Raw genomic sequence first — 72,089 nt, forward strand, 5'->3', positions numbered from 1 at the left:
GCATCTCCCAGAAACACGTTCAGAGGAGCAAGACAAGCCCAGAAGCAAGGAGCAAGGAGATGCTGGTGCCCCCTCAGCCACCCCCAGCACAGCTGTTGCAGGGCAGCTCCAGATTAGCCCACACCAGGCTGCAGTTTTTGTTCCAGAGGTGCTACAGAATGGTGTTACCAAAAAGGTCTTGAAACTCCACTTCTAAAAACCACCTGAAGCTGCAGAACTACCCAGAACTGGTTTCCAGAACAGCAGCATGTTCATGCATTTATTCCTAATGGTCTATGCAACCCAATCCTAATCCACAATTTTGTAGTTTATGGGCACAACATGTTCATTTTATGGGAACAGACCTGCTCTGCGCTGGAAGGCTTCCGGCAAGACTACGGCGTTAATTTAGAAGATGGCATTCTTCCCAAACAGTCATTATTAAACCAGCAACCCAATGTTACCTCCAACATCAAGGGGCAACGTGATGTTGGAGGCAAGACAGAACAAAGGTTCTGGCTCCAGCAATTGTAAGAGCTTTAGGGGCTGTTCTCTTCAGGGCAAGGAAATGCAGCCTGGCTCCAGTGCCTGTGGTTTTACTGACCCCAACCTCAGCTGCATTGTGTGGAAATGCACTGCTGCAGAGCTGCCACTTCTGCCCGGCTGAATTGCAGGAGCTATTTTCAGCATCTCTGCCAGATGCAACATCTCCCATGACTTTTATCGTGGAATGGGTGCTTGTTTGTAATCAGCCTGGAAAATCTGTTTCTGAGCTTAATTCCAGAGCTTTGTCTTCGTCGAGCTACAGAAACAACTTTACTCACTGATACAGCTTTCCCGCCCTCTAACAGCATGGGAAATTATTTGCTGTCCTGGGAAATTGGTCACAGCATAAGCCCTCAGGGTTTTGCAACATCAGTGCTTGATGCCACTGGTTTAAGTGCTGAACACACTGTACAAGCACAAGTGGCCAGCCTGAACTGGGAACATTTCTGCTAAAATAACCCATCATTCAGGGAACCTGAATGTAAGCTAATCAGCGGTCCAGGTGGCAATTTTAACAACTCACAGCAGTGGACAAGAGGTTAAAGCCAATGTTAAAAACACAACATTTTTTCTCAATTCTTTTGTGACTGGTAACATTAAGGACCATCTTAACATGTTCCTAACAAAAACAAAATAAAAACAAAAACAAACTTGCTTGAGAAATGTTTAATTTAAAGGCCCTCACAAAATTTACATCTGAAAAAAGAGAGCACCCAGGCTGTGAAGGGCACTGCTGCCAACCTTTGCCTTGCAGTGAGGCTCACTGGCCATTACAGCATTGCACCATGGTTGCACATGGCCTTACTGTCATTTGGGAATGCAATGTCTCACACAACACCTGTAACAAAACTGGGGCTAACACATCTTCAGAGCTCTTTTCCAAGGAATCTCAAACTTCAGTCCTCCTGAGCTGCTTGGCAATCAACACATGCAGGCAGAAGTCTGTCTTGGTATGCACTTCTGTAAACACATTTCTTATCTTTTGATTTGGCCCAAACAGCACATAAGCAGTTGCTGTCTGGCTCATGTTCCAGCTGTGCTGCATTAACTGGGAGGAGGATTACTGGAATCACCATCACTAACCTGTTGCTAAGTCTTGGCAAATGTTTGGCAGGAATGAGTTAGGGAACAGTCTTTCTGCATAAAGCAGGGTGACAGTCTTCAAGATATCCTGAGATTTCTTACCTCTGAGATTTTGTCTGAATCAATTGTTCTGGGATCACACAAGCCCCAGTGAGCCACCCTCAGCTCACTGCTGCTGTGCACTATGGGCTCTGCCATTCGCACTAGAACACCTCAGCAAATTCAAGGCTTTTATCCTCATCCTTAGCACCCTCACAGGTTCACATCCCACACACCTGACAGAAACCTCATTTTTGCATGATCACAAGCTACAGATTTACTCAGTATTGCCAGGTTCCTGCACACAGTTTACTGTCCTGAGAATGGGGGAGATGTGAAATCTAAAATTGTTCCTGCAAGGAGTCAGGATGTCAGCCAACATCACTGCTGTAGCAGCACCTAATTCGTCTGACCTGACTTTAAGAACAACAGTTCAATCATTGCCTTCACATAAATGTAACACCTTTACATTCTGTGTACATGGAATGACGTTAGAAAGAACAGCTATTTCCCTAAGATTTGTATTAAAACACAGTCCATTCACTAACATTGAAGAGGGGAGAATGGATCCCCTATGACCAGACATGAACAATAGCGTAGCAAATGGGGAAGCCCAGATGAGAGGGAGCAGCTCAAGACTGCAAAGCCATCTTTCTAGCAGCAGAGAGCCTTTGCTTAGTACAACATCTTCCAGCCTGCTCATAATGCAGTATCTCAGTTTGTGCCACAGGATGCACGTGCTCCAAAAGGACAACTTACTGGAAAACTGAAGGATCTTCTCAGAATTGTGTTGCAGAGGTGGAAACAAACAGAACAGGCATCTCCTATTTCCTCTTATCTAAAGGAACACAAACATTTTTCTTCCAGAGTCACAGGTACTGTGCAAACTGTGCAAAAATCTACTAGTCAAGTAAAAATGGTGGTACCTCATTTAAGTTATGTGTTAAGTAATGAAGAAACAATCCCACCCTTCTTGACATAATGTGTTGTAGTTAGAAGTGATACCTACAGAACTTACTAGGAGCTCCTTACATCTTCTCCTTAAATTTAGAGGCACCAGAGAGCAAGTTCAACATAAGACACTTGAAATCGGAGACTTCACTATGCAAGCATGTTTTCCCCCCCAGAAATAATAGATTAGAAGAAGATATGAACATCTTATTTATTAAATCAAATAGAAATGCAAAATATGTTTCACATGCCTTACATGGAAAAAAGATGAACTTCCAAGACCTTAAAGCAAGAGTGTGTCAGTTGACAGGCAGGAAATGGGAACATTATAAACAGTCACAGAGAGAGGAAGGACTGGGGAAGGAGGCGACCTGGGGAAGATGGGCAGTTCCTCCCCACGCTGAGAAAGTTCTCCTAAAAACAGGAATGGAGGTTATGATGAGTAAGCATCACAAGCCTGAAGTTAAAACACAATTATTTGGAGGAAGTTGCCTAAATGAGTACAACTGGCTAATAACTAGTCATACAGGGATCTAATTTATTCATACTGTACTCATATTAAGTGGGCTTATTTTTGAACAACAGTAGGGACACTAGGAGCATCAGAAACATCCAAAAAAGCTTTTTAAAAAAGCAGGGTCAGCCCATGGCTGCATTCTGTGAGACACTGCTATTAAATTAAGGGGAAAAAAAATTGAAAAATGTAGAAATAGTTCTAAACGTTTTAATTATTTTGCCATCTTCCAACTGTTCCTCCCTCCTATACACAACTTCTTGGAAACTGAAATGACAGTCAACAGTAAATACAATGCACACACCAACATTATATCCCACAGTTTTTCTAAGAGTCCAGCCATTTTAAAGTGATCTATGTGCAAAAAATTAACACGTGAAAGAGTTTCTTAAAAGCACAACAAAAAATCCGCTGCAGCCTTAACAACTCCTAGTCGAAAAAAAACAATCTGAAATTAGCACAAACATTTCCCAGTGCAGAAGAGATCAGTAACTGCAAGTGTTGTGCCAAATCTGTGCCTTGGTGCTGCAGAACTGTCAGCATCACAAGCTTACCAGCAGCTGGCAAGGAGAAAATAGACCGTACCTCCAAAGAAGTGGGAAAACCACCGTTCACTAACCAGTCTCCTGGTACACATAAAGATGTGGCATAAGTATGTATTCGGAGACTGCTACCTACAGCTGAGAACAGTCATCCTAGCATGACTGATAGTAAATGATTAACAATAAAATGTGCAAGAATCATAAGAGTAGTATTTAAATTATTTCTGACTGCTCAATGCCCCTAGGCCTAAACTATCCCCTCATTAAGAGTGGTGTAAGTCAGGGCAGCTCTGGTGAAGCTGCAGTAAAAATTGCTGTGCATGAGGATTTGTGTGTGAGAAGAACAGTCCCTTGAACATCAGACTAGTTCAGTCCTGACCGCACTACAATAGGGAATTGTGTTTAAACCATGAGTAATCGTGTAATCATCTCCCAGCATAGTACTTCTTTTCTGCAGACATGGAATGTAAATGGCCAGGATTTACAACTGATGATTTTGCAGATTTAATGGATTGTATTTCTTTCATGGTTCTGGCAACGTAATCTCAGTTTAAAAAACAAAAAACAAAAACAACAACACAAAAAACAAACAAACAAAAAAACCAACAAAAACCAACATCACCAAAATCAACCAAACAAAAAAATCCCACACTCACCGCTGTCTGCTTTTTTTCTTTATTTGATGACTCATCTGGCACACATTTAGGGTTCTCTAACAGTGCATAAATGTTCAAAAATCTCAAATTACTAGGGCTGGGGTAAGGGTATCCTACAGTTAAAGTCTATGTGTGGAAGATATGCTACAATAGGTGATAAAGCTAAATCACGTTTGGGTAATTCTAAGTCTCTGTCATTAGCCTGGAAAATAGAGCAGACAACCCTGTTCCTGGGCAAGGGCTGTGAAACAAAATAATCACTGACTCTTGTAAAACGTCTCGAGTTTCCCAGACGGAAACTCTGAAGAGAAGCAAAACACCAGCAATAAAGTCACCTGCTGTTTAATGACTCTCAGAAGTTATCGTGCAGAACAGTCAAACATCAAAACTATCCCCAACTTGGAAGGCCAGTGGCACTACTCTCCCTTTTACCACTCCCTGCTACTCAGGACAAAGCAGCCTTACGGAAGCTGGGGTAGAAGAGCCGTGGAACAAGACAGGTCCTCGCAGCTCTGAAGGAGTCACACTAAGTCATAGACAAATCTCATCCAAAACCATGAGGCCTTCAGAATGAAGAACGAGGGCAAACACATTAGGCCCCATGCAAACCACATACCTTTGTGCAGGAAAATGGTGGCTTCATTTGCTGAGAGTAGCTAAACACTAACAACACACCAACGTGTGTTTCAAGTGCTATTAGAACCGTCCCATATACAATACTTATCTTTGTTTTTCCTCCCACAATGCACTAAAGTAAATCCAGACCTTAAAGAATAACTTGCATAGTAAGAAAAGGTCATCAATTTAATCATTTACTTTAAGCAGGCAAGCAAATTTGTAAACATTCAAAAGCGGCAGCATCCAAGTTACAAACAATTTAAGGAAAAAAGAATTGAGATTATTAAGGTTCTCTTTATCCTCTCAAAAATTTTGGAAATAATCTTTTTAAAACACTGCAAACATTGAACACTCAGTTACACCTCTTATAATCCCACTACCAGTCTCGCCTTCCAAGGAAATCTGCTTTCTAAAAACGCATGGTCTCACAATAGCCACACTTTTTAGCATTTACTGTTTGGAAGTTAGCTACTTGAGCATTTCACCTCAGCTTAAATCCCATTAGCAAAGGGAATGCTTGTGTCTTGGTTCAATACCTCTTTAACTTCCAAGGGCAAAGTGTCAAAGAGGTGATCTTCCACGACAAGCCCACTTTTCCTGAGAAGCTGACACTGCCCCAACGTGGCTGGCAGACGGTCTAAGCAGTTTCCCTTCAGTTCCAGATGAGTCAGCTGCAACAGTTGACCAACTTTATCTGGGATTGAGGTAATACAGTTTTGTCCCAGACTCAAAGTCCTCAATTTAATGCATTTAAACAACTGTTTTGGCAAAACGTCGACTTTGTTTCCCGTGATGTGAAAATGCTGCAGATTTTGAAGCAAACTTATTTCCACTGGAATCACTGCAATTGAGTTGTAGCTTACATCTAAACATCTAAGTTTCTGTAAACTGAACACTGCGGCTGGTAAGGATTCGAGTTTGTTATTGGAGAGGTAAAGAGACTCTAAGTTCTTTACGTGGGTAATGGAGGAAGGAATGTTGACTATTTTATTGTGCCACAGCTTTAAACAAGTCAATCTTTTTAAGTGCTGGAAACTGATGATTTCTTCAATTGTGCGTATGCTATTTGATTTTAAATCCAGTTCCTGTAAGTTAGAGAGGCTGAAGATGGCATGGGGAATTCTCTCCAGTTCACAGTTCTGCAGTTCCAACTCCGCAACATTCATCATCTTCTTAAGGCTATTCAGTACCACAAGCTTAGTGCCGTCATTATGAATGACCAGTTTTGTCAGATGTGGTGCCACATCTGTGATATTGGGGGGGATTTTGGTCAAATTGCTCTTCACATGGAGAATTTTAAGGTGTCTCAACTCTCTGAGAGACTCAAGCCCTATCATTTTATTATTTTCAGAGTTCAAGTTGCCTATCAAGTACAATTCTCGGAGGTTTTTGAGCAAATACACCCACGCAGGAATTTCTGCGACATCTGTGAATTTTACATAAAGGCATCTCAAATGGTCCCGGAGGAAGCTGAAGGCAGTCTGCTCGACCTTTGCAGGGCAGTGGCACAGATGAAGTTCCTGAAGATTTGTCATCTGGGAGATTTTTGCTGGGATTTTCGCTTCAGGAATCAGCTCCAGTTTTAACACATCCAGATCCGTCAGATCAAAGACTGCATCAGGGACCCCCGATAGCATAAAAAGGTGCAATTCTTGCTTATCCTGGGCATTGCGGGAAACGTGCTGCCGCAGCTTTTCAAAAGTCCATTCGTGGTTTAAACTAATTTCACGTAGTTTGTTCTCACTTACCTCTGACAAGAAGACACCAAACCTTTTAGAATAAAGCTGGTCGTACTGATCTACCATATGCAAAAGAAAAGCAAAGTCATTTTTGACATCGGGAATATCACTGAAACTACTCTCTTCTCTGACCTTTTCAAAAGAATATTCTTTTAAGGGTATTCGGAACAGCCAGAAGAGTGTGTAGAGACAGATAAAACCATAGACACAAATGAGAGAAATATAGCTGATAAGCAGCTTCTTCAACATGTAAGCCATGTTGTGCGTACATTCAAACTGCGTGTAGCCAATCAGGTGTTCCACTTTTGGGTTGCAGATGTGTTCAAAACTAATGGTGTTGACAAAGTTTGCAGTATAGCAGAGAATAAATATGAACTTAAAAGTCTTGATGATAGTCTGGCCAACGTAGAGTTTGTAAATCAGATCGCTGTCCTCCACGTGAGCCCGGAACTTGCGGACCTTCTCAAACAGTGCTTTGGCTTGTTCTCCGTCTTTTTTATCTAAAATAGTGACACTGGGAACTTCAATCATTGGCTTGTCAGCTGAAAATTTGAAGCCAGACTTTGTTATCATGGGGGTGCTGGCACTTGGGCTTCCTTCATCACTGCTAGTGGAAACATACTTGGGCAGGGACTGGGCACCAGTTAACCTCTGTTTGTTCTCCTCAGAGTCCTCACATGCTGTTTCAGACAGTGCTTTTGTAGTCCAAGGGGATTCAAAGCACTTCCCTAATATGGACACAAAATGCTCAATTTTTGAGCAGGTCTTGGGATACTTGAACCAAAAATTGCTACTGACTATTAAAATAATGGTATGGATGAGAACAAGATAGGGAAAATACTTTGAATACCAAGGAAGAGCCAAATGATAGCACATCTGGTTAATAAATACATATTGCTGAAAATCCAAATTTGTTTTGCGGCCTGAAGAATCCTTCTGCTCCTTCTTCAGCTCCTGACTTGATTCAGTGGGTTGATACTGAGGAGAGGTAGCTCTGCTCAGAGGTACATCAGGTGTTACAGTAGGGGCACTTCCAAAAGAAACCGTTCTTGTTGATGCTTCTTCTCCTTGACCAGTGGTTGTTTCAACAGTGGTAAAGTCAGCCTTCCCTGATGTGCTGGGTTGTGCTTTTGAGTTTATAGTAGACTGCAAAACTGGCAAGCAGACCACCTGGTCTTTGGTCAATTGCATGGTTCCAGCAAAAATGGCAACCATTAACATCACAACCGCTAGATAATCCATAAATACATCCCACCATGGTTTCAGGATACGATAGGTTGGCTGGATGTCATTGAGCGATGCAACTTCTGCAAGGGTAAACATTCCTACAAGAAAACAAAAATGAAACCAGTGAGCAGGTTATTTTACCATTTGAAAAACAATCACACCATGGACATATAAGCTTCAAAAAATGTAAGTTTCCATTATATTTTGTTGGATATCACACGTTGTCTATCGTTTCACCCAATACGTTTCTCTAAAGGGATATGTACAGAAATGACTCATTATTTTAGCATCAAAACAGAAAGATTATCACGTCACAGTACAAGCACCGAGGCCTGGTATATGCAACTGAAATATTTAAGAGATCTGTAGCTGATATGTATTAGCAACAAACAGAAAAAACTGACTACCTTGTATAAAATCTGATTCTGTATTTTTACTGACTGATTTTTTATTTTGACTGCTTGGGTCTTTGAAGATATGAAATTCACCATTAACTGTTTTTGTAGTACCTTGTATTTAAAGTAGATAGCACTTGCTAGATGCTTTGCACATTGGTCATGACTCGCACGGCATCTTGTACCATCATGAGCAAGGCCTCTCATTTCTTTCTGTCTAACATAGTAACAGTCTATCTCCCACTTCTTGCTATTCAGCATCCACAATGACTACCAGATGGATTAGTCCCTCACCTTAAGTATCAACCCACAAGAGAATGTCTTGCCATTACTATGTGAAAACCCAGTACAATTTTATTTTAGGATGTTTTTTATGATGTTTTATACTGAGAAAGCTACGACGTAGTTACTGGATCAAATGGTAATGTATACAAATATTGTTTCCCCAATTAATGAATCATAAAACGTCCTGGATTGGAAGGAAACTTAAAGATCATCTAATTGTAACCCCTGCCATAAGCAGGACTGCCACCCACCAGTTCAGGCTGCCCAGGGCCTCATCCAGCCTGGTCTTGAGCACCTCCAGGGATGGGGCACCCACAGCTTCTCTGAGCAGCTGTGCCAGTGCCTCACCATCCTCTGAGTAAAAATATTTCCTCTTAATCTCTAATGTAAATCGCTTCTCTTCTACTTAGGGGAAAAACAATGTCCTCAATTTTATGGGGAAAATATATTTTTTATATCATTATCACAGTGTGGTGATGGTGAGCACTTGCAGATGCTCAGGAAAAGTCAAAATATTAAGAGGTACTCAGAACAATGGATCCAATACAGTACCTTGTTTTGGGCTTTCCTTATGCCAACACTGAATTTAGACTATTTTAAGTTTTTATTACCTGTTCTTCAAGCTCATTGACTGGAATATTCCTTGGATTTGATATGAAGCCTTTTCACTGCTAATTTTCACCTCCTTTTATGGGTGCCACATTGGGGTTGGGGTTTCACAACCAGCTGTAGGGATGGCATGGCTGAGTAAGAGGCAAACTTGGAAATCTGAGCCTGTGGTTGACTGCATGAGCTGTGACTCACTGTCCTGTGCCTTCTCCCCTCAAGGCCACTGTGGGCTCCATTTACAACATCAGTGCAAAAACTGTAAGCAGGCAACTCAGTAAGTACTATGCAGATGAAACGTCTGATTTTTCACAGTAAAAACACGTCCTCATGACACACAAGGCACCAAACAGACCTTGAGCATCAGCAGAAGACACAGAGATCTAGTTCCAAACTGTGGTTCCTGGAGAGAAGCTTTCAGTTTCTGATACGGAATGTAGGGACATAGTCTCCTTTTAAAATAGCACGTTAGTTCCGTGTTAGTAAGAACAAATTTTGACTCAAGCCTGTTACAGTACAATATGCAGGGCTGCACAGCTATACAAAATAAAGAAGACTTCTAACTTAAGCAAAACAATCTTTTCTCCAAAACCCGTCGTCTCCAGTTCTGTAAGCTGGATGACTCTCTAGGATAGCATTAGACTCCCCTAGCTCCAAATCCAATATCCCCATTCAGCCACTGAGGTGTTTCTCTCTAGAAAACATTTCTTTGATATAAGCTAATATAACTGTTCTAAGTGCAACTGCTTCTTCCTACCTCCTAAGGAGGAAAAATGCAAATTCTCAAAGCAGAGAAATGCTATCTCCCTTTCCACTGCTAAAACAATATTGAGCTCTAAAACTAAAACGACCTTGTTTAGTTTGAAATTATATAAATGTATCACAGAAAGATGCAACTGCAGTGAGAACTGACAATCACAATACAATCTAAGTTAGATGCTAAGTTAAATCAGCAACAGTGACAATTAAGTGCATAAGTCAAACTTTCATTAATCATAAGGCAAAGCTATAATAAAGCTCAGAATGTGATTAACCTGTTGAATTTTTCTAATTTACTCCAGACTATAAAATCTGAAACACAAAGTAAATGTGTTGGGTTTATTTCCTAATAAATATTTCAGCTTAAATACAGAAATTAGAGGAAAAGGAAGCAGCAGATTGGTATGTCACTTTAATGTTTATTTACATCCTACTTCTTCCTGTACTTATTGATAAAACTTCATCTTCTGACCCTGTAATTCACTGGCCCTCCTGTTTTAAGAGCATATTTAAAGTTAAAGCAAATTCAAAGTTAAAACAAACAAATAAAAACAGAATCACAACACATGAACCTCTTGTTTCACTCTCAGGTTCCCAAGACTCTGAACAAGAGCACTTTGTCTCAAGAAACAAGAAGATTCTTGAATTAGCTTTGTCACCACAACTGGTCAAGAATTCTTTAAGAATAAAAAAAAAAATAACAAAACAAAACCAACACACTTCTAGTTGTAAAGAAAAAAATAGTGCCCTGTCCAAAATCATTTGCTTCCTTCCCACAGGAAATTTTGGAGATGAAAAGTTTTCCCATAACTTTGCTTTCTTGCTTGTGATAAAGTCACCACAGAGCTCCACTTATTTCCTCTGTATATTTTACTCTCTTCCTACCAACTATTCCCACTTCCTTTGCTTTTCTACTTTTGCAGAATCCTATGAAGACAGCCAGTTGGGCCTGGATGTGCTGTGAACACAGTATGAACTGCCTCTAGCCAGGAGCAACAAGCACTAGCTGATCCACAGACAAGCTGCAACCACCACCACCATGGCACCATCCGGTCTTTGTGCCTCACACAAGGAACTAAATGAATGTATCCTGCACACACAGACATGTGTAGCATCTGCCCTACTTATCCATTTTATACTTTAGGCTAAGCAAATTGCTGTGGGAAGAGTTATGTGACTTAAAACTAACCGTATTTCAATCCAAAGGTAGAACTTCAGAGATGGTGTACCACACAATGCTCTGTGTGCATCATTAGCGATAACTGAAAAAGGAGAACGCAACAAAGGCAAAGGAGATTTCCAACAACAGAACAAGAGTTTCACAATGCCTTTTAAATGTGTAAAATGTATACACTCAAATGTATGGAAAAATACATTGCTGTTATTTGATAGTTGCATGATTAAGGAGGAGGATGGATTAACACCATTCAAACACACTGAGAAATAAAAGAACAAGAAAACCCACCACCAATGCATCCCCTACACCCTTCCACTCCACTTCTTCACCCCGAATTGCACCTCCACTCCTTCACCACATTATAATTTTGGAATTTGACTGAAACAAAACATATCATCTCTCTGACACAGACTGTAAATAAATTCCCCAACTGGAAATCATCATCTTTATGTAAAATATTGACCAGATTGACAGTAAATGAACAAGTAACAAAACACAATTCCTCTCAGGCTGCACACGCACACGTTAGGCTTCAGTATGCTGGAGACAGAAATAAGATTCTCACTTCATAGAACTAGTTTCAAATTAGTACCCATTTACAAAAATATGTTGGTTTTTTTTTTTAATCTTCAAAAATTCTGCCCCTCAAAGCTGGTTGTATAACACTCTAACCTACTTTTGGATGCTGCTATTTAAGTGTTTACACTCAATCTTCCTTGTTTATCAGCTCTTTGGAAGACTAGTGCTATACATCACTCCTACACAGATGGTTTTGTAATCAATGTGGTATTTGAGAAGCAGCATTAGCAGCCATAGTTTCCCTAACAATAAACTCTCAAATCATACCTCAGTCTTTGCTTGCTATAAATCACCAGGTCTGTTTAAGGATGACTTTCAAGACAGAAGTTCAACACTGCACTGCTGAGTAGCTCCTAAAAGCACCCAAAGGCCATTAACACAATTAAGTTGGCAATTACCACATGTGAGTTCTGTTTCCACAGAGCACAGAAAATGAACTACTTCCCATTCAGCCTGCTGTGCTATTCCTGAACAAGTCTTCTATGACAGGAGCTGCTTTGACCAGAAGTGCAAACTTAAGTTTTTAGTCACATTTATCCCAAGGCTTCAGGATGCAGGTGAGGGGCTCAGCCTCTTCCAGAATACGACTAGTCAGTTTCTGACCTTGAAAAGCTCAGAGAGATCCTAAGGTGAACGTCCAGCAACACTGAGCTCCTTGCTCACACTTTAGTAGCATCAGAAACCACAAAGGCTCTGAGAGAGAAGCCAGGAAAAGGAAATGAGCAGACAATGAGAGTGGCCCTCGAGCATCCCTCTGCATAGCCAGCAAAGAGCTTGCCATAACAAGCTGTGAGACAGCTCAGGTCTGACAATCACATACACTCTTACCATTCTGCAACAAGCCACCTAGCAGGGCAACAGGCAGGAATCTAGGAGAACTGATCAATGGAGGCTGGATCCAGCAGGAACTTATGCTTTTTATATCTGCAAGCAACAGTCCATGAGCACATAGAGCACTGACAGGCAATTTCTTCTCTAATGGAGAACATGAATCGTCTGCAGTATACATTTGTCTATAGAAACCTTAGAGCAGAGTAACAAATGGACCTTGAGGATGATGGCAAAACCACGCCTCAGCATAGCTGCACACACCCGTGCCAAACCTAGCTTGCTGCTAGAAACACCACCGCTTACATGATACCAGGAATTCAGCAAGATGCAAAAGCAAAATGGACATCTGGTAATTCCACCCTCCTTTTACCCAAGACAGATACATCACTAGTGATGGCAACAGTGACAGACAGGCAGGGAATCAAACTTGAAAAAGCATTTTCTCTTTTACCTAAGAACAAGAACAGTGAGCAGATGCTTCCTATCTCAGTTCACAGAATTCCTAACACAAACCCAAGCCAGTAATACCAACAAGACAGCTTAACTCGCGTGCACAAAACTCACAGTTCAATGCAAAGCACTTCTACTCAAATTGATAGTTTTGACTTAACCCACATGGACATAAAACATAGCAGTTACACAACACAGACCGTAATGGCTGCTTGCACTTCAGTGTTAAATGTTTAATTCCTTTATCCTTCCAAAATCTGCTATCCTCATATCTTGCCAGTGATGTTTCTGCAGTGCTTTCCTGACCACCATCAGAAGTGCAGAAACACAGCAAACATCTGGCACTTCTACTGGCCAGAGCACTTTGGGAATTTATCAAGATGCAGAAGCAAACTACACCAAAATAAAAGCACATCTGGTGATTCCAGTCCCTACAGACTGCTTTTAGTCCCTAAAAAAGTCCTTTCAGGAATTGGGAGAGAAAAAGACAAAAAGTATAATGAAATCTTATTTTTAGCTCAGAAATCTGAAAGACAAAACAAATCAATAAGTTAAGCACATATGTATGTCCTTGTGGCTACAAAGATTGTTATATAAAATTGCTTGATGTCAGGTAGAAACAGCACTCTGTGACTCATACAATTCCTCTGAAAAATATTCTTTTCTGGTCTACAGCCACACACACTGCCAGTCTGTCTCATCTTGTTGTGGATTTCACTAGGAACTGGGGCAACTTCAAAAGCTGTAAGAAATTAAACTTGGCACTGAGTTGCTCCTTTGGTGATTTTAAGCCACAGTCTGTGAAGATACAAATCTTAATACAGAAGATATTAGTACCTTTAACTACATACCCAAAACATACAGAAAGACTAGGAAGGAATGTCTACCAAAGAAAACAAAATGCATCACTGATATTCATGTTGCTGCAGGCTTTAAAAGCCCCTCTTCAGAGAGAAGCAACCCCTCCACTCTAACTCACAACACCTAGGAGTCTAGGTTTACTTCATTTCCAGACCACATTTCCATCAGAATGTAAGCAGGTTTACTGAGTAACTAACACCAGTTATTCTGAATGAATACTTTCCTTATTTTAGTTCTAATGGATGTGCCAGTGACCTTGCACTAGAACATTTACAGCACCTTCACAGAGATTCAGAGCCAAGAACAGACAAAAAGTTCCTTTAACGAAAGCACAGGGTCCATTGTTGCCTATCTGAGCTGGTTCATCTCTGCAGACAGAAGAGCAAACACAGACTCTCACTGGTTTACATATTAAACAGAACTTTCACATATGATTTGCACACACATGAAATACTGCAGTTAAAGTGCCCACACTGGCACTTTCATTAGCTAGAATTTATGTAGGAGAGGGTCACACTTTAACTGAAAAAAACTGAAAGAAAGGCAAATTAAAACACAAAGCTGCACGTAACACCAGTCTCCTACTCATGTATCAGAGTTCCTCTGTTCCTGCCAAGATCTGTACAAAGGTGTGCCAGCTCAGCTGAGAACCAGGGTACGAAAGCACATTTAACAGGACAAAATTCAAACTATGTTCCTAATTAAACATCATGCAGCTTCTTCTCTCCCCTGGGAGAAGTGACTTCCTCACTCAAACCAAGGAGTAGCTGTAAAGCCACATCGCAGAAAGTACTCTGGACAAACACTGAGCAGCCTCTCACACCCCTCTCCCCCTGCCCCACGTCCCCCATCCCATCCCACAGGCAGACACCTGACAGCAACAGATAGGCTGCTGCATCCCTACCTGCTCTTTATCAAGCAAATAAATCTTCTGTGCTTCAGGCATATTGGTCAGATGGGTAACAACGGTGATTTCTTGTGTAAGAACTTTAACAAGAGATGAATTGTGACTTATTAATGTCTCCACATTCCTGCCAAGCTTCCAATAGCTGAAACTTCAGTGGTTTCACGCCAGGACAAAATGCCTTCAGCTCCAGCATTTATCCTCCAAGAGATTTAAGATTACTATATTTCTTTTCCCTCGACTAAACTTAAGCTCCTTTCTGTAAGAGGTAAGTCATTTTCTTAAGTCCATTTAGTCCCATAATTGTTTGATTCAGGGTGTGTACTTCACTGTCAGTACTTAAGCATAAAAAAAGGAATTACACTACCACACATCACCTGGAGGCTGTCACTTTGAAATTTTGCTAATGGATTCACATCACCTCCTTTCTTTTTATGCTGGATTTTTTTCAAATCCCATTCAAAACGTTGCATTAAAAACAGAAAGAAATGTTCCAAAGGACTTGTAGACTGCAGCATAGCTACAAGCAAGCTTCCAGCTCTGCAAAAGGGTTTAGTAAAGCTCTATTGTGTTGCCTGCTGCCAATCACCAGCACCAACATAGCCATTCAGCCTCCAATTTAAATATTTACTATTGCTAAGTTTATGTTATGGTTTGACCCAAATGCTCCAGCTGAAATTGTAACCTCTGCACCGAGGGCTCTCCAGCAGCGAGCGGGCAGACAACCCTTGCCCCAGAATTCTTACAATCTAAAACTGATTATTTGTTAAGTGATGACATGTTCAGGGCTGTAAAATTCAAAGCAAGAAAACAAAAACCACCAGGCTTTCAGAAAAAAAAGTGAAATAACAGTGTTATTAAAAATAAAGTCAAATTTAATATTTAATGCACTATCTTTGCAAAGGCTAAACATTGCTACGCTTACAGACAGATCAGTTTATAGTTACCTCTTTTCTCTATACTTAGCCATCCTCCTTTCTACTGTTTGAGGATGATGAAAGAAAAGAATGCAGGAAAAAGGCATTAAATGTACCAACCCTTGAAACCTACCTTTTTCAGTCGCTTCTGCTGTATCAAGGACAATGAAAATTCGAGTACGTACTTCAATTTAACTCCAAATAAACAACATAAAAATACAGAAAGGAGAAATGTGACTCCAGCTAATCTGCGGGTATATCTCACTCCTGCTCCAGGGCGACATCCAGCTACCTGCTCAGCCCAGCACAAGTGAAAACACAAAGTACTTGCCTCCTGGAAAAGATGCCCCTCCACAACTCCTGCTTCTTTTCCTGTCCCTAGCACCTTGCCACCATTAATGCAGCCATGACCACATGTGCACAATAACCTTTGCAGCTGCCTTCACAGCCATCCAGTCACACACCATCCCACCGACTGACTCCTACAACAGATGTGTAAGCTGGTTGGCTGACCAAATGGGCAAATCAGGTCACAGATGCAGCTCTTCACTTTCTGCAGACAATGCTTTCCCCTCACCCCAGGTGCTCGATTCCTGAACTAGTTTTGGCAAGTTACTCATCCTTTATAGCAGCATAACTGCCACTCTCCAGCTGCTCTTGAAATAAAAGGAAAGTAGTCCTCTTGTTGGAGGAAAACACATTAGTCAGGTCTTTGTTGTTGCCACTGTTTCCACACATAGCCAAACCAGGTAACTTTCTCAGTGAGCCCAAAAGGCCCTGAGAAAGCTCGAGTACACAGCAAGGCAATCTCACCATGCAGCATTAGCATCACACTGAGCTGGAAGGAAGGTTCTCCTCTCTTAAATTGTCTTCTAGCCCTTCCATCAGCACGCCAAGATTTTGGAAAGCAGGGCAAAGGCAGAAAGCCTGTGCTTGTGCTAGTACCTTATGGCTGATCTCGGAGTCCTGGCTCTGACTGCGCCTCCCATAATGCAAGGACTCTGCAGAGAGGTGCCACCAACCTCTTGCTGGTCTTGTGTCCTGTACAAGGTGACAACCTGGGACTTGTCCCAAGAAAAACTGCTCTGTAACTTCACTTCCAGCAATATTTCTAGAATCATGTACCATAGAATCATAGAATATCCCAAGTTGGAAGGCAACCACTAGGTTCATTGAGTCCAACTCCTGGCTTCATCCAAACTTCAAACCTGATCTCTGAGAGCAGTGTCCAAATGCTTCTTGAACTCAAGCAGCTGGTGCCACAACCACTGCCCTGTGGAGCCTGTCCCAGTGGCCAACCACCCTGGTGAAAGTGCAAAACCTTTTACTATTATTCAGTCTGGCCCTTCCCTGATGCAGCTCTGTGCCACAGGCACACACAGTCATACCTGATGCCCCCTAAGTGGTGGGGTGGCACAGCCACATACCTCACTTAGCATGAAATAGCCTGGAGGCATCCTATGACTATCAGGAGACATGCAGGGGTTACTTCAGTGCTCTGTTTACATCTGAAATCAATAACTCAACAAGAAGTAAACACCAAATGGCCAAAAAGTGCCCATACAGTGACCTCAATCACATTTTTCAAGTAGTCTTAAATACCACCAGATCCATTTCTTATGTTTGACTGGTACTTTTTTAACATGAATCCAGTGAAGAACATCAGGACAACCAGCCAGTTGCTTTGTATGTTCCTACTATCTCCTCTGCACACATGGATAGCTGCCTGTGAATGCAGGTGTACTGCAATAATATACATATGACTACGTTCCCATAATCATCAGTCATGGCCAAACCAAACCATGAAACCATCTATTTCCTTTATCCCAAAGTTCTGCAACAACTTGCCTTTGACCAAGAATATACATATCTTTTTTCATATGCATGCATGTATATATATATAGATACACGCACACACAGAGGTTGCTCTAAAAGTAATGCCTCCTATTTATTTTCCATAGAAACTACAATAAAGAGCACAATAACTTTATTTGATAGAACAAATTCTCAGCTACAAGACGTTATTTTTCAACATAGTCACCACCATTAACTACACATCTTTGCCAGCAATGAACAAGAGCTTGCATGCCATGCTCGTAAAAATCTGCACCAGTGGAAGTGACCCATTGTTCCGCAGCTGCTATGACAGCATTGTTGCTGAGAAAACGTTGCCCACACAGTCTATCCTTCATCAGCCTGATGAGACAGAAGCCAGAGGGCAACAAATCCAGACTGTATGGTGGGTGTGGTAGGACAGTCCAGACAAGACAGGCAATGTGCTCTATGGTCTTCAAACTGATATGGAGCCTGGCATTACTGCGATGCAAAGAGAAAGTTGTCTTCTTATCTGGCCAGACACTGGAAGTTTGAGCCTTCAGCTTGGTCAGTATTGTGATATAGCAGTCAGTGATGACGGTTTGTTCAAGTTCCAGGAAATCCAGAAGGATTACCCATTTCCTATCCCAAAAGACAGTACACATCATTTTACCCACTACGACCTATGTCTTGAAATTTTTCTGCAATGGGGAATTCACACATCACCACTCTATAGACTGCCATTTTGACTCCAGCTTGTAGTGGTGACATCACATCTCAATACCAGTAATGGTGCAATCCAAGATCACATTCAACTTCACATTGGTTCAATAGGCCTGTCAAACTTGCACACAGTATTCTTCCTGTTTCTGTGTGAGCGTTGCCAGGACCCACATAGCTCAAACTTTGCAACATTCTAATGTTGCCACTATTGTTTTCAATGCACTGAAGTGAATATTCAGCTCCTTACACAGTTCCCTGGTTGTAACCTGCTGATTCACATAGATGAGCTGATCAAGATGCTCTTCATTTTGTAGTGTGACAGCTATGCGCAGCCACCCAGAACATGGCTTGTCTTTCACACTGTTGCCACCATTGCTGAAATGCAACACTCTCTGCCTCACTGCACTCATATTCACTGTCTGGTCTCCATAAACATCCAATAAGCATCAAGGAATGTCAGTGGGTGCCATTTTTCCCACATGGAGGAACTCAATTTACATTTGCATATGCACTCCTAAGTTAGACGCCATTTTGCCAGGGCGCTCCTCTGATGCCATCTGTCACATGGTAACAACATGCAATGGGATACTGGCAGGAAGGTTCAATCTCTACTGCAAGCTGCAGAAGCTGCAGGGTTTTTTTGCACATGGACACAGCCATATCCACGCTCACAGTAAACTGATTCTGGACCTCAAGGCCTTTACAGGAATACCAAAGTTAAATCACGTATAAGCAGGCACAGTATGGCTGCTATTCTTGATTTGAATTGGAGAAAGGGAAAAGCCAGTACAACAGCTGGTTATCAGTCAGACAAGCATCTTTCTTTAACTTTAGTGGAAAGTTGATGCCTTGTCCCAGAATAGGCTTACTGGCTCGCTGTGTTGCTTGCTCTGACATGAGAGTCAGAGTTACCACTGGGTTAAAACATTCTTTATATAACAGACCTTTATGGCAATCCTCTTCCTGACTCATGAGGGGCATCCTCCCTCTGTCTCATTACTCCAAGCATCAGATGCCTTTCACAATGGTGGCACTGTATGCTCTGTGCTCCTTATCCTATCCCTTTTTGCAGGGCTCGGACCTGGGTCTTGGTCAGAGTTCCTTGGTAATCAAACAAAAAAATCATAACTTTTAGACAAACATCTACACACTGCTAGTACTTAATACTTGAACTGCATAAAAGATTCAATTTCCCATTCTGTATCAAGGCCTTACACTGTGCAATCCAAGTATCCTGCCTCTGAAAGATTACAGCCCGAAAGTTCAGTTGAATTGCACCAGATTTCATATTGTATAACATGTCAGGATGATTGAGGGAGGCAACAGTTTCAAGCTTGACTGGCTGTAAAAGGAAGAACCTTTAAGTCTATGCCATGGGTTAGAAACAAAATCCTTTTATCTTCTATATTAGCAACATTTTGATCACCAGAAAAGTCACAAATTAAGACATTCAAAAAGAGTTTTAAAATGTTAGCAATGTGCTGGAATTACTCCTTATCGCGTGACTATTTCATGACATGATTTAGCAAAGATTTCACAGCAGGACATAACCTAGTAGAAAATTCTGCTATTTACATACACACACATTTTACAGCTGGGAACTCTTCCTCATATCAGTATGTTCCCTGTGGTTCAAAAGTAAGCCTGCAACAGTGCTCACTCACCCCATCCACACCAGAACCCTTTATCTAGCTATGTGAGCAGCTGCATATATTTTTCAGCAGCACAAGGGCCTCACAGGCTGCAGCCATGCTTTTCAAGCAAAAAGCATAGATGAGGTTTCCACTTTTGCTTAATCTGGGAATAAGAGCTCTTAGACCGCAGCATAGGTTTTGTGCTGAAGCAGTGCCAAATCATTGATTCATGTGTTGTCAAATTAAGTTAGACAGATTGTAATAAAGCTTTACTTCCATCCCTATAAAGAGAAGATACAATTGGCTGTACACATACAAAAGATGTACAAACAAAATGAGTAATCGTGAAGTAGCTTTAAAACAAAAACAAAACCCCCACCAAAAGTCAGAACTCTCATGGAAGTAAATGCCAACAGACTTAGACTACAGGATCTTAGTTATATAAATAAGAGTAATAATGAGTCATTTATTAAGTAATCTTTACTGTCTTCAGTCAGCACACACAAAAAGAAATGTGATGATGGCACATTTGAAATTAGCCAGTTACATACAATAACCTCTTTCTTCTGAGTTGCTGCTTGTGAATAGCTGTAATTTGAACAGAGATCTGAATAAAAATCCCTCTACCCCCTCACTGTATAACACAGAATCAAAATGAAAGTTTTACTGCAATGAGCAAAAGGCTTAACACGAAAAATTCAAGCTTTCAATGTTGAGCTTGCATTTAAGCTTTACAATTAGCAGTGCTGCAATTCTATTGAGGAAGGCAAAGGTCAGCAAGGGACCATCAGGGCAAACTCAGATTCTCCTATTACACACCAAGGCTATAGCCACCAGCCTGCCCTGAGACAGCTGTCTCTGTCAAAGCCACAACAGGCCACAGGCCTGATCCTCCAGCTCTTAGACAAGGTCTCCCAGCCAAATGTAACACCATCTCACAGATCAACACAGGCCAAACTATTTCTTCCTAGTAATTTAAGTCACTGAAAACCACACGGTATAAAATTATGAATTACCACAACCATACGCTAGAAACCAACGTGGCCAACATATTAGCAAAGTACAGTTATTTCTCTATAAATTAAAGCCAAGGGATTTCTAGTGTGTTTTTTTTTTTCTTCTAATACACAAAACCAGATTGCCAGAAGCATGTTCCTTGGTAGAAGCCCAAAGATCACTTGAAAGTCTCAATTTTCAAGATGTCTTAAGACTACATAACTTATTTCATTACTTCCTGCTCACAAACAAAATACAAAAGCAACTTCAGCTTCCTCTGTGATCTGCTTTGACTCTTGGAACTCCTGTGGGCAGACAAGAACACCAAGAACATGAATACTGCTCATCTTTGGCATTAACTGAATATCTTTAATTTACAATTTACAATTACACTATAAAATACATGCACACACAAATGTCTCTTGGATCCAGCCATCTTTCCACAGTTAGCAAATGATGCAATTCATGCAATCATCACAGTCCAGATCAGACCAGTGACACTGTAAGACATCATGCAAGCAATACAATAGCACGTACTGAACAACTACTGAAAACCCATTTAACAAATAAAATCCATCTCATAAAAAAAAATCCCACAGGAGTCTTTTGCTCCAGCACATCATTTGTGCTTCAGACTCGGCATTTCAAAACAGAGTTTTCTTCAACAAAGAATTTAACTTGTGGTGGAGTGACTGTACACAGGGAGAAATGCAGCCTTCATATAAGAGCCACAAAACATCACACTCAGCCTATGATTATTGATGCTGCTTTTCAGAGCACCTATGACTTCAGCTGTATTTCCCTCTGTTCAAAGTTCCACCTTCCCTGCTTGACTGCCAAAGGATACCAATCCAAGCTCGACAGGCAGCCCAAGGAGGTATTACTACTAAGGTGTTCATTTCATCCTAACACAGATTGTCAAAGCAAGTCCTCTCACGGATCCCATTTGGGCCAGGAATGGCATGACCACTCCTATAACCAATCCTACCCGTAAGAACAGAGAGGCTGGAGAGTTTGATGTCCTGCATTCGCTGAAATTTAAACCTTCACAAGGCATTATGCCTGCACCTATACCTGCCTGCCAAGGTTTTCTGCCCAGTAGTAGCTACCAGATGCAATTGTCATAAACAAAGCTATGGTTGTGCGCATGCATGCCTGCATATACCCTTGGGAGGAAAAATAAAGGAAAAAAAAGTAGAGCAATGAAGTTGGAAACATTTTTAACTCCATTTAAGAAAAGACAGAAGCTTTCTCCAAAGCAAATGTAAGAGGCAGTTAATGATGGAATCTGGAGACTTTTGCTTATCGAAAAACACAGCCAGGCCTTCTTCCTTCCACATCTTAAATCTTGTTCCTTCACTCCCTTTCCTTCATTCACTTGTAAAGACATCAATCTTCAAAATAAAGACTGTGCAGTTTTTCTGTAGATCAATTACTTTAAATACAATGGAGTGACACTGTACAATACCATGACCAAAACGCTGAATGCTCAGAACCAGTTTGTTACTCTGACACAAGTATCCTGTTTGTGTATCAGCATCTGTGCCCTGAAATCAGAGGCACAACAACACATTTCACGCAGGGTGAGTTCTGCCTTTATCACCAGCTCCTATTCACACACACACCCTCAGTGCTCCTGAAGCCACCATTATGCTCCTTCTCATATTAAATTTAGAAACAGATCTCTGAATCACTAGTTCCTGTTGTTGGGAGTAGCTAGAAACAGATGTTACAGCAAAATAAGTTTCCTAGCAAACAGTTATAAAATAATCTGTCCACTATGTTAGACCCCATTGTTGCCAATTGTTTTTAAACCTTAAAACAAGAATTTATAAATTCACGTTATTCACAGAATAAACAAACAATTTCATTCTCTGAGATCTCTAATCCTTTCTAGGATCAAATTAACTCCTACCCATAATGATAGCATGTGGCAGAGAGATCCAGAAGTTAACCATCCACTATGGAAAAAAACTTGGAACAAAACAAAAAAATCTGTTGTCTATAATCTCATTACTCAAAGGCCTCCCATTACACATGTTCTATTCATTCTACTTGTCTCTGTCACTCCTCTTCAACAGGAGGAGCAAAAAGATCAGTCATACTACCTCACAAGAGATGAGCAGCACAAAGATTCCAAATCTGGTCATATGTAAGGAGGATCAACTCCAGGTGCAGGAGAGCACAGTTTGCACAGAGTTGCACACAAGCTCATCCACCTTGCAGACAGGAATTACTTCGTGGCATGAGGGTCCATCAGATGCCATACCGTGTGGTTAAGAAACTTCATAATCACTTGTGGACCATAGTTTCTTCCATGGCTCTCAGAATACCTAACATAAGACCTACTGGAGGCACTATGCACGCATATGCTTCACGTGTATTAATAGATACGTGCAATATGTATGCTACCAAGCAATGCCAGCTGGAGCTTAGTTATTTCAGCATATGAGGAACATCTTACTTATCATTTATGAATTACTGAAGCCAAGGGGACAACAGAGACCACTGCACTCTTATTATTGCTGCATTTAGCCCTGAAGACTAAGTTAAAATGTACACAAAATCTTTGTTTGCCTAACGTAACACTTCCACAGAATCACAGAATTGTAGAGATTGGAAGAGATTCTGGAGATCATCTAGCTCCAAGCCTTGCTTTCCTTACAGGGGAGCATCCAGGTGGATTTTGAATATGTCTGGAGGAGATTCCACAACCTCCCTAGGCAGCCTGTTTCAGTGCTCTGTACAAAGAAGCTGCTCCAACTTTATAATCATACACAACTCCAGCACTGCTCTCATCTCCTGTTGCCCACTGCTCCAACTCACTTGCACGCACACAGTGCAAAATCCTCTGAATAAACAGCCTTGCCCTCACTTACGGCACTGCCTACCGCAACAAGACCTGCTGGCTGTATCAGCACGGACCCTGTCCTGTCTCCAGACACATGATGAAAAGTTTCAATAGAGTTTCGCCTCATTTCAACCCCTTAAGACAGATTTCTGGAAGCATTCACATCTGATAATGATTCACCACCAGTGACTAACTGTTAAATGCCAGTTAGTCAGTTCTTAGTTCATTTACTTCTGCAAAATAGCACATGCTCTAACATGCCTGAACAGGAGCCTCGGAGGGGGACACTGAAGTCTGAGCTGGCTATCCCAGCTGTTGTTGATGAAGGGAAGTACAGGTAGCAGAAGGATGGAGACAGGTTGCAGCAGTGTCCTGCAAGGGAAGGACCATCTTCCTGCAGCTGTATCACATGCCTTTGGAAGGTGTACCTGTCTTACATCTCACACAAATCCCTTTCAAGTCAAATCTGGTTTCCAGAATGTCACTAAGATGTGTTTCCCATGAAGTGATGTCGATTGGCATTAAACTGTATAACGTTGTGGGGTTGTTTTTTTTTTTGTTTGGTTGGTTTTTTTAATCAACTGAACACTGCTTTAACTTTTCCAGTACCTTGATGAAGATTAACGTCAGCCTGTCTGGAACACAGCTAACACAGTCACCTACCCTCCCCTTCTCTACTCTGCCACTGTTAATTTTAAGACCCTCTGTGTCAATAGTTATTAAAAGATTGTTGTCTGCAGGCCCACAAACTTTTCAGTACACTATTTTTAACAGCTGAGTTGCAGCACTGCTGATTTGCATTCTATCCCTAGAATATCAAATCCTTATGATGGATTTAAAGAAACTCATCTTCTGTTAGAATGACACAATATCACATTCTGCACCTTCACGAATACAAAGAAGTATTAAAGGATATTTATATGGCTTTTTTGCATGATCTGTTTCATTATCTTCATCAAGTGACTTGAATTCTGTTTCCTAATGCTTAAAATGTAAAATAGAAGCAGAGTTAAGTCCCTTACTTACTAATTTCTAATGTTCATTGATTCTCATGTATCCATTGTCCCCTTCATTGTTGCATTATGTTTTGAAAAGTCTAGATGTACCCAGAAGCAAGAGGTCTGTTAGCCTAGTTGGTTGGGGTTTTTTTCCTTGTTTTCTTAAACCAGAATTTCAGCTTTTTGGTCATTTCAAGTACTCTCAGAGATCTCTGTTTTCCATTCACACTTTTCTTCCTACAGTAACACTAAGTTCAACTTCATGACAGCTGTGCTCTTTTGAGGCATCAAATACACATTTCCTTGGGGTTGCTTCTGTTTATCTATGCTGTACATAAGTAAGTCTGGGAGTAACAACACAAAACCAACAAGAATGCACAAAGGGAGGTTTGATGGTTAGCCACTTTAGATACCTACAAAAAGAGAAAAAATGTATATATGTGTATTTGTTTGTCATGTTCTTTAACTGTAAAGGTAAGGCATTCAGCAAGTCACCAATTTGATGAGTCAACCAAAGAGGACAACGCACACATTCAGGCCTTTCCTCACCAGCCTGAGGTTAAGAGCTTATGCACACTAGCAGCCATCTGCTGCTTTTCTGACGAACGATGCAAAAGGAACTGCCCTCAGTCCTATTCTCAGAGCAGCACTACCACAGAAACTACTGTGTGACAGTCTCAATCGAGAAGAAAGGCAACACAAAGCACACACATTCTGTGTGTAGATGAAAGATTCCTCATCTGCTCAAGGGAGAAGCATCCATCCTCTGCCCAGATTTGCACATGCGGTGGATTAAACCTTAGTACAGAATCAATCCTTAGCCTCTAGGACCAAGTCTTTAATAGGGCAATAAAACTTAATATATTCAGCAAGGAAACCACAACATTTGGTTTTGTAATTGCCACTATAGCAGGAAAAACATTCAGAACCTTCCAGTCTCCAGCATAACTGGATTTAAATAAACATGCTAACTATTCATATCCAATAAATCCTAAAGCACGGCAATAGTCTATAGAGATAATTCTGCGCTGCAGCACACATGGACTTCTCTCATAATCCAGAGCCCCACATGACACCTATAAGCACCTACTTATAAGCATTTAGTTAGAGCAGAAATTCATTATGATGTTTAATAATTGCCTACACTCAGTAGCCAAAAAGGAAATAAACTAGGTGCTGCTGCACAGACACCACAGCTTATTTTAAACAACCAAAAATGACAAAGGAAAAATTCATACAGTAGTTCAGCCTTTCACCCTTCCTATTAAAGCAGCAGAAGGAAAGGGAAGCTGAAGGAGGGGAAAAGAGATTGCAGCAGTATACTCATAAGCAAAATGGAGAGGCCTGTCCTTACCTTCTGCAACAAATTATCCCAACATTAGGCAGCATCAGTAATCACACAGTTAATGATGGTTTTAAGAAGTCATAACAATGTTTCAAAGGTCTGCTGCAAAGACTGAAGTCAGTCCACATTCCTCTCGTAATTTCTGCTTAAGGTTAGCTGAGCCAGAAGGAGTTGCCTGAATATTAAAGTCAGATGAAAGAACAGAGTGCCTTTAAAACGTAAGTACTATTCTTGAGCAGTAATGCTCCTATGTCCAAATAAACCTTCCCAAATCCTTACCAGCAGCCTTCCTGTGTAACACAATCCACTTTGAGGCTTTGTCTGCACAAAGCTCTTTGGATTACTTCTTAAGAGACAAAAAGCATATAAATTAAAAAATGGATTGGTTAAACTGCTTCAGACCCTCTTCATTCTTGTTCAGAATCAGAGTAACTCTCTCAATTATTCTGCCTTGGACATAAAGCAACCTATGTGAAATTCACACCTTGGACCGACTTGAATAATCTCTCAATGGCCTGTGAAGGCAAGCCCTTAACTCCAGAACCACACACTGGATTTACTGGGGAATAACCATTCAAAATACCTCCCCAGGGAGATGGGCCCAGACAACACAATGCACCATGCTGCTGGTTCAACACCAAATCAGCCTAAGAATGCAAGAAACCATGCAACCATAACAACAAGCTTGAATTCTGGTAAATGAGTACAAGACTCTGTATTTGTCAGGTTTGTTTTAGAGAAGGGATTTCCAACAGGCACCTAGCCTTAGTTCCAGAAGCCTCTTATTCTGACACAGTTTTCTGAGATTTCTCCATTCCTTCCTTCCCCATCCCCACCCCTACCCTGCAAACGGCGTCCCTCAACTCCTTCCTCTCACGACCCACCCTGCTGAAAGCCCAGCCTGCCACGCAACAGCTGACGGGCTGTGAACAGCCTAGCACAGAATGCACTGTGATTTAAGGCCCTTACTGGGAGATTTTAAGCATCACCTGGAAGATAGCAGAAAGCAGAGCAAACAGGAACTCCGGGTTCAGAGCCAGCCAGCTCAACTTGGTGTGCTCCCTCCCACGCAGACAGGCACTTGCTGTTTTTCCTGGGGATACATTTTCAGATCACAGCCACGACCTGCTGCAGATACAAATCAGCTTTGCTCATCCCACAGTTTTGTCACTGACAAAAAATAGCTCTGGAGGGAGAGGAGGAGGTTTTCAGCTGTTTTCTCCAGTCTTCAAGAGCTGTTTCTTCTTTCTTCTCCCTCCAGCTTTTATACTTTGCAATAAGGGATAAGCCATTTTCTCACGTTTATGGCTTGATGCTAGAATAGCCATTTTCTTATTCTACAGAGCCGATATATTCTCACAGTTGCCTTTAAAACAAACCCAACAGTAGTCACAACATTCCAGCTGCGCCCTCAACACTGCCATCACTGGGCTTTTCATGAAAGAAAACCTGGCATCTCCTTGTTTCTGTACCAAAGGTGGCATCGAGAGGCAGCCAGAGCCAAAAAGGAGTGGTTTGCATAGATGCTCCTACTGCACACCACTGACACTCAGAGTACAAAAATACAAAAGAGTGACATGTTCATCGACTGGATCAGAAATACATCGTTTTAAGGATGGATGGAAAACATGTAATATATTATTCTTAAGTTTTCTAATAAACAGTAACCTCATTCTTCCCAAAACACTGACCAACATTTGATCCTGTTACAAACAGCTGAAGCCTCCCCCACAGAGCATCTAGCTGCATCACATTAAGGCCGTTCCTTTCTCCTTGCCTCTAGCATATTCCAAGCATGCAAACAACTCTGCTGTGCACATGAGCAAAGTCACAGCTAGCCAGCAAAAGCTGCAGCACTAAGGGCACCACAGGAACCAATCCAATCCTAATAACCAATTATTTTCACAGGGCACTGTATTTGTTAACTAGAAGCCAACTGCTATTAACAGAAACATACAGTGAAAAACGATTCCATTAGAAAAGCCAAAGGAATATTTTAGAGTGTTATTTTTTCCTGGATAAAGTCACAGGTTTTGTTACCTCCATCACCAGAAACACACAAGAGCAGTCAGGCTGAATGATCATCAAGAGAGGCTTTTCATCACTGTAACTGCAACAATTGTGACAAGAATAGGAGAAAGACAAGCATTAGATAACGCAGGCAGGCTTACTGTCTGGGATTTCTTGCTTCATGTGACTCCACATGACAAGTAACATTCTTGGAGCTGGCCTTGGAAACTTACAGGAACTGACTATTTGCAGTTTATTAAAATCAAACAAACTCTCACATATTTCCTGTTCACGGGTGAAATAATTAGGAGATAAATTGCTATAAAAGTTACCAAAATATAATGCAAAAGTATTGCCTCTGCAATTGTTTTTGTAGTGTTAACTCTTGCTTGGCACTTTTTGGATCAATCATTCCAGGTAAGCTCCTCTGGTGGGGCCCGTTTCCCAGGGGAGGTTTTGGCAGCCAGATTCATCCCTTTGCCACAGGATCCCCTTGCTATCCTACTGCTCAAGCCACACATCTCTCCCCACAAGCAAGTATGCAGGCAGGAGAAATCAAAGTCTGGAAGGGATACAGGTCACTCTGTATCCCCTATCTCATTTTTCCAGGGGTTCTGAGCTGATTCAATAGAAGAAAAAAAAAGTAATTGCATCTATGACTGTTTAGGGCCTTCTCTGCATTAGGAGATTTCCAACAGCAGAGAAACAGCTCTGGAGCTGGGAACCGAGCACAACAGCACTGCTGGTCTCAGACACCAGCACCCAGAGCAGCACAGAGCACCTTGTGATGTTTCTTAGTGAACAGTGCCCTCACACCATTAGCTGCCCCTTAAGTTCAAGCAGAGCCCAATGCTTCCTTGCTGTCCTCCTGTCCACATCACTTGACGAGCAGGAGCAAATCAGCTCTGGGTCAGCACCCACCAGCTTCCTTTGGTTTACTTCACACGTTCAGAAATGTCAGGCTGTGAATTCCAGCTCTCGCTTCTTCCTTCCACAATGTAAAAACAGCCCTGTCACACACTCTTATCTCTTCTTACCTCTTGTCAAATTTCCCTGACCGTTCTGTTGCCAGAGCAAGTTTCATCTTCACGAAGCCAAGAAGTCATCCAGTGCTTCTCAGAACCCCAAAGAGCACACTGCTCCCCCGTCCTTCCTCTGAGGCCCAGTCAGTGAACATCCGCTCAGCCCTGCACACAGCATTTACCCACAAAGGCATTCAAGTTCTAGTTTCATAGATCAAATTGAGGATCCTTCCCTGCAGCTAAGATCCCTTCATCTTCCCCACCTCCATTCCATTCAACACAACAGCTCCTTTTTTACTTTGTATCATGGCAAGCTGTTGTTTATTACTGAGACAAACAATTGCTCTTACCAAACTGGAGTTCAATTCCAATGCTGTGCTTGCAAAGCAGTCTTGCACCCTTTCCCTTTCCTTTTCACCCTACTCATGGTATTGCTGTATGAAACATAAAGCATGTTATGAAGAATTCATCTGACACTGCAACTAAATCTTAACTTCTGACTAAGGTAAATAAAGTTCATGGTTAAAGCAGGCTGAAGTGCCTCTTGTTCTGTAAGCCAGAAGATCTAGACAGCTCTTCACAGACTCAGGCCTTGAGAAGTTGCTGCACCCTGCGTATCTGACAAGATGCACTACCATGAATATCAACACCAGAAGGTTGTAGCTACATTTCAGTGCCAAATATCTGACAGCCATCCCCCTTTTTAAAGGATTGAGGTCAGAAGACTATAGCTAGGACATAATTGAGGATTTAATGACAAGAGGAACTGTTGAACTGAATTTTACAAAGCATTTTAGGTGTAAATTATGAATGATAGCAACAACCCAAATTAAAATTATTACAGATTTTAATTCATTATTCAAATTTATAAATAAGTCAGAGTGAAAGAAAGTTGGAGTGTTTCAGTTTGTACACCATCAGCAAACAAATGTCTTCACCCATACAAGATATTCACTATTTTGTATCACAAGTGCCCAGCACAGGACAATTAATAATTAAAAGAAAGACAAAACTCAGCTTATTGCCTCTTCTGGGATCTGTCACATGAGTACCTCAAATCAGAGGCTGCCTGGGGTAGAAGCACTCTGAGTACATCTGAAAAGATTTCAAAAGGATGCTGAAGCTTCTGTCCTTCGACAAATTGGTTTGGATTGAGCCCTTATCTTAGGCCCACTGCAGCTGAAAAAGTGAAGTCAAGATTACTTAAGCTAATTTAACTGAATTCAAAGGGCCAGTTTCGAGTCATCCTGTCAGGTGACTGCAGTCTGCAAAGTTCCCCGGTTGTATCACTAACCCAGCATACAGACTTAGGTTTTCCTGTTAGAGTCCAGCTCAACACAAATCAGACAAAACATACATTTGGAGAGGAAAAGCAAATGAAGCTGCACGCAAGAGCAGGTGAACACTGAAAAACAGGACTATGCTCATCCCGAAAACAACCAGTGTGCCAGTGCCACCCAAAAAAGGTTATAAAACAAGTAGAATAGGCCTTCATACTCACACTCAAAATAATGGGTGTCATATTGGCTCTTTCAAGATGTCGTAACCTCATTGAAACACTCAGAATGAATTTGACATTTATATCTTTATAAATAATGCATAAATAAAAGCAAAGGAAGAAAACATCTGCAGTGTAGGGAAGGCCATCAAAACAAACATGTCCACAGCACTCAAATGCTAAACTACATGTGAGAATCTTCTGAGCGGCTGAAATCTGGGACACAAAGGAAAGGTCTTTTGCTTTTAAATTAATTATTAATCAATCTTTTCAGCCATCAAAGCTCTACAGTGATTCATCTATTTTCTTTACCAAAATCTAAATTGTTGGGAGAAGATAGCAATTCCAGTGCTACATCACTCTCCTGAGAGCAATATTTAAATTTGTGTATGAGAAAGAATTTTTGGAGGTTAATTTCTCTCTCCCATGGAAAGATCATGTTCTCATTGATCCTAAAAATAATATTTAAAAAAAAATAGGGAAAAGCAATACTTAGAATTTTTATATTGAGAGAAACAAGAAGACAAGAGAAGAGAAGACTTGCCTCAGTTATTCACAGCAAAAGCAGTACACTCCTGGTGATGGCATGTGCTGAAAGCAATGATAAAATTCACATCACCAGAAATCCTCAATAACATGCCATTAAATAATCCATTCTTTTACTCACACAGACAGTTCCAATTGTCTGTAGGGGAATTTAAGCTTTATGGAAACATGACTTGACAGGAGTCTCTTTTTATGTTTACAGAATTAAGAGCTTGATCCTACACTCCATATCCATCTAAACCTTTTTTTCAGAGTTAGCAGCTCTATTTTGTAAACTCAGCTGTATGACTGGAGCTCAGTTGGAGACACCTATGTACTGAGCTCGCTCTTTTCCTACGCTAAAATTATATCAGAATGTTGCACCACATTTGCATATCTCCCACACACACCGAGTTTCTTTGCCAGCAATAACAAGAGAACAGCATCAAGTAGAAAACATACCAGACAGATAGGGAATGAGAGGGTGGAGTTTCCTGCAGGAACACCCAGACCGAAGTCCAGCCACTGCAGGAAGGTGCTCCCTTCTACAGCCTGATGCCTTCCTATCGGTGTCCCACTTATCAGTGCCAGATGTGAAACTCCTCCCAGGAAATAAAAAGCTTCCTATAGTTTCTCCTCTCTCCACAGCCTCAGGGCTACTATCAGGAAAAGTGGTATCACTCCACCCTTTTTCCATCAGAATGGCTTCCATTTTTCCCTACTGCTGTAGCTACAGCGGAGTGGTAGGAACAGGAATAAATAAGTAAATAAGTAAACCTCTGTTGGGTTCTCTCATCTCTCATGTATAGCTTCCCTGGGAATATCTCCACTGGCAACCCACACTGATGTTCTCAATTCCAATCATACAGAAGTAATGTGAAATTCACATGACACTCATCAGTTTCACAGCCACGCAAGTTCTGCAGTAATATCACTTAAAACAATTAGGCCTTCTTACTTTGCTCTAGCAAATCTACATGAATAGTACACCTGTGGGGAGCTCGATTTACACAATTGTGCACAGCTATTTAAAGAAAAGCTCTTAGTTAAACAAAAAGATGAAAGAGCTGAAGATTTCTGGCACCTTAACTTCTCCTAAACTGCCAGTCAAAAAAAAAACCAAAAAAAAAACCAAGTGAATTGAACCAAGTGAAGGGAAGCAATAAAACGTTACTACAAACCATAGGAAAATACCTGTACTACCTTAAATAAAGTGCTACCACAGCATAAGAATAAGCCTCAGTGGTTTTGAGAGTCAGCGGACTCCAGCACCATAATTCAAGGTGTGCTGCACACCAGAAATTGTAACTTGAACGCTCAAGTTGTACAGAGCCATGCCCCTCCCATTCCTTCAATTTTTCCCTGTCTCACCCTCCCACAGTATCCCAGCACAGCAGCCCACATAAAATACATGTCAAACAAGTCGTTTAGTCTGAAAAACAAAAAGTCTCCATCATTGCGTAGGGAAAACCAAAAACAAACCCACAGAAGTAAGACTATAACAGTAACAAACTAATTACAATACCCCCCCCTCCAAATGATTAGTAGTCATTTCTTAACCATCACATTACACAGCTACAGGGAAAACCCCCTGTAGCAGAACCTGACAAAGGCACATCTATAAAGAATCAAAACAACCAAATATTAAATTTAATGGTATCAATCAGGCTGAGTACAAACCACGCAGACAGGATGAGGCTCTGTGCTAGGAAGCAGGCTTTCTGACACCAGCACACTTAGGGAAGATCTGAATTGCCATGGACTGGAGAATGGAAAAATGCAGAATCACATGAAAGAAAGGCGAACCCTGCTTACAAAACAGCAGTGAGTCAGCTCCTAAGGTCTGGTCTGTGCTCTGAAAACAAGATACACACTGCTGGTGTAACTTCCAGTCATACAGAATGAAAACATGTCCATCTCCTACATACACATTTACTTTGGTAGGTAATACTCCAAAATAAAAACAAATAAATAAATAAATAATAATTAAAAAAATAAATAAATCAAGAGACATCACTAGCACTGTTTAACCCATTCAAATTCAGAAAACACTTTCAACAAGTGCTAACCCACACAGCCTTTTAACCCTACTCACATCAGTCCATGTTCGGTGCACTCAATAAGCAAGAACCACACATATCCCTGGCCTCAGATCAATCAGAAGCAACTTATCTTGGGGGATACCTCCAACTCAAAAAGGTCACTGAGTTATTTTTCAATAGGATCTCCTTCTAAAACGCCTTGACCCCTTAGCCTGCCTGGTTCCATCATCTTTGATCAAATCGTTCAGAAAACCAAGAATGCCCCAAGGCCTTTTGTGACAAGCTGTGAAACTCAGCCATTTAATGCTAGAAATAACATCAAGCCACAGGGTTACTCAGAGCACTTAGTCAGAAAGCACAACTTTGTTCTCATTCAAAAAATTTAAGATAGTCAGGCTTTCCTAACCCACCTCCCCTTCAGTGAGTGTGTTCTGTTGCATGCAACTCTCTTGTTGACCGGATTATAACTTGTTGCTGGGGGTTTTCTAGTCTTTTGCTTTTTTTGTTGTTTTCAGATGTCATTAGTGACTATGGCTTCTCTTGTTATTATTGATTACTTCTGAAAAATTAATACAGACTCAAAAGAATTACTGCAACAATTGCAGAAAACCAGAGGTCAAATCAGGCAACTAAATCATATGACTGCTGACAATCATTAGGCCAAGGGACTGGCTGCTGAATGTCATGCTGCCATGCAGTGTGTGGCTAACACCTTGTCCAACCCCTGCTAGAGGAACAGAAACCTTTAAACTGGCTCGTTCCAAAGAAAGGAGTAAAGGTTGTTTCAGGTGTTGCTCTTGCACACCAAATCCCTCTGCCAGCTACTGCAGTTTATCATTGCTTAACACTTATAGGTCAGAGCCTCAACATGCAAAGCATGAAATATATACCCACCACATGACAGCCCTTGCCTCATCATGTTCTTCCATTTCAAGTGTTTGTCTCTTCCTACTAAGATAGGTATGTGAGCAACCCACACAAACAAGAGAAACTTACGACTGTAGAAAAACCACCTTAATTCTATTAGCTATGTATGTAAGTCTATCCAATATACAAGGAAAACAGAAGCAGTTCTTCCCCTCATTAGGATATTACTGTAAGGATTTAGCCTGATGTCTAAGAAAAGCAAGTTTGGGGCTTTTTTGTTCAGTACAACTTCAGTAATTAAAACAAAGACATAAGTCACAACTGAAATTAGCTTTGCTAAATGCTTATGGATGAGAACACCAGTTCTCATCTTCCCACCCCCCACAGTCTATACATACTGTTTTAGTGGAAGAAACAGAACTCTTCTTCCAATACTGCCTTCTGATTGAACTCTGGTTCAGACAGAGCAGGAGTGCAAAATAAGCTAACAAAAAATTTAAATTACTAGAGTTGCAAGGAGAAAAACTACAGCCAAAATGCTAGAAACACATTTGCATATCTTAAATCAGCTGCATTAAAGAGGAATGAACACGCCACAAATCTCCAATGATGCTTAACAAAATGATGGATTTCTTGGCAGCCTGATTATTTTATCAGGCTAACAGCCAGACATGCCAGGTTGTCTCACTCTGGGTACACATCCCAGGACAGCAGAATCCACAGCACCAAACCAACACACAACCCATGTTCCTGGCTCCACACTGCTGTCCCATCCTATACCCCTCTGCTCTACCACTCACACTCCTCTGTCCAGCTCCTGGGAAGTATTAAGGGCATGGGAAAGAGGTTGATGCCTTACTGATGAAACCAATTCTAACCATGTACAGAAAATTTTTCTACAGCTTCTATTAAAACACAGAGCAAGAGTTACTTCATGAAATGCAAAGTTCGATGCATTAAAAGTTTGGAAACTTGACAGCAAAAGCCAGGTTTATTACGTTTAATCACTAGAGGCAGTAGAATGTTCTAACTGCCAACAAATTCTAGCACTTGAAATAATAAATAAAACTAAGGAATGCATTACTTAAATGCATTCTATGTTTTTATTATATGCATTCTAAAGTTTTCTATAAGGAGCCCAGGAGAAACTGTGAACAGAGTGACACAGTATTATAGCTAAACCATGGCAGCACTGAAACAAAGCAACTGGGAGAGAAAAAAAAAAAAGAGAAAACGAAGGATAAAGAAGCCCTCAGCCTTCAAAGTCGGTGCAGGAAGAGGGCAGGAGGTGCTTCAGGAATGGAGCAGAAGCTCCCTGCAGCTCAGGAGAGGCCCACAGAGGAGCAGTCTGTTCCCCGCAGCCCAGGGGCACTGTGCAGAGCAGATCTCCATGTGCAGCCATGGAAGAGCCCACGGTGCAGCAGCAGTGTGGCCTGAAGGAGGTACAGCCCACAGAGAGCAGCCTGCGGTGGGGACTTATGCTGGAGCAGCACGCTCCTGAAGGATGGGCTCTGTGGTACAGAGCCATGCTGGAGAACTGCTTGGAGAGCTGCAGCCTGCGGGAAGCCCACACGAGATCAGTTTGGGAGGCACAGCATCCCATGGGAGGGACACCACATGAAGCATGGGCAGAGAGTGAACAGGGACAAAGCATTAGGAGCTGACTGCAACCCTATTCCCCATTCCCCTGTGCCATTTGGAGGCAGGAGGTAGGAGAGGGTGGATGAGAAGAAGGTGCTTTTAGTTCTCACTGCTCTCATCTGTTATCAACATGTAATAAATTACATTAATCTCCCTTACGCTGAGTCCGCTGCCTGCGATAGCAACTGCTGAGCCATCTTCCCGTCCTTATCCCAACCCAAGAGCCTTTTCTCACCGTATTTCCTGTTGCCCTGAGGAGCAGAGTGGTGGAGCAATGTGCTGGAGCTGAGCTCTCTGTCTCCACAAGGCCACCACGTGCCCCACAGCCCTGCAGAGCAGTGGCCTCTCCTCCCGCCCAGGCCGCACTGCCTGCTGCCCTGCCTACCGCCCAGCGCCGTGGGCTCCAAAAACCGGTGCAATTGGCAGTGACCCAGCAGTAGCTGGCTGGAACTGGCTGGAACTGCACTGCCAGCACCTCACCGGCCACGGGCAACACCGACATCATTGCTGACATCAATGGCCACATAACACAGGAGTAGGCAGGCCGGTGAGGAAGCCAGCAAAGCCCCAACCCAGAGCCTGGGGTCACTTAGAAACACACAGCTCCTCAGTACACATTTCTGCCCTGGGAGAGTCACAGTCAAAGCTACTGCGAGAGCACATTCCCTTTACTTTCAGAAGCAAGCAGCCACTGCCACCATCCCCTCCTGCCACAGGCTCACAGCTCTGGCACACAGGGCACCAAGGACTCCAGCACTGCTGACCCTGGCACTCGGTGTGCAGCTCAGTGCACGCTGACTCACATTACCTCTGAATGGAAAGCATGGTATCAGTGCACTTACAGTTTGCTCACAGACTGAGCTGATGTGTGCTAAGTAAATCCATTCGATTTACCTGCCTCTGGAGAGCTAATGTTCTGTTTTACACCACACAGAGGGACAACATGTGCCCTGCTCACTGGTGCTGCAGCAAGAAACAAAGGAAGAAAACAACCAAGCAAATCTTTGCCTTCCTCAGGTCCCCTCCTTCCTTCTACTTCCAGTGGCACTGCCACTTGCTGTGTGCATAGAGTAGAACAAATAGCTCATACAAATGAGCTGCTTTTAAAAGCACATCAGTGAAATGTGATTTAAAATAAACGAGCTGTGTTTGAAGATATCACTATTTCCCCTGGCACTTCGTCAGTCTGCAGCTGCAGAAATTCCTCTTAAATTCAAAAGAGCTTAAAGCTTACGCTCTTGTGAAATGGGCTTCCAGATGTCAGTTTAGATATAATATACACTACACTCACACTTGATCCCAGTCACCAGACCAGAACAGTTGCACAGTAAAGCCCCCAACACACCAGTGTTTTGCTGTACGAGTCAAGAATCTCTCCTCTTTTGGTGAGGGGAAGGCTTCACAACTCTGCCAGCAAATACTCTACGGCAGAAACCCTTCTACTGACTGCAAATTTTTTTCTGCATGCATAAACCATTCCTTTCCTCAAGCCCAGCTCAAGCAGCACCAGCCGAAAAGTCCCTTGTTGCCGTAGGGGCATCTCAGGAGGAAGCTGTGAGGCACAGTAGAGAAAGCATGTATGTGGGAGGGCTGAGGAGAAGGAGAGTATTGCATCAGTATAGCTTCTGTCCACAGAAAAAAGGAGGAAACAGTCACTGCCATCACACCGGGTCTTTGCCAGTAGAAACCAAACTGCAAAGTCACACCCCTACCATAAGCAGTAACAGCAGCAAAGCTCTGCATGCAGGTCAGAATCAACAACTTTATTTTGACACAGATGGCATTTCATTTCCTATATGTACTTTTGTGCATAATAACCTTCACTAATAAACATACAGTCTCAAAGCATACGTGGAAGCTATTCAATTTTTTGACAAGCAAATACTAACCCTATTCCACACAGCCTCCAAGGGATGGTTAAATGTTGGGTCAGTTAATTGCTTCTTTACTGATAAGATATACTCATATAAGATGCATACTAGCATTTCTTTGCTAAATCATCTATAAAAGCCTCTAATAGGTAAAACCATCCACATACTTTAAATCCAGGATTAAAGAGCCTCTCCATGCTTCCTAATGAGAATACTTATACCACAGTCTCATCCCGATGAGTAGTACTTAAAATTGAGTAGAGAACTAATGGTTAACAAGAAAAAACAAACAAAAAAAACAACACAAGTGTTAGGCAGATTAAGCACAGTCACAAAGACAGCCATCTCTGTATTTACACTCAAATATAAATTTTCCCAGTCTTTTTCTTTTTTTCTTTTTTTTTTTTTCCTTTAAAGACAGATCTGCTGCGGGTTATCCATCCAGCCTGCCACAACGCATCAATACAAAAACCAGGAAGGCTTGGCTGCAGAATTTAGGTCAGCTTGTCTGCGGAGTACATGAGGTCTTGCACATAGCTATACGTTTTCTAGTAATGCTTCAGTAATCCCTCTTCATCCTGCTTTGCAGCTATTTCCCCAGTCACTACCAGCTTTCCTCTATCTCCCTGACAAAGATGCTCCACAGGAGGGATGTTTGCAGGCAAATGAAATACTCTCTCTTCCCTGTGAAGCAGGAAGCTGATTGTTGAATCAAATAAATGCTAATTCCTATTTCCCAAGATAAAATAGTGAAGGCTTCCCCACAGCATGCTAGAAAAAGACTCCCCTTTTTTAACCACGCCAGGAAAGATATAATCAGACTGAGCTGGAAATAACCCAAAAAATACTAAGAATATTCTTCAAAACGGATCATCCAAACAAAATTCAACTTTTTTTATGTGGAATAAATAAATAAAAAGTAACATCAACCTGTGACTGCAATAAATTCAGACAACATAAGGGACAGATGCTGATATTTCTAGAAAGAAAGTAGCACTCGAGGTGAAAATCACTGTGCCTCTTCAAATAATACTTCCCTCCAAAAGAAAACTGTGGGCTACTAACATCCCAACTATTGTGTGAGCAGCACGAGTGGTAGTCCTGTTCCTGAATCTCTGATGTGCACAGAGAATATGCACGTCTTCTCAGAACATGGTCCAAAGAACAGGAGTTCCACATCAACTGAAAAGTGCAGTTATGTAAGGAAAAAAAAAACCCAGTACATCGAAACCTTGAACTTCTCTGACTGTCTTTATCAAAGATGAGCCTAACAAAGCCCTCTAGATGCCTGACAGTTTGAAAGATGTGCACACAAGAATAAATACCAGTTTCCCAGAACAGCTGAAGGAATCACAGAAAGAAAAAAAAAGGAAAAAAACAGTTAGCAAGCTGACAGTTGGTTTTGTACTAAAACTCAACAGCCTGTTACCTTTCTGTACGGTACAACTTTGTGGTTCTTCAAAGCTGGCACTTAAAGAAAAATATCTGTCCTTCAAGACATGAAATCACTCTTCAACATTGAAACACTCACTATGAGCATTCCCAGCCAATTCTTTCCAACCCACACTAAGCCTTGGTAAAGTATTGGCAAGCACTGGGCTGCATCACACACTGAACATCTAAATCAAATGCCCAGAGAGCATGAAGCTGCGTCTGTTTACGTTCACCTCCAATCCAGTACAGAATGGAGCTTATAGTACACACCCATGCCAGGCACAGGGATGATGTAGATGTCATTCCTGGGCCACTGTGTGACATTTGCAACACTCCTAAGGAACAGAGTTCTGTATTTTATTTTTCTAAATTAAGGATTGTTCACAACCTCACTTCAGGTCAGCATCTAGCAGCCTGCCCCGCTCCCGGCCCCATACCTGACCAGGCTGTGCTTTCCTCCTCCCTCCTCTGGCTGCAGCTGGGCTGAGCTGTGGCTCCAGAAGGCTCTGGTGACACCACGCCAGGTGCTGCTGGTCACTGGCTCATGTTGAGGAGTGCCACGGATGCTTCCTCTGCAAAAACAAACAGATATGAATCAAAGCAGACAGGTAAGGTACAGCCACGGGGGGGGGGGGGAGGGACAGAAACACAGCTTTACCACACAGAAATGGTGCATTAGTCATCCTCCTACCACAACCCCTGGCCTCTGGGGAAGGCTAAGCACACCCTCATAGTAATAATTTCAGAAATATCCTCAATGAGTTGCCTTCTGGTCCCCTCCAGCTGCTCAGGCTGAGTGGAGTCCGTGGACAGAAAGCAGCAGTACAGCAAAGCCAGCAGCCACGTGTAGGCACATTATTCATGAGTATTTATTTTCAGTTGCTGCTTTTTAAGTATACCTCATTATAAATCAAGTATTTTACAGTAATTGCCTCCAATCAGCTAACATGGAGCAAGCTGCTAGGTGTGCCAATGTCACCTCCCAGCCAGCGCCCAGAGAGACTGCACTCCCAGCACAGCCCACCTTGCAGCCTGCAGGGAGCTGCTGCACCAGGCCCTGATGCACACGGGGACCTGCATAAGGAGATGGGAAGGTGCTGTCAAGAACACCAGGAAATTACAGGGCAGAAACTACAAGGGCTTTCCTTACCCTCTATCAGAGGGGCTGGGGATTGCAAAGTGGCCAAGTGGTCTCCTGGGAGAATGTGCTCTCTTTGCAGTACCAGAAACAGAGGCTTCAGAGTTTGTTTGTTGCTTTTAAATACATGGGAAAAAAAGCCCTGACTGAACAAACATCTGCAGCGAGCAGTTTCAGGACAGACCTTTGGAGTGTACTTGAGCTCTGACAGAGAATGCTCTGATGGCCATGGGGCCGTTCCCCTTGGCTGTTTCCGTAACCTCTCCTGCGAGGTCACAGATCCATAGCAGAAGGGTTTGCCATACCTCAGCCTCTCCTCTGCAGCCATGCCAAAGGCAACAATCTGCTCTTGAAAACAGAAGGCAAAGGCAGTTCCCGCTGCCAAAGCAAGAGCACTGTGTTTTTGGAAAACACATCAGCCTTTAAGGAGAGGTGTCAGCAGAGGCTAAGCACCAGGACCGCAACAGTGAAGCATGAAGAGAAGGAAAGCCCTTGCAGATGAGTTCTATTTCAATCTGAAAGCCTGCTGTGCTCCACCACCAGCCTCGTTCCCCTTCCAGGGCAAAAGAAACACACAAATTGGAACATGCCTGGAGGAGAGGTGGAAGGAAACAAATCACAAGAAAAACCACTCAAGAATAAGATTTTGGTTAAAGAAATAAAAATACTGATACTAAAATAGGAAATGCTGCATAAATCACCAGGCATCACTTGGCATCACCCCATCAGCCATTGGGCACCTCCAGCACAGCACGTGCCACTACCATGCACCATGTCCTATACATTGCAGCTAATGTGCTGCTCCAATTTGCAGTCACTCAATCAAACGTTTTTTTCCCACTAATAAAAGCACTGCTTCTCTTGTGCTTAGTAGAGAAACAATCGCTGCTTGCACAGTGATAAAAGGAAATCAGATGACACATTTGCAGACCAAATTGTTGTGAATTCTGTTAAAAAAAAAAAAAAAAAGTGAGAGAAGTCACAGTATTTTGGGGAAGAAGTACAGATCTTGGGGAAAATAACTCAGTTAATAAAATAACTACAAATGAAGCAGTTTCACTCATTACGATGTTGAGTTTCACAACAACTGAGTAATTCTCAGTTCCACACTTCTCCCAGTGCCCAACCAGCAGCCAACATTTGACAGTCGCTTTGGCTAAAATGCCGTCTTCCTCCCTTGTTGCTGCATGAGAAAGACAAACAACAAGCCGCCACACAGGAAAATGTCACGCTACGACGAGTGAAGAAAACCCCCAAGCCAGTGCAGAAACCTACTCCAGAAGCATTGTCAAAAGCAGCATGTAACCCAACCAGATAAATACCAGATTCTGCTGCTATCTCCCAGCGAGGTTTCACAACCCGCTCCGGCTCACAGAGGCCACCCCGCTGTTCCAGAGGCCCCCACCCGCTCCCCAGCTGTGCCTGGGTGAAGCACAAGGCCCAGGGCAGCAGGCAGGCAGTGGGGTGAGCAGCCTGCTGCAGCTAGGCCAGGAACCACCCACCCTCCCACCCCACAGATCACAGCCCACACACCTGAGCTCTGCTGCAGTGTTTCCCATGTCAACTCTCCACTTCAGGGGCTCCCCACCATCCACCCCTTCTTTTTCATGCCTCTCCTGCTGCTTCCAGAGCCAGGAAGGCAACTAAGACTCAGCAAAACAAGATCCACTGGGCAAGCAGGCAGGATGCTCTAGTACTGCGGGCAGCCCGCTCACTAACTCAGGCAGCAGGAGTAGGGGCTGCCAGTGGCAGCTCTAGTGTTATATCCTTTACTGCACAGCAGGCTAAGTACAAGACCTTACAAGCTCAGTCAGCAAGCAGCTGTTGAGGAAGCCCCAAGATGGAGGAAGCGATGGGAGGAAATGAAATGGAGGAGCACACTATGTCTGTGCTTGCCCCACTGCTAACACTGCCTGCCAGCCTGCAGCTCTGGGCTGCCCTGCACATGGACGCTGCAGCTTCACAGCACAGATATGGCAGGGGTGAAGCTAAGTTCTTATCAGTCCAGCCTGAAGCCTTCAGGTGCCAGTTAAACACACTGTAATGGATGTGTAAGTCTACACACAGGTCTATACTGCTTTGCAGTACACTTCTGAACTAGTTTCTCTTAGCAGAAGTTGGCCACCCAGACAGGAACACTGCTGCTGGAGAAGGCCTCACCCCCAGCACAACCAGCACTCAAACACCTTGCACATGCAGAGGATTATGCACAGTCTAATGCTTCAAGATTTTCTTCTACATTTACTCACAATTACCTCAATAATTGTGCCCTCTCCTTGCCTTTGCCATACTGTTGCTATTATCTTTTGCATTTCAAAACACCTATTTGGTGTTTCTATTTTCTGGTTCTCAAGTATGCTCTACCACTCCTGTTCTACCAGAACACTGGCTCAGCAGTTCCTTTAAAAAACTCATTTTGGTTAAACCAACTGATGCTAATATGGACCCTTATTAATTCACCTTTCAATCTAGGTGCATCTTCAATCAAATCACACTAAAACCAAACATACAAAACATAATAATGATTTGCAACCACCGGAGTCTTATCCAAACCATCACATTTTCCACGTTCCCATTTTATCCATATACCTGCGTCTCACTCTCAGCTTACTCTTGCTCCCAAGAGCCATTCCTCTCCACTGCACTTACCAGACCCTCTGCTAACTGCTGCCCACTGGGGCACTCGCACTGAGCATCCAGCCCTGCAGCCCTGTGTATCTGCCTTCCACTGCTTCCTCATTCCAGGCGCTAGTGCAGTTGTTGTCAGAGGGACAGGAGAGGTGGGGAGTAGAACTACTGAGTCTGTCTTCCCTTTCCCTCTACTAACAACGTCAGTGAGTTAAGACAGAAGAAAAACCTCAAACGCATAAGAAGTTTCGTGTTCCTTTTGTCAGTTCCTCTTTCAGGCTAAGGTAGCTCAAGCATTATTTCTTAACTTAATTAGACAGAAAGTAAGTTGGATGGCAGCCACCAAGAGTAACTCTATGTAGATTTGTGAGGTAGTATTTTTAAACACCAGTCAGACTAAGCGTGAAGTCTGGTTCCTCTGTGCATCCTTGATGAAAGCAATTGCTAACGCATGCAGAAAGTGTCTGTGACCACAACAGAGCTTGAATGGACAGCACACTCATTACCTTTCCCACTTCTCACTCACGTTTTCAGACAGCGACCATCTGATCCTGATTCCTGTCCTCCCTTTCCATGGTCTGTACACAGAACCCCACGTAGAGACATGCAAGATAGATTTAAAGAAAAAAAAAAAAAATCATTGACATTTGCTTTGGTTTAGTGGGCAAATTTATACTGAACAACCAGAATGACACAAGCTGGATAATGTGTTCCTCTGTGCAAGACTGCAAAAATGACAAAATGTCTATTACATAATACTTCTGTATAAAATATTAATATGCAGAGAAGAAGCTTTTGAACCAAAAGGTTATTTTCAGTGACTAGCAAAGTACTGTTGTATAAGCTTAAGGTTCTTTTTAATCATTGTATTTAACACAACCTATACCTTTTGTTGACAAAAGGTGCCAAAAATCAACTTTGTACATACACACATAAAGGCACACACAAGATATCCTTGGCATGACCAGAGTCTCTTTTGACCTTAAAGTACTACAAGGTTACTGAACCTTCTCTGTCCCCAGCACACAGCTCCTGCAGTTGCGGGCACAGGCATTCTTCATTGAGATCTCACACCAACTGGAAGCATGTAAGTGTCCCTTTCTCCCCATGCTGTGATGGCTGAAGAACAGATACATCGCACAGACTCCACCTGCAATGTTTCCTCCTCACAGCTATAATCGGAAGTTGGAAAAGTGCTGCAGCAAAAATGAAGTTTTTCAAACAAAGCCTACCCAAACCAAATCAATGAACCAACACTGCTTTTAGGGGCATGATGGCATCTACAGCATCAGCCAGGCTTGAAAACATATAAGGCGCGGCAGCCCCGTCTCCTGCAGAATCCAAGGGCAAGGCAAACAACTTTATAGAGAAAACTTATCTCAGTGCTGACTAGCATGTTTGTTTTTTTTCCCTTGGACTTCATTCTTTGCATCTTGTCTGAAGCTTTACAGTCCTTTAATTGTGTGGGGGCAGGAAAGAGCGTGCCCTGCTGCTTCCCTGGAAAGGCTATGAAGAATCGCCGTATTTGGGCCAATCTTCACCTAATGGATCTATCCAGCAGACACTCAGGGACACTGCCCATCAACAGTCTCCTCATGTCTGCCAGATCCATGGGGGCAACACAGGTAATGCATCCAACACAGCAAGGGACACCTGCATGGGGCAGCCCCACACGTGGTCTCAGCATCGGGGAAATACAGAGACACAATTCAGACAGAACAGCTCTGAGCAAGTGAGGAGAAAGAGATTTATATTATGACTGTTTAAAACTCTGGTATGGGAATTGTGCCTTTTTTTCCAGTTTTAAGAGCCATTTGACAACAACAGGTAGCAATAACATTTACCTGTTATGTCGACTCTTGGGTCAAAGAAATCTTCCACTGCAGCTTCTTAGCCTTCAAGGCACGCCTCTGTGAGAAACACCTGAGATGCTCAACTTTCTTTAACAGGGAGACCACATACAGTGAGAACTCAATCTTAACTCTAAGAAGGAATAAGACAGGTCACAAGAACTGGGCCACTTCTTCTATGGATGAGACAACGCAAAATGCAGGACCGCAGGGAATAAAGGCGATTGCTACCCTCACCCACTGCTGGATGCCACACATCTACAGCCTGGCTATTTTTTCTGCTTCACCGAGTGGTCTCAGACAAGGAAAAAAATCTGAGGAACAAATAACTCTTCCCTCCTTCCCCAAGGGTGGCTGAATTTCATACAGGGATCATTTCAGAAAACTTCAGTATCACGAGTACGAACCACTTCTGAGGAACGAGCTCAAGTGGAAAAAAGGAGAATTGCAGGTAGGAACAGCTTTGAGACTACACGAACAACAAGCTTTCATAGCCTGGTTTACACATGAAAAGGAGGAAGAAAAGGGGAGGTGTTTCTTTTAGAACAGTGCCAGCAAACAGGTTCTTGGCACATACAAGCTCTCTTCCATAGCACTACTTCCCTCTAGGTGTTGAGGAAAAAGGCATTTTGCTGGGTAACTCCAAGAAAACAAGCTTCCTCCTTCCAGGGATGCCTCCTGAGAACTCAGGGAGGCACTGCATGGCAGTCTTTGAGCTGCCTTCTGTATCCACTCCTGGAGGGAGCTGGGCTGGAAGAATATTGTTGAAAAGAATACAGAAATAACCAAAAAGAGCCTCAAATCTTTTAGTTAAAGAGATTTGTGGTGAGGGAAAGATGGAAGCAGCGTAAGTTCAGTGATGTGGAAATGAGTATTACTGATGGCATTAGAAAGTGCCAACTTGACTTGTGACGCACTTTGCTTTTTAATGTGCCAAACCCCAGGATGATTCTCATCAAGTTAAACACTAGAAATGCTGGCTTTGTTCTTTCCTAAATTTGTATGGAATCCCTGAGGGGAAACATCGTTTGGCAAGCAATCAGTACCTATTCTTTGTTACATGGTTAAAAGAAAATTGCGCTCAATTTGCTTAGACCAAAAGATCTTGAGCCAAACCCATCCCCAGCTCAGGAAAGCCAAACTTTGAAAAAGCGTGTTTCAAAGCCTCCTCAAGGTAAGAGGTGTGGAACTGCTTTAAAAATGTAATCAGCTTTTACGAATGCAACGCTGGTAGTTCCTAGAAAATAGTATTTCACAGGAATCCTTCTCTGTGTTTCAGCCTTTTTCTGGCAAACACTTCCAGGTCCAGGCCCATGGCAGCTCGACATCACAGCCAAGAGAAAACACTCCAAAATGAAGTAACGCTGCTGTGATCCCAGAGAGCTTTCTGCAAGCGTGCATGCTTGTGAGACTGCACATGTGCAGAAAATTAGTCATATCCACAAGTCTTTGCATGGTGAAGTCCACAGGCTTTTCACTGCTTGTTAGGAAAAAAAAAAGTTTAATGTGTCAGTCATGCAAAAGCACAAATAAATCCTTACATAATTTTCCCCAGAAACTTTGAATTTATTTCCATTTCTCCTAATGTATCAATAGCATAATGGTATCACCTCTCTGTGGCAAAGAGACAAAAAAAAACAATAACATCAAATAAAACAGAAAGAAAATGAAACAAGCAAAAGGAGAACACTGCATTCTATTTTCAATACAACAAAATAAAAGAGAAATTTAAACTGCAGAAACTTAACGTTTTATTCTTTCCATTTTATACAGTAGCATTCGAGTCTAAGGTAAATACTGCTTACTGTGTTTTATGAACATTTTGGGTATTTTTACGAATTAGTTGAAGATACAGATTGTGCTTTTGAAATAAAGAAAAAAAACTTCCAAGTTCATTATTTGGCAACAAAACAAAAACAAAACCAACCACCACACCACTAACACAGAACTCTCCTCTGTTTGTACCAGTTGAGAAAAGAGTTTCCTGGCATCCGCCATGACACTGCTAGCGACTAAACCACTTCTTGGTAAAACCACCATCGCCAGCCCCACTGATCAAACAGCCTCAGCCGCAGGACACCCATCAGTCCCCTGCCATCAGCCAGCGTCCCCAGCCAGAGGAGCATGGGAGGCACGGCAGACCCGGCCGAGGCGCTGAGCCAGCACTGCCTCCCCGGCAGCCCAGCGAGGAGCTGACACAGCCAGCAACACGAGGGGCACCTCAGTCAGCAACACTGCGCTTGGTTCAGTTCCATTTATGTTAGCTGCCTTCAGCGGGGTTTGAATGGGACCTGAACACATTGCAAGGAGCAATAGGAAGATGTGGAGGAGTGAGAACTGCCTGGATGCCGGAAGCCTCAGCGCAGTCACTTCTTGCAGAACCGCACCCAGCACACGTGGCCGCAAGTGCTCCTGACCACAGGAACGCACACAGTGTTTTCTTCACTGGCATTCTCAGCTGCTGTGCTGCTGCTTCTCAATTCCCACCCCAGTGCTGAGCACAGCACAGAGCTGTCTGCTGCCTTCCGAGGAGCTGGGCCTGGGGCATATACCTGCTGCACATCCGCATCCCTCTGCACATCTGCATCCCACAGCCTGGAGCGCTGCTCAGTGCTGTTCCCTGCTCTGCCTCTCCGTGGGTAGGCTCCATGAGCTTGCCAGCTCTAGCACAGTGACCACGCTCACAAATAACAGCATTGATTTCAATCTTCCCTTTTTATTATGTGCAAAAGCACAGACCGAGCAGACATAGCAGAGAAGCTTCACACCAGGCAAGATGCAAGCAGAGCTCCAAAGGAGTTTGCTACGAAGGCAATGCTCGCACAGAAACATCAAAGAAAATGGTGCACAGCACAAAAAATACAGTCAGGGCAGCATATCCCTGGGTCAGGGCCCCATAAATTGGTTTCGTGCAACAACAAAAGATCCAAGGGGATTTATAAATCACAGAGAACAAACGTGACCCTGGCCTTGAAGCAAGCCTTGCTGCATTCATTTAAGATGGCAATCAAGTGCAAATTATGCTGCCTGTACCACCAACCTTTACTCCCAAGTTGAAGAGACGTGAATAAATGTGTCTTTCTCTTCTTCCTCTGAAGAGGGAAAGAAACAGAAGGGGACCTCTTGGCCTTGCCTGGTTTGTGAACGCCTTCTGATAGCTTTGATCCAGTGCCCTAATGGGGGCACAGCCATCCCCACCTCCAGTCCTGGAGGCGAAAGGATGGCTGCTTCTCACCGCTGCCAAGAAAGCCCTTCGTTCCCCGTGCTGCTTTGGAAGCCGCAGCTGACAGCGCCGGCGAGCGGCACGCACCCAGCGCGAGCAGCGAGGACGTTCCGCTCCCCGCGGCGGCGGCTGAGCCGAGCAGCTCATCACTTTCAGCACCACCATTACAGGAAGTGCACGGAGCCATCCCCAGCGCACGGCGGGCCGCTCGCCGCCGCCGCCCTCCATTTTCCAGCCCCAGCAACCTGCCGCGGGGGAGACGGGTCGCGGGGCGCTGCCGGACCGCCCCTCGGGCTGCCCGCCGGGGGATGCCGGAATGCCGCGCGGCAGCGGCGGCGGGGCTTCTAACGGGGCCGGGGGGAAATGGAGGTCGCGAGGCTGCGCCCGGCTCACGAATCGCCGGGGAAAGAGAGATCGGTATCGCCGCGTACCGGGAGAGGGGAACAGGGGACGGACGGAGAGGGCGCCTCGAGAAAACGCGGACGGTGCCTGGCGAGGGCTGCGCCGCCCCGTTGCCCCCCACGGCGCGGCCCCGCTCCCGCACTCCGCGCAGAGCCGCAGCGGACGGCGCGCGGTGCTACGGGCGCGCCCCGGGGCCCGGCAGAGGGACGGCGGCGTGTGCGGCCCCGGAGCGCGCGGCGTCGGCGGGAACGGGGGCAGACAGAGTCCGGCCGTTCCGAAGGCGGAATTACAGCGAACAGAAATAAAACGGAAAATAAAATGAAAAGGTAATAAAGAAAGAACGGAGCGCCGGGAAACCGGGGAGGAGGGCGCGGGGCTGCCCACGCGGTTCCTCCGCCGCCCCCGCCCGGGGCTCCGCCGCCCGCCTGCCGCGCCCAGGGGCGACGGAGACCCCTCGGGCCGAACCGAGCCGAGCGCCGACACGCACCTTTCCGGGGCTCCGGCTGGCTCCCGCGGCGCTCACTCCCGCCGCACTGCCATGCGGACGGCTGCGGGCGGCGAGGGGAGGCCGGGCCGGGCGGGCTCGGCTCCTAGCGGCGCCCTGCAGCGCGCTCCCCGCCTGCGACGCGCACCCGCATGGCCCGGCGCACGGACAGCACCGGCTGCCGGCAGCCCGGCCCAGCGCCCCCAGCGCCGCCCGCGGCTCGGCGGCGGCCAATGGCTCCCGCGGCGCCGCGCATGTGAAGGCCCGCCCCGGCCCGGCCCCGCCGCGCTCAGGTGCCGCGGGAGCACGGCTGGGAGGTCGTCCGCGGGGAAGCGGGTTTGGGAGCTGTCCCCCGCCGCCTTACTTCATTGCGGTGTGCCGGGGAAGGGAAAGAGCTTCGCTTTCAAACTCTATGTTTTAATTCCTAAAACGTCATTAAAAAACAAACAAACAAACAAACTTCTAGCATCTACAGCTTCTTGAAAGCCAATAACTCTCACCCCAAAAACTATTGGAGCTCTTCTTACCTTCTGCAGCTCGGAAGGCTCCGTGCCCTGTGCTGGGCACTGAGAAGTGACCAGAACTGTACCGGTTCACAGGCTTGCTTGTTTGTTTTAACTAAAACTGAATTTGACCCATTCCTTTTTGAATTATTATTGAACGTGATCAAGAACAGAATTTTAAAAAAGCCAACAATACAGACATTCCAAATTCTATTTCCTTCCCTATGATTTCTAGGAATGGGAGGGGATGGGAAACAACCAGTGCGTGCTGGTTCAGAACAGCTCTATGGCCCCTTGGAGACTGAGAACCTCTCCCTTTATGTTTCTAGCAGCAGCATTTTTTAATCAGCCCTCCCCATCTCAGTGACTGTGAGACGTATCTGGGGTTGTAGTGGAAGCACTCCTCAGCAGCACTCAGCTCTGGAGACCGAAGGAAACCAGGGCAGCTCATCCCATTCCCAGCTGCTCAGCACTATTTCCATAGCAGCTTTTTCATCTGGTAGAATTTTAGCACAGTTCAAATTTAGTCTAATGAGTTGTCCCTTATTTTAATCTCTGATTTTCAATACCTTCATTTGAGCTTTCATTTATTTTCTTCTCTGAGATCAGCAGCTCTTGTGTTATTTTTGGTCAGCTTTTCAGACCTCTCTGTTTCCTCAGCAGAGCGAATGCATCTCCCTGCTTATTCATTTACTGTCGCCCTGACCTGGTGCCCAGCCCACCCCACATCTGCACTAGTGGGATCCCACTGATGTGGGATTGAGAGGAAGAAAAGCACTCTGATATGGCAAACGTCAAGGCCAGTGAAAACAGATAACAGTGAGAGCTGCTGGCTGGGAAACCCTGACTTGCAGGCAGCTGGTAAAGAAATTCAAGCAGAAGAAAAAGGATTTTTTTAAATGCCAGAGTTGGTCCAAACCAGGTGAATCTGCTGTCCTTGGCAATCACAGACACCTTGCTGAGCACATTTCTGACGGGGTCTTATCCCCCTGTTGTGATAGGCATGCAAAGGTAATTCCCGTTTTCTTTTATTGAAAACTCTCCACATTCTTCCTTTTCAGCTGTGTCTTCTCCCTCATCTTGGGTTTGAGTCCCAGTGCTCTGGGGCAGTTTTCCACATTACTGCTGGTGGCCCTTCTGAATCATGCTGAAGTGGGATCTGGGAGAAGGGAGGGGGATAACAATACGGAGAGCCACAGCTGGAGGCTTCGATGCCACCGCTGCTCTGTTTTCCTACAGGGCTGCTTCAGCACCAGTTAGCCAGCTCCCTGCCACAGAAGATGATAGAAAAGCACAGACAGTGGAGGGAAAATGGCAGCATTCCTCTTGCACAGGTTTGGAGTTGGCCCTTCACAAATGAAATATCTTTCTTGTTATTTTGATCTGAGCATACGTCTGAATTTGGGTGCAGGAGCTTTGTTTTGGATGGCATGCTGCATGCTGTGCCCCTGTGGTGTTGCCCAGCAGCTGCCCATGCTCAGCCTGGGGTGGGCGTGCACCATTACCTGTTTTTCAGCCTTGCTGCTCATGTGAGCAGGACCTTAACTTAGCAGAAGCAAGAATAAGGCTGCACATCACTTGGTCATCCCACAACAGGGTCCACGTCCTCAGCCAAGCATGGCCCTGGCAGCATGGCATCTAAGTGCATCTTCTCAGGAAACCAGTTGGCAGCTACCAGGTCCCACCTCTATGGTGGTGAGTGATTTCAGCTCTACAGAGTGAGGGCTGGAAGAGATCAGTCCATGTCCAGCAGGACTGGATTAGGCTGTTTAATCTACTTACCTCTTCCCATTTTTCAAGTTAGTGCTTAACTTCTTCTATGACCTTTACTACCCCTGCTCCACACTCATTTCCACAAATACTAAACACTAACCATGAAGGCTGAATAGGAAATAAATGTTAAAGCATACGATAGCCTGAATTAGCAGGATGAAATCAAAGGAAGTTTTAGCTGGCACGGTTTCCCCAGCCCTTCTCACTGGGCTATTTCCCTGCCTCCCCAATATACTTCAGTCTGTCATTTCTTTCTTCAAATCATGATGGAGAACATTTCTTTCCTCTTCAGGCTGCAATTGCCTTTCTCTGTAAAATGGCTGAGGCACTGTGTACAAATGACATGATGCAAAATCTAAAGTGCTCTACTGGGATCTAGGAAGATGGTTGTCTTTAGAGAAAGGACAAGCCAGTTGTCTTCTGAGTGCTTTGCTATACCTTTCTAGCACTTAGACTTTACTTTCCCAGCCCCATAGTTACAGTAGTTAGAGCCTGTTGATTTTGTTATTTCTTTAGAAGAAGTTTTCCTAAAATAGCCTAGCCACAGGGCATAACGAGGTGTGCAGCTGGGCAGGGCTTTCTGAACAGCAGGAGGAAAAAGAGAGAACGTATGTGGGGCCAAAGTGCTGAGAGCCTGCAAATGACTGATTGCAGTCAATCAGATGGCTGGAGAGTAAGGATTCACCTTGCTGGAACATTAAAAAATAAATATAAAAAAAAGATTTGAGAAAGACCAGGCAAAAACAGCAGGGGGGGAAGAGAGGAGGGGGGGGGGGGGAAGAGGAAGGGAATAGTATATAATTTATTTCTTACATGCTGCATATTTTCTGTCTTCCTATTTTTCCATGGAGAAAAGAAATCTCCAATCATTCTGTAGACAGGGAGAGAAAGCGTATTTAAAAACAGAGGTGCTTAAACAGGGATCTGTAGGGATGTGGGCTCCTTTCCCACCTCAGTAACTGAGTATGTGTTTGCCTGGGGTCATGCAAAAGCCAGATTTGCTAACCCAGCTATGAGAGAAGCAGGTTATGCCCAAAACAGCGGTTTTATATTTTCACTTTCACTGCAGCACCTTCTGCTAGTTACGTGTACACGTTATTGGTCAAACAAAATCAATTGCTCAATTCTAGAGACTATATCCATGGAAAAATATAGTAACAACAGATATTACAGCCCCAAAGTCTTCCCAATACTTCTTCAGATACAACAGAACCAAAGTATCTGAAGTCCCTAAAGATCCTCCAGCTAGGTATGCACAGTCCATTTAGTATCACGCTGCTCACAGCACAGATCACACAGCCCTGCTGCTCCCACCCACAGCCAGCACGCTCCTCTACAACCTGCTCATCTCCTGCTTCTGAGACGTGTATCTGAGAGCACTGCACATGTACCATGATGGGAAGCCAGTGACTAAAATCACCGCATCTCTGTTTTCCTTCAGAACATAATAGGAGGAGCTCTCACCATACTGATACGTATTACATGGCTGCGTGTTCACTGCCCACGAGCGCTGTGCAGCCACACAGGACAGCAACATGCGTACCTGCCCAGCTCCAGCTGCCTCTTGCTTTATGTTATCACCATGCAGAAAAGGTCAGAAGGAGGATCTGGCTGTGCCTCGGCCCAGAACAAGGCTCTGCTTTGCCATAGCAATTGTGCCTGCTGACACCAGGCCCTGCAGCTAGCTGGCGGTTCTCCCCTGGGTTGCCCAGAGACTGTGGAGTGAATCATGAATGCTCGCATGCAGCCCAGGGCCATGTGAGGAGCCATGGGAAGACCAGAGCATTCATTTTCCGGCTCAGCTCTCTGTGGCCAGAGTGTCACAGCCACAGCACAGCCTTGTGTGGCCGTGGGGGCCGCCCAGCACTGCCACCGCCCCACATGCGGCCACAGCCGCCATTGTCTTCCAGCACGGGTGCATTACACAGCTACAAGGCATGTTTGCTGTATGGCTTTGATTTTGGTGTGAATTCATTGCTTTGGCTTTCCAAAATGTCACTGAAATTTTCTGAAATGAATTCGAACAGTGCTCAACATAGGCCGTTTTCCTTGGGGGAGAAAACAAAACCCCAGGCTTTTGACTTTTCTATACACAGCAGCCACTCCCTAGCCGCCAGGACCCCCTGCCCTCCTCACAGCTCCGCAGCACCATCCCAGCTCTCACACCCCAACGCTCACGCCCCAGGCGCACCGCTCTCGGACCAGCCCGCCGCAGCAGCGCCCCCTGCCGGAGCCCCGCGGCGCGGCCGGGCCGCCACTCCTCGGCCCGAGCGCCCCCTGCCGTCCCAGCGCACGGCTGCGAGGCGGCCTACGGCCCGCATACGGCGCTGCGCGACTGCGGAAGGCAGGGCGGGGAGCGGGCGACTGGCCCCGCGCCCCGTTGCCTAACTTTGAACCTTAACGTAGCGGGCTCACATCGGAGAACTCAGCGAAACGCTGGCAGTTTTCCCGCGCTTTTCCATTTTGCTCGTCTTTTCACAGTAAGCTCTCAGAAATTACCGTGCCCGGGAGTCTCCCCTGCGCCCACGGCTCTCGAGCCCATATTGGCAGCTCGGTTTTACTACGCACGGCTGTAGTCCGAGCTCCATGCATTCCCACTGTCACAGCCTGAGAAGCTTTTGTGCGTTCTGCAGGCAGCAGCAGTGAGACGACGCTTCGCTGTTGTGTAGCAATATCCCTGGCCCCCAAGATCGATCAATTACTGGGTCTTTTAAAGCCTGCTCGCAGTGCTCCTTTAGGTGCTTTTTGCACACTGTGTTGCCCTGTTACCCATAGACTTGGGCTCCAGATTTCCAGCTCTGTATCCTCACTGTCTCTTAGGACAGCATCCTGAGTGCGTTTGAAATTAGCTTTATCACTTTCTCTTTCCCAAATTCTGGTAGTTGAGAATATGTGGTACCTGTCTAGTTTCCAAATGCCAGTTTGTGATGATACTTGGTCTGGTGGAGACTGAGAGCTGAACATTCTTCCCTTCCCTTTTTCCAAATCTCTGGAAATAAACCCTATCTCCTTCTGTGCTGTTATTCTCAGCTCTCATTTTTCCATGGATTTTCTTACCTGTGCTTCCTGCGGAGTTTCTTCTTCTGAGCTCATCCTTAACTTCCCCTTGCATGCCCTTTCTAGAGTTTGCAGCCTTGTCCTTGTGCTATCAACAAGAATTTCTGTCTCTACTCTTTAAAAATCATGCAGACCTTTCCTGTACGTGCTCATCTGCAAAGCAAATGAAAGTTGGTGCAGCAGCAGTTGAGAAACAGGTATGGCGATTCAAAATAACATAACCCTAATCATAATGTTGCTGTAAAAGGAGCTGTTCTTGTACCCAGATACATGGTTCTGATCTGCATTTGCTTCTGTTGCTGATGCCTTTGCTTGGAAGACAGATCAATAAGCCTGAACATATGTAAACTAACAACATCTTCCCAAATCTACAGTAGCCCACTAAAAACAGTTTGGTTTTCCAGTGGATACCAGCTGAGTAGGTAACATTTGGTAGGTTTCCTGTGTTGACAGTGATCCATAACAATATTACCCAGGTAAGCCCTTCACATGCAGTGGGTCTCAGAGCATCTCTTCTTGTGGGAAGAGCTGGCTCCATCATGGAGTATCTCCCACTTAGAGGTTGTTTACAGAAAAAGAAATGCATCCACCAGAGTGTAAGACAGTCCCACAGCCTTGTCCCTAGCCTCAGAGAAATCACATTTTTCAGTTCTTTTGTAAATGGGTTTCATTTCATGGATAGGATCTCTTTGGTACAAAGGGATCTGACACCCTAACAAGCAGCAGAAACACTGAGCAGTCACCACTTGTGTCTGAATGAGGATGTTTCTTGTGAAAGAGGGAAAAGCCAAAATGCATGGAAGGAAGAGCCCCAGGGAAGATGTCAGGCATTACTTTGGGTTTAAATTAAGTTCCACATCAGAACATCCCTCTCAGAAATCTGTGACACACTGGGCTCAGGAGTAGAAAACAGAGCAAGTGGGAGAACTGCTGCAACCAACTGCTGCAGTTCTACCTGAGCCCCAAAATCATTCAGTGCTACAGGTGGGAGCTTTGCCAAGAAAGGTTGATGCCAGCCAGAATTGGAGCATGCACTGGGAAGCAGAGGGGTCCTTAGAAATGCAGGTCTTATCCTTGCAATTTTCCCATGAAGTTTTCCATCACAAATTCAATACTTCCATGTGCGCTGGCCAGCTCTGTGGCAACATCAGCCATCAGGCAAATGCTTCCTTCTATTGTGTTTGCATCTCCCAAAGGAACTTTGGCTTGGGTGTCTTTGCCAAGAAATAAGAAGTAGCAAAAGCAGTTGACAGATTGAGATCAGTGATGACGGTAGAAATGAGCTGTCTGTGATGCTGGTTGATGTTTATTCTTCTGAACAACGTGCAGCATCTCTGCCCAGGCCTGCACGAACAGGAAGGAAGAGCTGATTTCTGCTGTGCCTGGTTGAGCGCGTAATGGTCTGGGATGAAGTCTCAGCTTGATAAACTGGTTTGGACTAAAGCCGAAGATCCCTTTCATTCATCCATGTCTCTTTTACCTCATCCACTTTTTGAATCTGTTCTTCCTGTATGGAGTTCCTGGATATGAGTGAGCAGAGCAGCATCTCAGAAAGATGAGGAGGCACCACTGATGGCACCAGCGTCAATGGAGACACGAGATCATAGAATCATCAAATCACAGGATGGCTTAGGTTGGGAGTTAAAATGCATCTAACTTCTGACCCTTGCTGTGGGTTGGGTTTGTCTCCAGGGTTACTTGCCTTCACACAACAGGTGGGCTTCGCCCTCACCTCCTCATACTGGGCTTGGAGAGAACAGAAGCAGGAGCAGTGGGTGTTTCCATTCAGCTCAGCTGGCAGAGACCAGATGTACAGCAACATCCCCAAATCACATTAGTGTCAGACCCTTATGTTTTCCCTTCCAGGGCTTCATCATTTGGAATAGAGTTTGAAGCTGGTGTCAGTAGTGCCTGAAAAAGCCAGAGTGTATCAGATACACATGCGCTGGATTTGCTCTTTAGTATATCAGGATTCTTTCCCAAGTCCACTCTCTGAAGTCTTACAGATATTTTCTTCTTGTTTCAATTCATGCTTGCACAGAAAAAAAAAAAAGGTGTTGTGTGGGTTCCTAAAAGCCTCAAATACCAAATACCACTGATGGAGACCACAGAGCTCTCCACCTGGACAGGCAGATTGGTGTCTTGATACTTGCAGATCAAAGCTTAGGAGCTCACCTTCTGTCTTTTGAATTTTTAGGGTAAGTTGCAGCATTTCACTGTGCCTCTGATAAACCACTGCCTCACACAGTGTCATGAAGGGCACAGGTCAGCAGGCAGAATGCTGGTGTGACACAGGGCCTTGGAGACACCTCTGTTGCTGGAAGAGCAACTGGGGGTGAGGCAGGTTACTGTGGGGTCAATGGCCATGGTTTGCTTCCTCTGTGGAGGTGGAGCAGACCTTGACCCATGGCACCAGTGTTCACAAACCTCACTTGCAGAAGGTCTGCTTTAAGAAATGCAGTGTTACTTCTGTTGCTAACCTGGAAAATCCCACACTGTGAAAGAATGGTTCCTTTAATGTCACAAAGGCAGGGAGACTCTCAACTCAGTGAGTAGTAGTAGCGTATGCAAAAGGATTGCAGAAAACCGCATGAGTAAAGATAATCACATGGCAAGCATTGAAGGGAAATTCGGCCTCTCTTTCTTCCCATCATTGTGTTTGGAATATGTTTCCAATTGCATTAGTCACAAAGCAATCAAAGAAACACATACACAGTGGTGAACAGAAGATGCTCTATCAGACCACATTATAGGGAGCTATACACTGAATGCTTCATTGCATCAGAAAAAAATAGTATCCACATGGATTTAGGGCACAATGCAGCTGATTTCTCTGTTAACCATATGCTTTAACAGAAAAGGGAGAACAATTCTTCAAAACAGATGAAGAATTCCTTAGGAAGATGCATGCTGACATCCTCTTTGCCCCTTACATCCCTGCCCAGGATCCCACCTCCCTCACAGGATGCAAGGAAGGAGTGGGAAAACAACTGCTCTCTGTCTGGGTCACAGCTGCTCACAAATTATCTGATAAGTCTTTGCACAGCTTTGCACAATCCCCACGCAGCACAGGCAGGCAAGGCCTTATGGGGACATTGCTGCCCTGCCAACGTGCTCCTGCACCCGGCACTGCAGAGGATTCATGATGATGATCTGGAAAAAGCAACGTTTTCCCATTTCCACAACTGATAACAGGCAGCCTGCACTATTAAGTTGGTGCCACATCAGGGCTGAGCTGCAGAGTGACATTGGGTTTTTAACCTCTGTTTTCTTTCTGATTTTACTTTTTAGGTTGGAAAAGCATTGCGCAGCTGTACATTTAAAAAGACTAACAGGGACAGAAGGGGAGAGGGGAGGAGTAGGGAAAGAACTGCATATCATTAATGGATTTATCATAAAAATTTTCCCAATATTGAGCAGAAAGGAGGTGACAAGGACTTGTTATGCAAGTCCTTCCCTCAGAGGAGATCCTCACTGGATCTGTCCCATTCAGACCCCTGTCCTCACTCACCAGTGGGCTCTGGACATCTGCTGAAGCAAAGGAAAGATGTTGTGCAAGGTCTTTGCCCTCCAGTGCTGACGATTACTGCTTGTGCAGGGCAGTTGAATCCACAGCTGGAATGAACGCTTCTCTACTTTATCGTTTTCCTTCCTGCTCTTTCCTTTCAAGGAGAGGAAGGAGAATTTTCTGTGCCACAACCAGCTGGCACTGCTTATCTCCACTTGCTGTACTGCTGCAGTGGCTGTGGCTACAACACAAACACTGCTGGCAGCTGCAGTTCTACAGAAACACCAGCCATCACTTCCTGGGTGCTACCGAGGCCCGAATTGAACGAAAAAAGGAAACAACAGGAAAGGGCCATAGAAAAAAAGAGAAGGAGCTGCCATCAGAATTTGCCTAAGCAGCCAGTGGTGCCTGGCACTATCTGAGGCACCCTGAGATTTCTTAGGCAGCATGGAGCTGCTGGATCCAGCAAAGCACCTCCAGAGACCAGTCAATGCAGAAGCAGCGGCTGGAGGGCAGAAGTGGCACCTAAGGGGGTCTAAAATAGCGCTGGACACCAGCATCTTTCTCTAGAGATAGAGACAACTGGAGAGGGTTAATTCAGAGAGGCAGAGGGGGGAGAAGAAAAACATCTGAGCAAGCAGTCTGATTCTCTTGTAGTGAACTTCTGAATATCCTGTTTCCCTTTTTTTCTATCTCTGTGTACCGATGCTTTGCAGAATGGCAGATGAAAAGGGGGTGCGACCCAGTGCTGTCAAAGGCAACATTCTGTGGCTGAACAGAGCAGCATTACCAGGTGCTACGTGAGTGACCTGAGAGACAGCGCAGCCCCGTTTAGTGCAAGCATTACATGATGAGGTGATAGCTACCTGCAGCCTTTTGCAGCAGGTTTTGCTAACAGCACTCTGCTCTGCTGCCAGGTCTCCCAATGCACATCACTCTGTGTCTGTCCCCCACCTCAGTTATGCCTGTCCATCTCGCGTCGGCAGTGATGGATCTCTCAGTCCTGGACATCCTCTCTGCAGTCAAGCATGGCTCCAGCTTCAGAACTTTCAGGCACTTTCTGTTAAGGGAGCAGCACGAGCAGCCTCCAGTGGACACATTTAACCAGGACATGCATAACCAACCTTCTACTCCTACCCAGTACTGCATTCTCTTGCCCTGGGGAAATTAACTGCAGCTCCCAGAGCTGAGCAGCAATTGGGCAGGACAAAGTGCAGCTGCAGGCTAACAGGCAGAAGGGCCGTGGGCAGCATTGTACATGGAAGTCCTTAGCTCCGAGTCATACACCCTGCTCAATGAAGATGAAAGAAACCTGCCCTCGAGGTACTGCTTTAAACAAGCATGGCTTCTGTATCTGATGCATGTTGAATCCAGATGACATTACCTTGGTTTGACTTGCTCTTTGCATCCACAAAAAGAAGCTAAATACGTAGAAATCTCTCTAGTCAATACACACATCCACATGAGAGTTTGCAGCAGTTACAATGCAGAGATCTGAAGGATTCTGCACCATGAGCCTCTCCTGTGGACCTTTTGGTTATTTGGGCATCATTGTTATTTGGATCATCTCAAAGACTTTCTGGGCATCACAAACATATGCACACACCCTCAAGAGCAGTAAGGTTTTGGCTTGGTAGAGCGCCATTCAGTTTTCCACTTGCTGCTAGAAATTCACGTATCTTCCCTGCATTAATGATTTCATCTCACACCATTTTCTTTTCAGCAGTACTCAGTGGAAGTCAGTAAGAGAAGCCCATATGATACTATCACACACACCTCTGTTGTTGTCCAGCTTGATCCCAGAGCTGACTGCTTTCTCAGGCAGTGCCATCCCTCTCCTTCCAGCAGAAGGCTTTGCTGCTAGCTGAAGGACTTTCAGTTGCTCATTATACTCTAATCTGATTTTCTGCTTTATTTGCTGTCTGCTCGCTCTGACTCCAAGTCTTCCTGCAATTCAGTGGTCTGAGAATGCAGGTCACTGATTCTGTCAGAGCTGCTTCCTCCTCCACCTTCTCTGAGCTGCTCGCGGCTCTTCTTCCTTCCTGGGCAGATCCTTGTGCTCCTCAGGCTGTGCCTACAAATGTGACACCTCCCCACTATCCTGCATTATGGATAAGCCTTCACAATGATAAATATTACTGCTTGGATGGAAAGAGCTGATTCCATACACCCATTCATGCTGAGATTCCCATTAATAATTACTCAGCTACCATTAATTATTATTATTATTATTATTATTTTAAGCCTACAGGATATCGTGGTGTCTTTCTCCCTTTTTTCTGTTTTTAATGTGATAGCTCATACAGACTGTGCTGTGAACAAATGAAATCAGATGTTCTACCTTCGACAGAAACCCCTGACAAGCTCAATATTTTATGATTCAGGAGTATTTATAATTCAGCATTTTCTTTCAAAATGCATACATATGTACATACACTCTCTTTTTTCTTTGATTTAATAGTTTAATTCTGTAGCTTCTCATCACCCACCTGAACCTGAATCATCACTTTTGAAGAACTAGAAACCTGGAGATATTTGCATTTGTTTCGTATTTCCTACTAGCTTATTTTTCAAGTAACATCCAAGAGTTTGTTTTTAAATTATATTTTTCTATTTTTAAATGACTCCTGTACATCTCTCCCCTGCTCCTGTTGTGTTATCCAAGTCCTGTTAGTGATGCCCAGAGACCAGCTCTCTCTGGATAGATTGGTAGCAGTATGCCTGAAAATAACCACTCCACAGTGGGCCTGGTTCATTCACTGGGATTTACAGCATCTCTGTGTGCTGAAACCCTGATGACGTGGTGGTTTCCAGCTCCTGCCTCGGAAAGTCAGTCCAGAAGAATCAACCAGGAAAGATTTCTCCCTGTGCCCAGTGTGCAGCACAGACTCAGCGCTGAGCCAGGCAAGTGCTGCAGGAAATGGGACCTGAAAAAAAAAAACACAGGAGATTTTATTTTATGGCCAAGGACACTCACTTATCTCCACAGTGCCTGCAGAGCACTGGACCATCTGTTTTCTTTTAAGAAAAAAAATAAAGGAAGAAAAAGAAAAAAGCCTTAAGAAAAGCTTTGCTGTTGCTTTTACAATCAGCAAGATAAGAAGAACAATCCACAATAGCATCACGGCACAGAGCTGCTGCAAGAGCTGCTGATCCAGGGCTGCTTTGCAGCCAAATGGTTTAAAGAGTCGTCATCCCTCATGCTGCACCATTTGTATGGCTGTCCCAGGAAGCACATCCATATGCCACCAGCCTGTAGGTACCCAAGTTCTCCATTCTGGCCAGACAAAAAGCTAGGTGGGAAAGAGCAGCACCTCTCTGTGCTGAAACACAATCAGGCTGCTGGGGAGGGAGGGCACAGGAACTGTAACTGTGAGCAGCAGCTGACAGACCTCAGGGCTCTGAGTGCTGACTGTGGTCACTCAGGCTGCACCCAGCCTTCTCCCACAGCCCTGTGGGATGTCCTCAGCCTCAGATGTCACTGCAGCACGCTGAGGAACCTGCCCCAGCACTGAGGTCAGGGATGGATAGTCTTAAAACAACAAATGTCTCCCCAGTGCTAGGAAACATCTGTGTCACATGCCCTCTTCCCACCACACTGCTCCCTTCCTCCCCAAAGAAAAAGAAAAAAGAAGGAAAAAAAGAAAAAATAGAAGGCAGTGGAAATACTGAGCTGTGCTACACCACGGGCAATACCCCAGCTTTCTTCCCAGCTTTCCCAGTTCCTTTGACCCTCTCTCTCACACGTGCTGAAGCAGTTTGTAGTCATGTCCAGGTTTGCGTTGCTACTAACTCCATTAGCTCATGGATTTCTTTTCCCCTGGAGTTCTGGCAGCTGCTGATGCCTTGCCAGTCAATTTCTCATATGTTTCCTTTCAAAACAGAATTGAGTTAGTGAGCATATGTAATGAGGCACAGTAGGAAGAAAAAAGGCAGATAACTGCTGACACTGACCAGATGCCTTTCAGCTGCTGCAGCACCAATAGGAAGTACGGGTAAACGTCAGGTGAGTGAGAGAAAGCAGGACGGAGAGCCAAAGAGCCTGCCAGGATTTGATCATAGGCTGCTAACAGGGGGCTTTGGGAATTTCCTGCCCTCAGGAGATGAACGTTTCTCAGAGCTTTCCAAGCACAGTGCAGTGCAAGGAAGAGGGAGAGTGAGGCTCATCTGCATTACAAAAGTGCTGAGAGTGTGGGAACCACTGGCTGAAGGAGGACCACAGAAAACTGCAGCCCAAGGGAGCAGGGCACAGAGACAATGACAAATGACTGAAAAACCCAGCCTACCTGCGCCAGCACGGCCGGCCCTACAGCCTGCTCCAGCACCGAGCAAGCAGCAGCACTGCTCTCACAGCTCTGATGCAAAGTCCCTCTTTATGAGCCGTGGCTGGTACACAGGAAAGGAAAATCACAGATCACACACGATAGAAATAACAGCTCCTCTGCCCAACCTCGTTTAAGTGCTCTGAAATGCTTCACAGGCTTCTGTGAATGCAAATAGTTGCTGACAATGTTTCCTTCCCTACGTGGAATTTCAGCACATTTTGGGGCTGACAACGTCATCAACTCCACTGGCACTGCATCTGCTTCTGGGCTGAGCTTCATAACAACTCCTCCTTTAAATAAATAAATAAATGCATAAATAAATTGTTGAAGTTACATGAAGTTACCTTGGAGGAGCTGGGGATTGCTTTCTGTTGACAGGAAATAGGCCTAGCAGCTTTGTTCACAGCATTTTTCTGGAACGTTTATTTTTCGACTCTGAATTCCAGATCCCCACTGATGACCAGAACTGCAGCTGAAGGCTTGCTGAAGAATTGGGAATGCAAAATTTTTAATGTAAGTGGTTTTCTCACTTCTGTTTGCCAGATATTTTATTAAGTGTTAGGAAAATAAGCAAATTAAACCTCCCACTGACTTTATTATAAATAGATCAGGCACTTCAAGCCCTCCAGTTATTTGCAATTTGTTTCGAGAAAAATAAGCTGTTTTTCAATCCTCATGTTCTTCCTGCAGTGTGAAGGAGGAAGGTGCAGCCCTCCATCCCTCCCCTGGAGCTTGCTTTTAGACCCACCTTCTTCCTCCTGTGTGAGTCCCTTCTGGCAGCTGATGGAGACATTTTCCACTCTGTGCTTGTAGGGGGAGCTTGTACAAGATGTCTCCAGCATCTTTCAGAGGAGAACCCGTCCCCCGGGTTGGCACCTCTCCAGGAGAGGTTACATTTCCTCAGCTAGCTGAGGCTCTTCCTTTGCTTTTAAGAGCAACGTAAGTGCCTCTCCCCCTCCCAATCCCCCCCAGGCACAGCACTTGGGATGTCCGTGTGTTGAGGCCCCACAGGTAGGAGGCAGAAGGCACCGGGTATAGAAGGATCCAGAAATAAAGTCCTGCAAAGGAAGTTCAGAAATAGCCGACCTTTTCCTGTAAGTCTGGGTTTTTTGTTTGTTGTTGTTTTTGTTTTTGGGACTTCTTTTACCCTCAGTGACGGAACAACCAGGAAAAGGAGAGGCTCTGAGAAACAAGATGAGGGAATAAAAATCTTTCAAAGTGGAGGAGAAAAAGAATGGTTTAAGGAGGAATAGTAGCAAGAATAGACAGCTTTCAGATTTTTTTAAAAAAGAAAGAACAGAAACCAAAGCAGCAGGAAAACCTCCTTCCTCTTCCCTGCAGACTTCAGCTCTGCCCTTTGCGGATGCCCACATAGCTCCACAGTGCCAAGGGTGGGCTGCAGCATCTGTATGGCCATGCAGAGCCACTGGGGGTCAGCCAGATGGGCCCCAATGTGTGTGCCCCCAACAAGGGACAGGTGCCAGTGTGGTGTTGGAAACAGTACAGAAGGAGCAGAGATCATCTTTGGATGGATCATCAGAGTTGGAGTTGCATTTCACAGAGCCATAGAATCATTAAGGTTGGAAAAAACCTCTGAGATCCTCAGATCCAACCCCTCCCCACCATGCCCACTGACCACATCCCTCAGTGCCACATCTCCACAGTTCTTGAACACCTTCAGGACATTCGCTCTACCACCTCCCTGGACAGCCTGTGCCTCACTGCTCTTTCTGAGAAGAAACTTTTCTTAATATCCAACCTGAGCCTTTCCTACCACGACACATCAGATTAACTAGTGTCTGGTGTATTTGCAGTTGCCATTTGGATCAAATGGGAGTTTGTTACACAATGAAGCGTCCCACCCGTTCCTCCCCCCTCCTCCATGGTGCCCATAGCCCCCAGTCTGCCCCTCGGTGACACGATTGAAGCCCACACCCTGGGGTCTCACCTCTCCCTTCCACAGCCTTAAAAGGAAAAGCAAAATTGAATTCAAACGCTTTGAAGTTCTGCAGTATAAACAAGCTTCTTCACGTGAACTGCAGTGAGGAAAAAAATCACAGAATGCTCCGTAAGGCATAATAAATCTGGCATCTATTGCATTTCTCTCTGCACCCATGGCAAATAATACATTAAAGACCTTAAAACAAAGTGCTCAGGGACACCACATTATTAAGGAGCTGCAAGTCAGCCTGGCTGTTTTGGAAGGCAACCAAAGCACTAGAACACATATTGAGATGGAACCAAAACCCAGCGTGGAGCTGCAGGGCAGGCAGAGCACAGCGGGAATGGCACTTGATTTCAGCTCCTAAAACTGAAAGCATTTTTTATACAATTAGAGAGAGTTTGATGCCGGGTGTATTTGGAGGCCTGGAGCAGCTGTAAACACATAACTATAGGAGTGAAAAGAACCTTCTATGCTGCAGACACAAAGAGTGTGAAAAATGGAAATGTACATGCGATGGAGGCAGCTTGGAGCAGTTTGTCTGAATTCCTTGCTGGCCTGGTTCTAAGTCATTGTTATCACAGATCCCCAACAGCTGAGTGATCTCTGATAGAATGATGATGTTAAGGCAGTCGCTCTGTGAGGAAGGCACACTCACACACTGGGCAGATCTCGCAGGCGTAACTTCTAAACAAGCACTGCACAAAATGGATGGATTCTGATTGGGTTTCCAGTCTCTCTTTAAGGCTGCCTTGGAAAGCCGATTAAATGGGATTTAGATGAAGTTAAAGCTTGTCTCTGCTCCTGTCAGGGGAAAACATTCACAATTGTTATTAATGATTGATCTGGGGGCCGTTGCTCACTTTTCTTTGGGCAGTGTCTGAGCCTGTTCAAAATCCTGGCTGCAACTTTTCAGCTGGTTTCTGCATTACAGAGGGTTATACCCAACTGCTGGAATCAAACACCCTTCAGCACCCAGGGAGGGCAATTTCTGACTGTGGGCACTTTGGGCTATAAGCACTTAGGACTGAGAATCCCATTGCAGCCAGTGGCAGCCAAGAACCAGAGAGGAGGAGGAGGAGGGAGCAGCGCTCCCACCAAAGGGTCTGATCAGGGGACCCAATCCCTGCCAGTACCACTGAGCCTCCTATCCCTGGAAGCTACTGAATGGCTCAGCCAACAACTATTCCTCATCCTCCAATTCCTAACTCATAATATCCTCAGGGAAAAACAAGGTCAGGGCTCAGTCCTGGCAGAAGGAGCACACCTGCAGCAGTGAGAAGGAGAACTATGGTGACATTGCCAGTGGGAACACCTGACATGGGCCCCACCTGTACTTGACCGCTTCACGTTGTTACCGGTGTGTTTAGGCATGTTGCCCTTGCTGGAATCAGGACACACAGGCAGCCTGACTGGCCGCAGGAGATGCACTACTTCAGTCATCTTCTAGATTGTCAGAGGAGTCAGGTTAATTTCCCGGGAAAAACTAAAAAATGTCAATAAATGTTTTGCAAAATCTGGGACAGAGAAACAATCAGGTCTGAAATCTCTAAGTTTTGAGCAGCAACATCTTTCATATTTATGTGTAACTTCCCTCAGGAGCGATGACCTCGCCTCCTGCCCTTATCAGCAGGAATCAGCCTTCCTAATGGGAATTACAGCTGCAAAATTGGAAGAAAAAGAGAAAAAAGGAGAGGAGAGGAGCTTTGGTAAACACAGACTACTTTTTCCCTACATGAAAACCCCAGTTGTCCTAAAGGCAGACTGAGTGCTGGGGAGGCAAGGCCATGCTGCATCTTGGCACTGGGGCTGCCCAAGCCCTATCCTGCTGCCTCCACAGGGCCTCACAACCCTTTGTGTTGGCTCCCAGTGAGTTAAAAAGTGGAAGAAAAAGAGCCTACATCCCTGCTGCCACACTGCCATGGCAACGCTGCTATTTCTCCCACTTCCCCATTCCCTGCGGCATCAACATGGGCCCAGGAGCAGCCTGAGTCCCAACAAAGCCCGTGCACACTGGTCCCCCATGCCTCAGAAACAGTCACTGGCCTGGGCAAGGTAAGGACATGGCTCCCACGGCAGCACATCAGGCCATTCACATGGAGACCCTTGGCATGAAGACCCCGTGAGCACAGGAGGAGCGGGCGCTGCCCAACCCAGCCCCAAATCCGAACTGCTGGGTTGCTCTTCCACTGGGTGAGTGCACGCTTTGCAGAGCATGGCTCAGGTGATTACACTTCTGTTTGAAGGTATGAAACAGATGCTCAGGTTTTTGGCTTTGTAGAAACTCTTCAGTTTGCTAGAACAATGGGGGTAGAATTCCCCAAAGGCTTACTTTGCTTTAAAGGATATTTAAAGACAACGATAAATCCTACCCCACTGGGCACGGCAGTCTCCTGCTCAGCACCCACAGTGCAGAGCTGCTGCAGCCAAGGGGGCAAGGAAGTTGCTTCACTGCAGCATCATCTTCAAGCAGAGGCTGGCACGGAGGCTGCAGAGCTCACCAGCTCTTGACACTTCAGCTTCCCCAAGTAACTGTCTGCCAGGGGGATTACTTTGCACTTTGTTTTGGTTTGTAACTTGTTCTGGAATTGTAAAAATCCCATTTAGCCTTTAGCTGCAGCCAGCAACTAGTCTGAAGGGTAACCCTGTGACGGCACCGGAGTTCTCTGCTCACTGAACTACTCTCTACCCACAGTAAGGAAGCAGGATGCTATAGCTTTGCCAAAATATTTTACTGAATGAATACAATTGCATTCAGTCTCCACAAGCCAACTTAGCAGTGCCACATGACCCCAACTGGCAAGAGGCAAGGGTTACATCTTAGTTTAATTTTAATTCAACACAGCATCAACACTTATTTACCGCACTCCATAAAATTCATGTGAAAAAATACCTCTGGCAGATGAGTAGCCCTCTTACTCCAGAAATGCAAAAGCACAACAAATCAAGTCAGTGCACGTCTGCAGGATCACGCAAGGCTGGCAGCAAGACGTGTGTTAGCGAGATTCCTGGCTGCAGTCTCCACGTGCTCTGTGGCTCTCATTGCATCTGGCAATCTTAGGGAATTCCCTCACTACCTCTGTGCTGTGCAGGGGACCTGCCAGTCATTGGAAGTAACTAAGGGCCCGTCTGTGTCATGTGCCAGCCAGCCAGCCATGGCAATATTGTAAAGGAGCACAGACACACGTATCCCAACCGTCCTGTAGATACTCAAATGGTTTTGAAGGAAGCACCATCTGGCCATTGCCTTTTCCAGTGCCCATGCCACTGCTACTACGCCACATGGACAGTGCTGCTGGATGAGCCGCTCAGACTCTCCCCCAGTTTAGGTGCAGCTTCATGAGTCCTGGCAGCAGAGGAGAGGATGGACTGATAAAATCATGCCTGACAGCAGAAAGGTTCAAGCTTGTCTGCAGTGTACATGTTTTACCTCCACACCCTGGGATTACACACCTTGCCTGCACAGTTCGTGGTTAATGCCTGGGAATTCTGCCCTGGACAAGAGCCACCAGACCCCTCTGGTCATGACTGTAGTGCTCCTTGAAGTTATGGTCTTTGTTTTCTCACTGGAGGAACAACATCTGGGTACATCCAGACGCTCCCTGGCCCAGTGGAAGACCGTTTCAAGCCTATGCATCTACATACAGCCCAAGCGTGAGGACCCACCATGGCCCTGCAAACAACCATGACTAACATCAAAGTTTACTTGATAGAGCAAATGCAGTTGGCCACAGACCAGTCACAGGACAGCCTATTTAGTATTGAGACAGTGATAAAAATTTCTCCACCAGACAAACCTGGAGCCAGGGGGCTGGAAGCAAAGTCGTCACGATGGGCTGGGATTTGTGGAAGCTCTGGACCAGTTGCCACCCATTGCACCTCTGCCAAACCTCATGTCTGCCTGCAGCACACAGGCCTTCTCTTATCCCAGTGGGGAGACAGGACAGGTCCGGCCTGAGTTTGACTGCCAGGTCCTTGGCTGCAGAAAGAGCAGGACATGAGATGGGAAACCGGGATCAGAACCTGGGGTTGTGAGGGTGCTGGTGGGTGGAGGTGGGCCTGCATGGACCTGTCTTGCCAAGCAACCCCCCAGCAGGACAGTCTGCCTGGCCCTGCCCTGGTGCTGTCCCAGCTGCAGGAGGAAGATGAGGGCTTGTCCTCACCCTCCCAACACTCCTGGTTCTGCTTCTGTGCTCCTGCAGTGACCCTAGCCTTTATATGAGGCCATCTCTCCCACTGCTGACTGGGAAGAAGATGGCAAGGGGAAGATCTCCGCCCTTGGCAGGAGGGGCATTTCTGAGATAATCACAAGGGAAAAAGAAACAAGACTGCTCTTCTTCACTTCTGGGTTTAACACACACTCCAAATGAGAAGAGGACAGGCAATCTGGTTGTCTGCACTTTCACATGCAGCATATTACAACAAACCTTCCAGAGTGGTTCTTGACAGCTCCCCACAGCTACAACCTGGCTCTTGTCTCGTTGCAGTCTGCTGCCAAGCATGTGAAGCTGCTGCTGATCAGGCGCAGCCTCACGAGCTGATTGCACTCTGGCTCCTTAGGTCCTCCTTCCCTGGACACATCCTAAGGAAACTGAAAGATGAGGTTTGTCAGAGCTCAGCTCATTCCAGTCCTGAGCTTGCCCTGCAACAACAGAGTTTAAAGAACAGGTGACATCAGCGCTGACAGTGTGGCCTCGCTGCCCCAGGGACCCCTTTACCATTTGGCCAGCATTTCCATGCCCATCCCAATGGGAGAGACCCAAGATGCTATCTCCTGTGAGGCTACAGGGAGTGGACCAGCTCTCCCAGCCCTCCGCATCCTTGCTACATCGTGTCATTGCTCCCAACCTAAAGAAGTGAGGAACACATACCATACCGAGTGTGAGCAGCACAAGTGCATCGCGTTGAGCAGAGAGATTTATCGAGGGTCGCGTCAGCACCAGGGCTCGCAGCGTCATTTCCCACATGGCGCAGGCAGGCGCTGGGAGCACAGGGAGCTGCTCCCCAGGGACGGCTTCATTGTGTGCCCTCAAGCTGGGAGCCATGGAAGGGAAGGAGTGCAGGAAGCCAAACTGGGTCACCGTAAATCCTGTCACGCCTAACGATGTTTTCTCAAGCATGTTTTCCTGACTTCCCTCCCGAGAGATCAAACCTAAAAGATGGTTGTGCTTGATCTATGGGGAGCCCAGAAACAAAATGTTTCCCAAGAAATAAACACATTGCAGTCTGACCGTGCTCATTATTATAAAAGAATGTTTTATTTCACTTTTTCCTGGGTGCACTATATTGCAATGTAACACTAGGCAGACCTATTGACAAATTCAGATTCTTGGTACAGAATTAAGGTGTTTGTCCATTTGGTCAAATCTCAGAGTTTTTCCTTGGCATTCTTACAGGACCTGTCACCACTCAACACAAGAAGTGGAAGTGCCAGAACTGCAATATGAGACTTGGAGCGGGCGCTTCACAATCACCATTTGCAGAAGCTGCTGAATTGGCTAGATGCACAAGGTCAGCATGATATCCATCCTAACTGTGACAAAGGGGGAAGTGCACACTGTCCAATTTTGATCTCAAAGTAGTTTTGTTTTTCAGGCTTAATGCACAATTAAGATTGTCTTCTTATTTTTGAGGCATGCTGTCGCCTCTGCTTCTGCTACCAAGGAAGACTTGCATTATTTTAAAGCAATAATGTTAAATGACTCTCTTATATTCTGGCCATTGTATTAGTTATCATTAGGCACCTGATTAGTGTAATTAATTATATGAACTCATACAAACCATGCCTGATTATCCATAAAAAGTCCATCCATTCCAAGCCAAATACTGTAGTTCACAGAAAAGTTTTCTAGTACACAATTGCACGTGAATATACATATGAGCAGTACATGAATCACTGAGTAAATATGGCACTTTTATATGTTTTCCAGGAGGTCATACAGAATTAGGAAACAATCTTCTCTGTGCTGACACACTTCTAAAATACTGTAACATAGTTTAGGAAAATGCACCCCACAGACTAGATAGTAAGTATAGAAAAGTCAGCAGTGCAGCTACCTGAGTTTGTTTCAATCAGTTTAACAGTGATCTGATATTTTTTTCATTCACCACAAGCCTGAGGGCTGTCTACCCACGAAAGGCTGCCACCTGACTGTTACAGACACAGCACACGGCTCTCCAAGTGCTGAGCTGACCTAGCATCTCCAGAGCGACCCATCCAACTGCTCCAGGCACAGACCCTGGCTGCAGCCCCGGGCCCTTGCCATCAGATCCTTCAGAGAGCTGAGCCTGCAGCAAATGTGTCCTTTTCTTTTTTTTTTTTTTTTTTTTTCTTACTGGCTTTGTTTTCTGCTGGCTCAGTATGTTGATTTGTCCTGTGGAGGAAACAGACAAGCACCAGAGCTGTAAAGGTACGAGCGAAGCAGTCAGATGCTGTGGAATGGGAGCAGGGGATGAGGAAGGACACCAAGGAAATTCCTCCTCAGGGGCAGCGAGCTGTTCCATTGAATAAGCTGTTCCAGCAGACCAAACCATTGGGGAAGATACAGTTATTAACTTGAAAGTGCTTAGGCTGGTAAGATTTATTCCTATGCAGAAAGTAATTACGGAAATACCAGCACAAGGCACTTTATACTCATGTAACTGCGTCCACATGAGGGACTGCAATGGCATAAATATAATCAGTGGCAAAGAAAACCCCCACATCCTCTATGATGTATTTAAAAACAGAGAACAGAACAAATCTCCAGCCTTCAGTTATGAGGCGTGCATAATTTCCGTTCAGAAGACAGAGCGCTGCACATGGAACAACATTGGACACAAAATAAATTATAGGCTTAAAATGCGACATCTAGGAATATAAAGATAAAAAAAAAACAACAAAACTTCAAATGTAATCCCGTATTCCAAATCTAAGTAAGACAACTATACAGCTCCACTGATTACTTGGACATTTTAAACAGTTTACATTCATCAGGGACAACAGCACTTTGGTTTACATAATTAGGTTAATATGAGCAACGAAACATTTCTCTCCCTCACATTACATCAAAGTGAAACACATTTAGAATATATATATACTGCCAAGCTGCTCCAATAAGTGCATTCCATATATGACTAAGAGTAGCTCTTGCAACAGCTACATCAGTTATAGCTCTTTCATAGAACTAAATCAAACCACTTGGAAAAAAATCATTTTGATTCATGAATCAAAGCCTGACCCAGCTTTGATTAATCACACAGATCTTCTCCAGAACACGCTCAAGTACAACAAATTACCCACTGAGTCTAGGGGCAAACCTACTTATTGAATTGTGCATCACACCCTGAATGAATGGGGAAATACTCATTTTGTCTCCCCACCTGTGTAAGTCTGACTCAAAACAACAATAAGCTCAAGTACTCAGAACGATGGTAGTTCAAAACACTTGATTGCAGCTAGAAAACATTTAAGAGCAACCAACCCAGCGATAGTCAAGCAGTTATTTTACAGAACTTTGAACAATTTGCAACTTATGAACAGCATTGGCTCCTAGAGAAAGAAGTACTTACTCCTAGATATTCTTGTAAAGCATTTATCCAGTGCCTGCATCTGACTCAGTGTGCATTGCTGGATAGGATGAAAAGATCTCCTCCCAGCCAAGCACTTTGCAATCATATGGTTATTTTTTATTAGCTTAAATTAGCTTGCGAGCAGCACGTGAGTGTTCATGGACTATGTCTGCCAAACTTGCCTAGAAGAAAGCAAGCAGCTGGATAAATAAGCAACAGAACAGTTTCAGAGGACAAAGTTCCCAACTTGAAGCATAATCACTAAAGATATTATTGTCTATTAAATTATTTTAAAAAGCAGACAGACCTCCAAATGTATGACCTCTGATTTAATTACTATCTGGGAGAGGAAAACAGAGCCTTCATCACTGTCCTCTGGAGGCTGAGACTTTGAAAAAGTTAATGTATTCAATGAATCCCATTTTTGCAAATCTGCAAATGTTCTTGTGTTGGGCTTGGCAATACCAAAGCTCAAATAAGGAGCATGTTCACTGCTAAAAATAATGTTATTTCCTTGCCAGAAGGTTCACAAACTGAAGATGATTGCACTTTTTCTGAATCCCGGTCCTGCATGGTGCCAAGCATCCCTGTGGGAAGTGACTGAGAGACACAGAGGACACTTTCTCCCTTGCAGGACCGCACATTAAGTGGAAGATGGGTAGAGCATTTTTGAAAATAGTGTTTTATCTCCCTGGGTTGACTTTTTCAACACTGCGAGTTCATTGCACCCCTTCCATTCACGTCAGCAGGAAATGGGCAGCTGAATCCCTTTGCA

The 72,089-nt window shown here is 44.5% G+C and overlaps 2 protein-coding genes across 7 annotated transcripts in view; both read right to left on the reverse strand.

Moving 5' to 3' along the window:
* Positions 1-4,313: 4,313 nt before the first annotated feature.
* On the reverse strand, positions 4,314-48,744 carry LRRC8D (leucine rich repeat containing 8 VRAC subunit D). 4 transcript variants are annotated; one of them, XM_042819570.1, is made up of 3 exons: positions 48,659-48,744; positions 39,368-39,502; positions 4,314-7,992 (listed from the first exon to the last, which is right to left on the reverse strand). In XM_042819570.1, exon 3 carries the CDS (start codon positions 7,988-7,990, stop codon positions 5,420-5,422), a length of 2,571 nt encoding a protein of 856 aa, XP_042675504.1. In that variant the 5' UTR covers positions 7,991-7,992; positions 39,368-39,502; positions 48,659-48,744; the 3' UTR covers positions 4,314-5,419. The 4 variants fall into 4 exon arrangements, with proteins under 4 accessions (XP_042675504.1, XP_042675506.1, XP_042675505.1 ...); XM_042819572.1 differs by lacking the exon at positions 48,659-48,744 and adding an exon at positions 43,223-43,242; XM_042819571.1 differs by lacking the exon at positions 48,659-48,744 and adding an exon at positions 40,081-40,154.
* Positions 48,745-69,002: 20,258 nt separating this feature from the next.
* Positions 69,003-72,089, reverse strand: part of LRRC8C (leucine rich repeat containing 8 VRAC subunit C) — an 18,176-nt gene continuing 15,089 nt past the window's right edge. For all 3 annotated transcript variants that reach the window (XM_042820025.1, XM_042820026.1, XM_042820024.1), the window contains one exon: positions 69,003-72,089. This exon is cut by the window's right edge and continues 3,079 nt beyond it. The gene's annotated coding sequence lies outside the window, so the exon portion shown is untranslated.

Source organism: Centrocercus urophasianus, unplaced genomic scaffold (genome assembly GCF_019232065.1).
Source record: "Centrocercus urophasianus isolate 14NV4802_14NV808 unplaced genomic scaffold, USGS_Curo_1.0 seq_18, whole genome shotgun sequence".
NCBI classification, from domain to species: Eukaryota; Metazoa; Chordata; class Aves; order Galliformes; family Phasianidae; genus Centrocercus; species Centrocercus urophasianus.

What these genes read in the sequence shown, in the direction of transcription:
- LRRC8D (XM_042819570.1), bottom strand. Translation starts at nt 7,990, where the DNA reads ATGTTTACCCTTGCAGAAGTTGCATCGCTCAATGACATCCAGCCAACC.